The 61,428-nt window shown below is 47.6% G+C and overlaps 2 long non-coding RNA genes across 2 annotated transcripts; one reads left to right on the top strand and one right to left on the bottom strand.

Moving 5' to 3' along the window:
- Positions 1–33,921: 33,921 nt before the first annotated feature.
- LOC123189011 (uncharacterized) lies at positions 33,922–36,196 on the bottom strand. Its single transcript, XR_006495501.1, has 2 exons — positions 35,951–36,196; positions 33,922–35,561 (listed from the first exon to the last, which is right to left on the bottom strand). It is a non-coding gene; the product is annotated as an uncharacterized lncRNA (long non-coding RNA).
- A 419-nt stretch (positions 36,197–36,615) lies between these two features.
- Positions 36,616–39,475, top strand: LOC123189012 (uncharacterized). The gene is made up of 2 exons (XR_006495503.1): positions 36,616–37,509; positions 37,600–39,475. It is a non-coding gene; the product is annotated as an uncharacterized lncRNA (long non-coding RNA).
- The last annotated feature ends 21,953 nt before the right edge of the window (positions 39,476–61,428 follow it).

The raw sequence follows: 61,428 nt of genomic DNA on the forward strand, positions 1-61,428 counted from the left end.
TTGTGTCTTGACGTAGGGTCCAAGTCTCGTGTGTCTTTTTCGTTGAGAAAATCACGTTCCCGAAGGTTTCATTCCGTTTGGACTCCGTTTGGTATTCCTTTTCTTTGAAACACTAAAACAGGCAAAAAAACGCAATTCTGGGTTGGGCCTCCGGTTAATAGGTTAGTCCCAAAAATAATATAAAAGTGGATAATAAAGACCAATAATGTCCAAAATAGTAGATAACATAGCAGGGAGCAATAAAAAATTATAGATACGTTGGAGACGTATCAAGCATCCCCAAGCTTAATTCCTGCTCGTCCTCGAGTAGGTAAATGATAAAAACAGAATTTTTGATGTGGAGTGCTACTTGTCATAATTTTAATGTAATTCTTCTTAATTGTGGTATGAATATTCAGATCCGAAAGGTTCAAGATAAAAGTTTAATATTGATATAAAAATAATAATACTTCAAGCATACTAACAAAGCAATCATGTCTTCTCAAAATAACATGGCTAAAGAAAGTTATTCGTACAAAATCATATAGTCTGGCTATGCTCCATCTTCACCACACAAAGTATTTAAATCATGCACAACCCCGATGACAAGCCAAGCAATTGTTTCATACTTTTGGTGTTCTCAAACTTTTTCAATCTTCACGCAATACATGAGCGTGAGCCATGGACATAGCACTATAGGTGGAATAGAATGGTGGTTGTGGAGAAGACAAAAAGGGAGAAGATAGTCTCACATCAACTAGGCGTATCAATGGGCTATGGAGATGCCCATCAATAGATATCAGTGTGAGTGAGTAGGGATTGCCATGCAACGGATGCACTAGAGCTATAAGTATATGAAAGCTCAACAAAAGAAACTAAGTGGGTGTGCATCCAACTTGCTTGCTCATGAAGACCTAGGGCATTTTGAGGAAGCCCATCATTGGAATATACAAGCCAAGTTCTATAAAAAATCCCACTAGTATATGAAAGTGATAACATAGGAGACTCTCTATCATGAATATCATGGTGCTACTTTGAAGCAGAAGTGTGGTAAAAGGATAGTAACATTGCCCCTTTTCTCTTTTTCTCTCATTTTTTTATTTGGGCCTTTTCTCTTTTTTTATGGCCTCTTTTCTTTCTTTCTTTTTTTTCGTCCAGAGTCTCATCCCGACTTGTGGGGGAATCATAGTCTCCATCATCCTTTCCTCACAGGGACAATGCTCTAATAATGATGATCATCACACTTTTATTTACTTACGACTCAACAATTACAACTTGATACTTAGAATAAAATATGACTCTATATGAATGCCTCTGGCGGTGTACCGGGATATGCAATGAATCAAGAGTGACACGCATGAAAGAATTATGAATGGTGGCTTTGCCACAAATACGATGTCAACTACATGATCATGCTAAGCAATATGACAATGATGAAGTGTGTCATAATAAGTGGAACGGTGGAAAGTTGCATGGCAATATATCTTGGAATGGCTATGGGAATGCCATAATAGGTAGGTATGGTGGCTGTTTTGAGGAAGGTATATGGTGGGTGTATGATACCGGCAAAAGGTGCGTGGTATTAGAGAGGCTAGAAAAGGTGGAAGGGTGAGAAAAGTGTGTATAATCCATGGAATCAACATTAGTCATAAAGAACTCATATACTTATTGAAAAAATATACAAGTTATCAAAGAAAAGTATTACGCGCATGCTCCTAGGGGGATAGATTGGTAGGAAAAGACCATCGCTCGTCCCCGACCGCCACTCATAAGGAAGACAATCAATAAATAAATCATGCTCCGACTTCATCACATAACGGTTCATCATACATGCATGCTACGGGAATCACAAACTTTAACACAAGTATTTCTCAAATTCACAACTACTCAACTAGCACAACTTTAATATCACCATCTTCATATCTCAAAACAATTATCAAGCATCAAACTTCTCATAGTATTCAACACACTCATAAGAAAGTTTTTATTATTCTTGAATACCAAGCATATTGGGATTATTTAAGTAAATTACCATGCTATTTAAGACTCTCAAAATAATCTAAGTGAAGCATGAGAGATCAATAGTTTCTATAAAACAAATCCACCACCGTGCTCTAAAAAGATATAAGTGAAGTACTAGAGCAAAACTATATAACTCAAAAGATATAAGCAAAGCACATAGAGTATTCTAAAAAATTCCGAATCATGTATGGACCTCTCAAAAGGTGTGTACAGCAAGGATGATTGTGGTAAACTAAAAATCAAAGACTCAAATCATACAAGACGCTCCAAGCAAAATGCATATCATGTGGTGAATAAAAATATAGCTCCAAGTAAAGTTACAGATAGAAGTAGACGAAAGAGGGGATGCCTTTCGGGGCATCCCCAAGCTTTGGCTTTTAGGTGTCCTTAGATTATCTTGGGGGGTGCCATGGGCATCCCCAAGCTTAGGCTCTTTCCACTCCTTGTTCCATAATCCATCAAATCTTTACCCAAAACTTGAAAACTTCACAACACAAAACTTAAAGTAGAAAATCGCGTGAGCTCCGTTAGCGAAAGAAAACAAAAGACCACTTCAAGGTACTGTAATGAACTCATTCTTTATTTACATTGGTGATATACCCACTGTATTCCAACTTATCTATGGTTTATAAACTATTTTACTAGCCATAGATTCATCAAAATAAGCAAACAACACACGAAAAACAGAATCTGTCAAAAACAGAACAGTCTGTAGTAATCTGTAACTAGCGCAAGATCTGGAACCCCAAAAATTCTAAAATAAATTTCTGGACGTGAGGAATTTATCTATTAATCATCTGCAACAAGAATTAACTAAATATCACTTCCTAAATAAAAATTGCAGCAGTTCTTGTGAGCGCTAAAGTTTCTGTTTTTACAGCAAGTGTGACAAGACTTTCCCCAAGTCTTCCCAACGGTTCTACTTGGCACAAACACTAATTAAACACAAAAAAACACAACCAAAACAGAGGCTAGATAAATTATTTATATTACTAAACAGGATCAAAAATCAAGGAATAAAAATAAAATTGGGTTTCCTTCCAACAAGCGCTATTGTTTAACGCCCCTAGCTAGGCATAATAAGCAAGGATAGATCTAGGTATTGCCATCTTTGGTAGGCAATCCATAAGTGGCTCTCAAAATAGATTCATAAGGTAATTTAATTTTATTTCTAGGAAAGTGTTACATGTCTTTACTTAATGGAAATTGGAATCTAATATTTCCTTCCTTCATATCAATAATTGCACCAATCGTTCTAAGGAAAGGTTTACCAAGAATAATAGGACATGAATGATTGCAATCTATGTCAAGAACAATAAAATCTATGGGCACATAATTCCTATTTGCAACAATAATAACATCATTAATTCTTCCCATAGGTTTCTTAATAGTGGAATCCGCAAGGTGCAAGTTTAGAGAGCAATCATCAAAATCACGGAAACCTAACTAATCACACAAAGTCTTTGGAATCGTGGAAACACTAGCACCCAAATCACATAAAGCATAGCATTCATGATCTTTAATTTTAATTTTAATAGTTGGTTCCCACTCATCATAAAGTTTTCTAGGGATAGAAACTTCCAATTCAATTTTTTCTTCATAAGATTGCATCAAGGCATCAACGATATGTTTAGTAAACGCTTTATTTTGACTACAAGCGTGAGGAGAATTTAGTACGGATTGCAACAAGGAAATACAATCAATCAAAGAGCAATTTTCATAGTTAAATTCCTTGAAATCCATAATGGTGGGTTTAGCAACATCTAGGGTTTTAATTTCTTCAATCCCACTTTTATCAATTTTAGCATCAAGATCAAAAAATTCTGAATTCTTGGAACGCCTTCTAGGTAAAGGTGGATCATATTCAGTCCCATCATTATCAAGATTCATATTGCAAAACAAAGATTTAATAGGGGACACATCAATAACTTTTAGATCTTCATCTTTATTTTCATAGGAACTAGAAGAACATGCTCTTATAAAGGCATCTTTTTAGCATGCATCCTAGCGGTTCTTTCTTTGCACTCATCAATGGAAATTCTCGTGTGTGTGTGAGAGAGAGAGATTCTGAGAGACAGAGTGCGTGTGTGCGACTCTACTCTTCGGACATGTACTCAACCTTTTGCATCAGGATATAAGTATAATGGTATTTAGTTTAGCTAGTGGTTTACATGGCCATGTTAACATGGTTGTGTCAAAAAAATGTCACTTCCTGCTCGTGATTTGTGTTATATAATTACAAGCAAGATTCTCGTGCATTGCAGGGAACATCAATATGCAATTTTTTTTACAAAACACCTGTTGTGATTGACCCATGCAGGAGTAATCCCATGTGTAAAAACTAATGATATCTCGAGAATTTTATCAGGAAACTGGTATCTCGAGAATGTCATCAAAAAAATGAAAGATGAGAGATAAGGCGAGGAGGAGTGGAGCGTGGTGGTGACTGGTGGTCGGAATGGGCGGAGGCATGGGGATGGACGGCGCCGGCAGGCGGCAGTGGCCACCATGCATGCTAGATTGTTCCAGAGACTTGTTCCTTTTTTAATTCTGAGCAATGAGGTTGCGGGAGATAATTATGTGGAGAGAGGTGCGGGTATCTTTTGTAAAATTATCATAGTTTGCTTTCTATCCTCAGATATAGATCATACGGTCTGTATTACAAGATGGCAGGCACACCATCACCGCCAACTCGTTTTTTTATAAGGGTACAGATGATAAGTTTGCTGACTACTAAAGTAAAGTGGAATTTGTCCATGTTATGCAAGTAAATAAAGGTGATTGTTTATCACACGGGTAAGGTTGGATGAAGGGTGGTAGGAACAAATGCTCCGCCTAGAGCATGTGTGTGTGAGATGGAGTCTTAGTGTGTGTGTGTGTGAGAGAGAGAGAGAGAGAGATGGAGTCTTAGTTTGTGTGTGTGTGTGAGAGAGAGATGGAGTGTTAGTTTGTGTGTGTGTGTGAGAGAGAGAGATGGAGTCTTAGTGTGTGTGGGGGGTGCGTGCTTGCGTGCATGCGTGTGTGTGTGTTTGTGTGTGTGTGTGTGTGAGAGAGAAATGGAGTCTTAGTGTGTGTGGGGGGTGCGTGTGTGTGTGTGTGTGCGTGTGCGCGCGCGCATGTGTGTGTGTGTCGCGGGGTTCTCTGTGGCGGATGTAATTTAAGTGTGCATGGCTTCATCATAGAGAGGTGATGTGTATGGCAGAGGCCACCAACAATTGGGTGCGAGAGAGAAAATGCACGTAGAGAGGGAAGAGAAGGTGTGTGCGCGTGAGAGGAGTCGACAGCGAGAGAACGTGTTTGTTCGAGAGACACCGAGGAAGACTACTATATATCGATGGTGCATGTAGGCGGGAATTAAACAAAGGGATGATCTTATTGGTTTCGAGGATATAGGGGAAGAGTGAGAGGCGGGGCGGTAGCTAGAAGGAGATTGTTAAGTGTGAGTGTGTGTTTTACCCATCCAGGCGGAAGTTATGTGCACAAAAGAGGAGAACGATTCGATGTGGCATTAGGATTGAGGGTAATTAACTACATATGGAGACATAGAGACCTTGAACGTGCATGTGTGAGAGGTATACATGTATACGTGGGATGTGTGTGTGCGCGCGCGCATGATCGAGATAAAAGAAAGAAGACGTAAGTCATAAGATCAACGACATGGGAGAGACGGATCGGTATGACAATATGCATGCATGTGAGAATGCAGGGAAGAAGGCCCGACAATTGAGCATGTGTTTTTGTCTTTAAGAGATAGTGGCGTGGGCTGGAGCATGCATCTATGGCGAGTAGAGGGAGTGAGTCACAACGATTCTGCAAAAGAGACCAACCTATAAATGCATATGTATGGAGAGACATATATAGTGTGGGTGATAGGAAGCAAGACTCCGTGCGAGAAAGAAATGTTGACGGAGAAACTATAGATAGATACAGAGATGGAGATGCTAGCTAGAGGGACATCCGCTAGTTTGGGTGTTGGAGATGACCGTCGGGTGGTTCAAAGGGTGAAGTTATATATGTGTGTGAGAGGGCACTTGACTGCATGTAGAGAGAAACATATGTAGTGTGCGTGATAGGAATCAAGAGTGAGGGTGAGAAAGAAGGTTGATGGAGAAACAGATAAATAGAAAGATAAAGATGCTAGCTAGTGTGCGTTAGAGATAGGAGTCGAGTGGATCAGAAGGCTGGGTTATGTGTGTGGGTGTGAGAGAGATAGAGAGAGGGTGCATGTGAGTCACATACAAACAGATATCAGAGAGAAATGAGATCCAGAGAGACGGAGTTTTGTGTCTGCGAGAGAGAAAGATATTTCACAACGAGAGTGATAGCTAGAGAGACATGCGAGGGAACGCAAGATATCTCTAGGGAGAGGGGGTGTGTGTGAGCGACATACAAGAGAACAATGGAGAAATATGAGACCCTAGGAGACAGAGTTTGTGTTTGTGTGTGAGAAACAGATATTGAAGAGGAAGAGTCGTGGGTTCTCATATCTAAGGAGCGAAAGACATATCTGTATGAGGGGTGTGCGAGTGGCACACATGGGAATAGTAGAGAGAAATGAGACCCCGGGAGACAAAGTTTTGTGTTTGTGTGAGAGAAAGAGATTCCACATGGAGAATCATAGTTAGAGACACATAGCAGGGAGCGAGATATACTTAGGGAGAAATAGAGTGATGAAGGTCGAGGGAGAGAGTACCGTCAGTGTGTTACGAAGATAAAAGATCATTGTCAACATACAGGTAGCACGAGAGATACCTGAGAGACGATGAACACATATAGATCCAGAGAGATGGTCCTATATAAGCATGAGTGATAGATATATGAGACGAATATCTGGATTAAAGGGGATTCAAATATTTAAACTGGAGATCACGACATCGATAATATCATAACGCAAATTGGTGTATCAAACATGCATATTCATTTGAATTTGGGCACACGTGTAATGTTATATAGTTTATCAATATTGGTGATCCATAGATTCTTCAATTACAAACAATGCATGGTTTATATGCAATTAATGTCTAAATGGGATTACACTATATGTTGCGTGTGTGAAACACATTATATATGTTTGAGAAGTAAAAAAACCCGCATGAAACAAACATTAATTGGAGACAGTTAGCGAGGAATGCATACATTGGATTTCAACATGAAGTGGTTTCAAATATTTGAAAATCCAAATTGATGGACACAACCTTATGAATCTGAGATCATGCCATTTGTAAACCATATTTATGTATAAATGGTGTTGTGCTTTTGAAAGTATATATAAAAAATGATGTATATAGAATGTAATTCCAATTGAAAATGGATCCCGCCCGAAAAAAATAGAATACAAACGGGATTCGAATTGAGTTGGCACGGTAAACGTGCACTCTACAAAATTTGAACGAAGCGGGGAAAGTCGCAGTAACTGCCCGAAACCAAAATCTGCGAGATGGAAATCACTACTGCCTATCCCTACCACGCAAAGCCTATCTGCTAGATTTCTATAGGTTTCGATAGGGGTAGGTTTGTAATTTCACCCAAACGTGACGTAACCACCTCTCACCCGGATTCATACACGGTGGGCGCCAAAACACAGTGTGTCCTCGGCCGAAATCGACTCCCTCCCCGATTCATATTCATACACGGTGGGCGCCGAAAACAAACTCTCGTCAGCAAATATTCGGTGTATGCGAGATTACCGTCATATCCCCAACCGACTAATGTTGCTATGATGTAGTAGAAATTTGAAACGGGGGCTAAGTTTATTAATTTCCTCGCATTTGAGACAAGCGCGCCCTGAATACATGGTTCCCCCCTTCCTCTCTACCTCCCTTTTCCCTATTCATACTCCGTGGGCGCCAAAACACCCTCTCCACCCCACCCTCCTCCGCCCGCCGCCGTCCGCCACCCCATCCACCGCCGTCCTCCTCCACCATGCCGGAGCTGATACCCCGACGCCGCCGTCCATTACAAGAGATTGACCTCTCTCATCCACGGCTTCGGACCGGGATCCTTGCATCCCGTCCTCTCGCTTCATCCCCGCCGATGTCCACCTTGCCGGTGCCGCTCCTACGACCGTCTCGTCCACCACGCCCCGCCACCACCGTCTACCCTCCTAGATCTGCTTCCACGCCGCCGATAGCCATCGCTACCGCAGCACCCTCAAATTCTTAGCAGATGCGTACACGGCGCCGCACCAGAGGCGGTACTCTCGCATATCTGCTCAACTTATTTATCGCAGCAAGAAAATAGATCGCCATTGCTTTACTCTGATTTCTTGTCTTGGTTGCGAAGTTGCCTTTGTCCGGTTTGCACTTTCAGATCCGTCATGGCACGCTCAACACTATACTCCCAATGCTTATGGTTTTCCCCTTTTATATTCCACACTAGTTAAATCACAGTAGACTAAATTTCAAAATTGGGTCAGTCGATTTTTCAGAGCTCGCCGGAGTTCGCCGGTGCGATTGAAGGGGCTCGGGTGGTTGTGGGGCCTTGCCGAACGAAGAAAACTCGACGCGGGTGGGGGTTGGGGCGGGGGGGGGGGGGGGGCTGGCGGAGGAACATAGGCGATGGGGTCGGTGGTCCGGCCGGCGGCCCGTGCGGTGTTCTGTATGGGAAGAATTGGAGATAAGGAAGAAGAAGGGTTAGGAGACGTAGGATCTTCATCCAACCGCCTGAAATGGTCGAGAGACAGCTGGGAGTTGCATTCTTAATGCGCTCTGGTTCATCATGTGTGGGCACTGCGCAACCAACATTTTATTATCCAAAATCTGCTTGCTCTTCTTTACCATGTTCCTCTTTCGTTCTTATTTAATATGTACTCTCTCCGTTCCTAAATACAAGTCTTTGTATAGATTCCACCATGGACTACATATGGAGCAAAATGAGTGAATCTACACTCTAAAATGTATCTGGATACATTTGTATGTGATCCATAGTGGAAATCTCTACCAAGACTTATATTTTGGAACGGAGGGAGTATGATAGTAGTACAATATGTTCCTTGTACTGAAGATGAGCAGGGACATTTGCAGTGTAGAGGTCTATACGGTCGGTTATGATGGACACTTTGAGCCTCTTTGATTCGTAGGATCTTGTAAAGATAGGAATAGGATTTGTAGTGGCCTGCCCACTTGAATCCTATAAGAATAGCAAGGAAATGCGGGGAGCTGTGTCACCTTTGACAGTTACACTGATATTAACAGTACCGCACCTTCACTTGAAGAGAGCTGGTATCCGAAGCCTTTCTAGCCGTATCGGCAATACTAGCACATATATTCCAGCAAGTTCCACTTTGTTGATTTTACTCTGATGCTTAAGGTTTTCCCGTTATATCTACACTATGATCTGTGTAGCTGCTTTGTGTCGCACTAGCAGCAGTCCACTCTTGAAGCTAAACACTGCAATGACTTACAAAATTGGCACCAAGGCATTGAGTGCCATTCTGGATGCAATGAAACTCATACGCTCCCCACCTGTTGATTCTTGTTTAGAATATGATCCTAATGACTATTCTAACTTCAAGGAGTCAAAGGCAGGTGGCCTGTCCTGTTCACCCATCAAGGTGCCTGTTCTAATTTGGCAATGTTTTATTGATTGCGGGTATCTTACATTTCTTCTACTTTGTTGCACCGCCATCTGCTTAGTTTACTCATCATATATGTCGAGATGCCATGCCCATCCATTATCAATACATATTCCATCTGTCATCATACCATGTTTTTCCATTCAAATGTTGTTCTTGTGCATCAGACATCAAAAAAGGAAGAGGGTGATTGCCGAACCTGAAGGAGCACCAGCAAAGTCCTTGAAAAATGTGGTGGTGCCGGAGAAATCAGACAGCACCCCACTTATATTGGATGTACAACCAGTGACACAAAACATAGGACCGACTCTAGTAGACTGTACCCATACTTCACTGGCCACACCACTAGCCCCACCACACAGGACCTGCACTTCAGCAAAAGGTATACCGATTTCATTTTCCATAGCACCAGTTGTACCACAGAAAAATCCCACTCCAGCAAAAAGTACAGCAAGTCCACCGGCCGAAGACCTATCCCAACTGCAGAGACGGCCAATTCCTGCAGATTGGAACCCCATTCCATTTATTCCCAGTTTAAAAGACAATGCTTTCAATGTTTTTAGGGACTACGTGCATATATTCCCATCATGGGAAGATTATTGTGAAGACAAACACCATTTTCACATCTTCCTGTCCAACTTACATGTAAGTGCTATTATTTATGGTTATTATTTTCCTGTTTTCTGCTGATTGAACACATCAATGATTTACATTACATTGTTGTAACTAGGCGAGGGTCAATCTGGATAGTCATGACGAGCAAATCTTGCTTGTGCTTTTCAAGGAAGCATTGCAGCAGTATCGGTGTTACCTGAGGAAATCACACTTTGATGGCAAGTCTATAAACGAATTTTTGGTGAAGTCTCATGTACTAAATTTAGAAGACATTGAATGGAAAAACCTTGTTATGCACTGGTCTCGTTCCCAAGATGAGCTGCTGTCTATGAAATCACATGACAATTTGAACTTCTACTTTTCCGCATGTGCCTTACGGATCTTTTTTGCAGGAAATCTGCTCGAAGAAGAATTCCGGTTTGACAAGAATGACATGATATCGCAAATATGCTGCCCGTTGCTTTGCTCTTGTTAGTACCTGTTGTCCTGTATCACTGTACTTGCATACATACCTGTGACAGCAATATGCATGATAGCTTGCTTATCAATTGTTCGCTCCAGATTATCTGATCTGTATGAATGGTTACATCAGTGTAGAATATATCCAATGCCAATGTTTTTTTAGCTCTGCATTGTTCTTGTAAGTGCATGATGTCCTTTATCAGTGTACTTATAATGACAGGTAGTTGTTCATGTACCATCACTCTGCAGCTTATTTTCCTTTGCCCTCCATTTTCTACACATTAGATCTATATTTACTCTTACCATAAGGTTGGTATTGAAGAAGTTTAGCTGTGCATTGCTCTTGGCTGTACCTTTTGCCTGTATCGCTGCACTTACATTTATAGCTACTTGGTTATGTAGCATCACTCTTCATATTATCTTAAATATTCTCCATTTTTTCGTATATTATCACATCTATATTTACTCTTAACAAAATGTAGAATAAAGGCAATGCTTTTGAAGAAGATTCTGTGGCAAACTTCTTGAATTGCCCCCCCCCCCATCAGCATGGACAAGGCCTTTATAGAGCCTATCTTCACCAGTAATGTAAGTTTGTCCATCTCAAGCCTTCAAACTTTGCTGTATATATTTGGTTAGGCATGACTGCAACAGCTGTTTATTTTTGGTGTTTGCATCAAATTTCTTGTTTAAAGTTTATTATGTAGTTCATAAACAAAAGTTTGTCCTTTCTCAATTTAAGTTTTCAGTTTTACAACCAAGTTCCTTCTTCATACCATGTAAATTAAACTATACAGAGCAAGTGATCTTCTTTTGCACTGCATGTATGCTTCTGTTCTTCATCTGTAATCCAGTGGTGTGGTGAACCTACCCACTACAGCACAATGTCATATTCTGCAATGTCTTAACTATGAACAATGTCGTATAATTCTACTAGTATTTAAACCGTCTCTTTATTTTCCAATGTGAAATGGTATAAATTGACAGCACACTAACCATTGATACTTATGAGTTCTTGATCTGTAATCCAGTGGTGTCGTGAAGCTGCCAACTCCTTCACAATGTCATTTCCTGCCATGTCTTGACCTGAACAATACCATATTGTGTTAATGCAATTTTAAACTGTGTCACTTTATTCGTCAGTAAGAAATGTGATGAATTGTCAGCATTGATACTTTTATGTGCAAAACCTGCCATCTGTCTGCTTGTTTATCTTTCAGAGTGAGGAAGATATAAGTGTTGAACAAGCACAGTCTCATCATCTTGCTCAGCTGCTTGCGCTGTAGCTCCCTAGCAGGGCTAACCTTTCTTGAACTCTATTGAAGTGCTGTCGATTTTGTATATTATTATGTCGGCGTGTTTATTTGCATTGGTGGCGATCTTTGATGCCCAGTGTATGTAATCTGTTGTCTGCTTGTGCTTTATTATCATAGTGGCGAACTTTGATGCCCAGTGGATGTAATATGTCGTAATTTCTTTATTGTATAGTCTAGGTTTCTTCTTATTCACGATGCTGCAGTTATTTTACTGTATATATATCCTGTCTTCGCAGTAAACCGGCCAAACCGTAAAATTATGGTACATAATCGAGCCGTCATGCAATCACGATGTAGGTTGGGTCTGAAACATGCCGAACAGCTCATGGGCCGGCAGTAGCCCGAAATGAACCCCGGCCCATGATTGTGCGAATCAAATCACGGACTTTTAACAGGCCAAAACTGTCTCGGTCCTTGTTTGGCCCAATCAGATATCGGCTACGAGCAGGCTGGATGCAAACCGGGTCGTAGTTAGGCCCAACTATATGACGGGCTTTTAACAGGCCAAAATTAATATAGGGCCGAAATGTTAAATGGGCCATTAACAGGCCAAAACTAATATCAGGCCGAATTACTAAGTGGGTCTTTAGCAGGTGGGCCCAAAAGCATAGTGTCCAGTTGACGGGCCGAATCTGATATGGGCCATAATTGAGCCCAAAGCCTCTTAAAGAGCCGGACCTGATCTGGGCCGTAATTTGGCCCAGAACGTGGTAGGCTTTTAATGGGACGGATCTCATATGGGCCACTATTAGGCCCGGAGCGTGGCAGGCCATTAATGGACCGGATCAAATATGGGCCGGCATTTGGCCCAAAACATGGCAGCCAGTTAATGGGCCAGCCTACTAGGGTCCTCAAAATCTTATGGGCCTACAGCTGGGTCGGCCCATTAATGTCGGCAAAATCTCGTGGGCCTTTAGCTGGGCCGGCCCATTATGATCCGCAAGAATCTTGTGGGCCTTTACCTAGGCCGGCCCATTATGACACACAAAAATCTTGTGGGCCTTTACCTGGGCCGGCCCATTATGGCCCACAAAATCTTGTGGGCCTTTAGCTGGGCCAGCCCATTATGGTATGCAAAATCTCGTGGGCCTTTAGCTGGGCCGGCCCATTATGGTCCACAAAATCTTGTGGGCCTTCAGTTGTGCAGGTCCATTTAAACTTGATGGGCCGGTCCACGTGTCAACATATCATAGGCGTGTCTCGCCCATTGGATGAGTGACACCTGTGCCAACGCGGACCTGACACGTGTCTCCTCCAGCCAGTGATGATTTTACACATGGAAAATCCCCATTGGTCGGGGCTGTTAACGGGTTATCGGATCCAAAATCCGACCCGATAGCTTAACAGTGTTCCGTTATGGTGGATGCCACGTGTCGGTCACCCTTGACGAAAGCACTTCTGTGATGCGCGATTTATCGTCATGGAAGTGGACACTTCCATGATGATAATTTTGGTAATGTCATGGAACACTTCTATGACAGCACAGGTATGACTATCTTGATTCTTTCATAAAATCGTCATGGATGTACATGCATGGCAGAAAACGCGACCTACTGTGACAAACACGTATCATCACAGAAGTGTATTTTTTTGTAGTGTATGCGGTTTGACCAATAAAGATCTTCGTAGAATATGTAGGAGCCAATATGAGCATCCAGGTTCCGCAATTGGTTATTGACCAGAGATGTGTCTCGGTCATGTCCACATAGTTCTCGAACCCGTACGGTCCGCACGCTTAACGTTCGATGATGATTTGTATTATGAGTTATGTGATTTGATGACCGAAGTTTGTTCGGAATTCTGGATGAGATCGGGGACATGACGAGGAGTCTCAAAATGGTCGAGAGGTAAAAATCAATATATTGGAAGGCTATATTCGGACATCGAAAAGCTTCCGAGTAATTCGGGCATTTTTCGGAGTACCGCAGAGCTACGGGAATTCACCGGGAGAAGTATTGGCCTTATTGGGCCATACAGGAATAGAGGAGGCAGGCCAAAGGGAAGGAGGTGCATGCCCCCCCATAGGTCCGAATTGGACTAGGGGAAAGGGGGCGGCGCCCCCCTTGCCCTATCCTACTCCTCTCTCTCTTTCCCTCTTTCTTCTCTCCTACTCCGGAAAGGAAAAGGGGATCCTACTAGGACTTGGGAGTCCTAGTAGGACTCCCCACACTTGGTGCACCCCCTCTAGGGCGGGCCTCCTCCTCCCTCCTTTATATACGTGGGCAAGGGACACCCCAAAGGCACAACAGACAATCTCTTAGCCGTGTGCGGTGCCCCCCTCCACAGTTGCACACCTCGGTCATATTTGTCGTAGTGCTTAGGCGAAGCCCTGCGTTGGTAACTTTATCATACTGTCACCACGCCGTTGTGCTGACGAAACTCTCCCTCAGCCTCAACTGGATGAAGAGTATGAGGGACGTCACCGAGTTGAACGTGTGCAGATCGCGGAGGTTCCGTATCTTCGGTGCTAGGATCGGTCGGATCGTGAAGACGTTCGACTACATCAACCGCGTTGTCATAACGCTTCCGCTTACGGTCTACGAGGGTACGTGGACAACACTCTTCCCTCTTGTTGCTATGCATCACCATGATCTTGCGTGTGCGTAGGATTTTTTTTTTGAAATTACTACGTTCCCCAACACTGGGCTCATCATCGCTTCCTCATAGTTTGTATGTTCGTCATGATCTAGCAACATGACTTCCAGAAAGGATTACCGTACGATTCTGGTGTAGACTATACTCTGGTTGACCTACGAGGTTTGGTAGTAACTTGATCTGAAGTTTTATGATCATCATCATTAGCTTCGTCACTAATTGGTGTAGGAATCACTGGAATTGATTCCTATGATGAACTACTTTCCAATTTGGGAGAAGGTACAACTACCTCATCAAGTAATACTTTCCTCCCACTCACTTCTTTCGTGAGAAACTCCTTCTCTAGAAAGAATCCATTCTTAGCAACGAATATCTTGCCTTTGGATCTGTGATAGAAGGTGTACCCAACAGTCTCCTTTGGGTATCCTATGAAGACACATTTCTCCGATTTGGGTTCGAGCTTATCAGGTTGAAGCTTTTTCACATAAGCATCGAGCCCCAAACTTTAAGAAATGACAGCTTAGGTTTCTTGCCAAACCACAGTTCATGTGGTGTTATCTCAACAGATTTAGATGGTGCCCTGTTTAATGTGAATGCAGTTGTCTCTAATGCATAACCCCAAAACAATAGTGGTAAATCGGTAAGAGGCATCATAGATTGCACCATATCCAATATAGTACGGTTACGACGTTCGGACACACCATTACGCTGTGGTGTTCCAGGTGGCGCGAGTTGTGAAACTATTCCACATTGTTTTAAATGAAGGCCAAAACTCGTAACTCAAATATTCACCTCTATGATCAGATCGTAGAAACTTTATTTTCTTGTTACGATGCTTTTCCACTTCACTCTGAAATTCTTTGAACTTTTCAAAATGATTTAGACTTGTGTTTCATTAAGTAGATATACCTATATCTGCTCAAATCAACTGTGAAGGTTAGAAAATAACGATACCCGCCACGAGCCTCAACACTCATCGGACCGCATACATCGGTATGTATTATTTCCAATAAGTCGGTGGCTCGCTCCATTGTTCCGGAGAACGGAGTTTTTGTCATCTTGCCCATGAGGCATGGTTCGCAAGTATAAAATGATTCATAATCAAGTGATTCCAAAAGCCCATCTACATGGAGTTTCTTCATGCGCTTTACACCAATATGATAAAATCGGCAGTGCCACAAATATGTTGCACTATCATTATCAACTTTGCATCTTTTGGCATCAATATTATGAATATGTGTATCACTACGATCGAGATTCAATAAACCATTTACATTGGGTGTATGACCATAGACGGTTTTATTCATGTAAACAGAACAACAATTATTCTCTGACTTAAATGAATAACCGTATTCCAGTAAACATGATCCAATCATATTCATGCTCAATGCAAACACCAAATAACATTTATTTAGTTCCAACGCTAATCCCAAAGATAGAGGGAGTGTGTGATGGTGATCTTATCAACCTTGGAATCACTTCCAACACACATCGTCACCTCGCCCTTAACTAGCCTCTGTTCATTTTGCAACTCCTGTTTCGAGTTACCAATCTTAGCAACTGAACCGGTATCAAATACCCTGGGGTTACTATGAACACTAGTAAAGTACACATCAATAACATGTATATCAAATATACCTTTCACTTTGCCATCCTTCTTATCCGCCAAGTATTTGGGTAGTCCCGCTTCCAGTGACCATTCCCTTTGCAGTAGAAGCACTCAGTTTCAGGCTTAGGTCTAGCTTTGGGTTTCTTCACGGGAGTGGAAACTTCCTTGCCATTATTTCTTGAAGTACCCTTTCTTTTCCTTTGCCCCTTTTCTTGAAACTAGTGGTCTTGTTAACCATCAACACTTGATGCTCTTTCTTGATTTCTACCTTCGTCGATTTTAGCATTGCGAAGAGCTCGGGAATCGTTTTCGTCGTCCCTTGCATATTATAGTTCATCATGAAGTTCCAGTAACTTGGTGATAGTGACTAGAGAACTCTATCAATCAATATCTTATCTAGAAGATTAACTCCCACTTGATTCAAGCGATTGTAGTACTCAAACATTCTGAGCACGTGCTCATTGGTTGAGCTATTCTCCTCCATCTTGTAGGCAAAGTACTTGTCAGAGGTCTCATACCTCTCGACTCAGGTATGAGTCTAAAATACCAATTTCAGCTCTTGGAACATCTTATATGCTCTGTGGCATTCAAAACGTTTTTGAAATCCCGGTTCTAAGCCGTAAAGCATGGTGCACTAAACTATCAAGTAGTCATCATACCGAGCTTGCCAAACGTTCATAACATCTGCATCTGCTCCTGTAATAGGTCCGTCACCTAGCGGTGCATTAAGGACATAGTTCTTCCATGCAGCAATGAGGATAACCCTCAGATCACAGACCCAGTCCGCATCATTGCTACTATCATCTTTCAACTTATTTTTCTCTAGGAACATATCAAAAATAAAACAGGGGAGCTATACACGAGCTATTGATCTACACCATAGACATGCAAATACTATCAGGACTAAGTTCATGATAAATTAAAGTTCAGTTAATCATATTATTTAAGAACTCCCACTTGGATAGACATCCCTCTAGTCATCTAAATGATCACGTGATCCATATCAACTAAACCATGTCCAATCATCACGTGAGATGGAGTAGTTTTCAATGGTGAACATCACTATGTTGATCATATCTACTATATGATTCATGTTCGACCTTTCGGTCTCAGTGTTCTGAGGCCATATCTGCATATGCTAGGCTTGTCAAGTTTAACCCGAGTATTCTGCGTGTGCAAAACTGGCTTGCACCCGTTGTATGTGAACATAGAGCTTATCACACCCGATCATCACGTGGTCTCGACACGATGAACTGTAGCAACGGTGCATACTCAGGGAGAACACTTATACCTTGAAATTTAGTGAGAGATCATCTTATAATGCTACCGCCATACTAAGCAAAATAAGATGCATAAAGGATAAACATCACCTGCAATAAAAATATGTGACATGATATGGCCATCATCATCTTGTGCCTTTGATCTCCATCTCCAAAGCATCATCATGATCTCCATCGTCACCGGCTAGACACCTTGATCTCCATCATAGCATCGTTTTCGTCTCGCCAACTATTGCTTCTACGACTATCGCTACCACTTAGTGATAAAGTAAAGCAATTACATGGCGGTTGCATTTCATACAATAAAGTGACAACCATAAGGCTCTTGCCAGTTGTCGATAACTTTTACAAAACATGATCATCTCATACAACAATTTATATCTCATCACGTCTTGACCATATCACATCACAACGTGCCCTGCAAAAACAAGTTAGACGTCCTCTACTTTGTTGTTGCAAGTCTTACTTGGCTGCTACGGGCTTCTAGCAAGAACCATTCTTACCTACGCATCAAAACCACAACGATTTTTCAAGTGTGTTGTTTTAACCTTCAACAAGGACCGGCCGTAGTCAAACTCGATTCAACTAAAGTTGGAGAAACAAACACCCGCCAGGCACCTGTGTGCGAAGCACGTCGGTAGAACCAGTCTCATGAACACGGTCATGTAATGTTGATCCGGGCCACTTCATCCAACAATACCGCCGAATCAAAGTAAGACATTGGTGGTAAGCAGTATGACTATTATCACCCACAACTCTTTGTGTTCTACTCGTGCATATAACATCTATGCATAGACCTGGCTCGGATGCCACTGTTGGGGAACACAGTATTTCAAAAAAAATCCTACGATCACGCAAGATCTATCTAGGAGATGCATAGCAACGAGAGGGAAGAGTGTGTCCACGTACCCTCGTAGACCAAAAGCGGAAGCGTTTAGTAACACTGTTGATGTAGTGGAACGTCTTCGCGATTCAACCGATCCTAGCACCGAACGTACAGCACCTCCGTGTTCAGCACACGTTCAATGTGATGACGTCCCTCGAGCTATTGATCCAGTTGAGGATGAGGGAGAGTTCTGTCAGCAGGACAGCGTGGTGATGGTGATGATGAAGTTACTGGCATAGGGCTTCGCCTAAGCACTACGACGATATGATCAAGGTGTGTAACTGTGGAGGCACTGGTACGCATTGGAGCTATACAAATAGTTTTTAACCCCTTTCCGCCACGGGATTTGGAACCGTCTCCAAGTGAGTGTGGGCGATATCGGGGTCCTTCCCACATGACCGAGAAACCGTCGGGGATAGGGAGCCTTGATGCATACAGTTGTCCCTATATAACCGTTTCCGATATCTCGAATATCCCAAACGCTTCATCCTTGCTACTCGTTTGTGCTCGCATTGACATCGCAATCGAATTTTTGTGGTTTTACCTAATACCAGGCAGATTCCAGGCACGGGAGCTTTCCAGGCAGATTCCAGGCACGGGAGTTTTACGATGCCTGGCACATCACAAACAGTTCTTGATTATAAACTGTGTACGATAGGTAGACAATCACACACATTTAGTTTTCCCACACCGTATGTGATAGTGTATGACATCACACACGCTTTGCAAATGACAACTATGTGCATGCTTGCACAGGTTTCCTCTCTGTGAACCGTCTCGGATTATGGTGTATATCACAAACGTTTGTGTTTTACCAACCGTGTGTGCCGTAATGACCTGCACAACGTAATTTCGCCCTAACTTAATTGCTGCTATTTAAAATTGTACCTAATTTAAACTTGAAAGTACGCTATAGCTTTATTCATGTCCATCAGGTTCAAACAACCAATGCATTATTCGATTCACAGGTACATATGTTTAAGAATTACATAAGAACCAAATAAAGAATGATGAACCAGGGTTCTATACTTGTACTATTACAGATGGTAAAGAAAGAGGCAACAGACATTCCGGTTGTTGAACAAGGTGTAGCAGAATGGCCCTATTATGCTCTCCTGGATGCAGAAGGCATGCAGGACTCTAGTCCAACCCCTTGTGATGGTCGGCCGCCAATCATGTAGTTTGAGAGGTAATCTTGAGTAAACTGCTTCAGGATCCACTACAAAGGAAAAAAGATTCAGATATTGTCATCTAACATAACTCATTACGGGCAGTAAAAAGAAGGCTACAAGGTTCTTACTTACCATCCTGCAGTTCACTGTTGTCTTGCATAAAGTGTAAACAAATAGTTCGATTGACATCTTTTGACCCATTTTAATAACAATCTTTATCAGTTTCCTCACTTGATGCTGGTTCATGAATATCTCATTGCCCCATACGCAGAAAGGGTCGAAGTGTGGATCTTGGGCAATGATATATGTACCTAAAAGCACCAAGTTAATATTAGAAGCTAAACAACAATTGAAAAATGATATAGTACAACACTCTCTCCATCCCATTATATAAGATTTTATTACATGTATATCTAGATATCATCAGAACATTAAGGTAACACTCTTCCTTGTTGCTATGTAGCCTGGGATTGCATATTTTTTCATTCAGTACAATGCATGTTGCTATGTAGCCTCAGATATATTAAATATGGCCCTATTTAACCTACTGATAAATGGGTTACAGATATATTCAGTGAAATGTCTGATTCGATGATTAATCCCTTATCAGCCCCAAGCTATATGGTAGCAGCTACCGATATCCGGAACAGTGAGTACATATAAGCAATGCGATGAAACTAACCTCGATGGAAAACAATATTGTTCTCAATATTGTCCTACATGAGTACATATAAAGGCATGTTAAGCACAACAGGCTAAACATCAACCAAATATATCCATGGTAGACAACATAATCTACAAATGATAGCTTCAGCGTGCAGGCTTAAGCACGGTAGTTAAGCAAAACATGAAGTGGAAATGTGTGTTAACTGCATCAGGCATAACATTTAAAAACAAGCAAATAGTCATTCAAACTGGTATTGTGCAGGTCTACGGTACAATAGTTATTGTTAAAAAAACGAAAAGGCATGTTAACTGCAATATCCTTAACAACAACCAAATATCGTAATTCATAGTGGTATTGTTGAAACTGTTATTGATGAAATTGAAATGCATGGCAAATAGTTGCACATATAGAGCATCACATTGTGAAGAACTGAAATAAACAAGTCATAAGGACATCTCTAGGCGATCCTTAAAAAGTCAAAGGATTGAACTTAGTCGATCCCCTAAACTTAAGGTCGTGCTTGGAATGGTTGTATTTCAATACGGAGGTGTATAACTTACACCTATAAGTTATTGGCCGCTGTGCAAATTCCAGCCGGAATTCAAACGACTGGCGCAGGTGTGTATTTTTTACAGGTGTATTCAAAAGACAAACGGCGATCCAAACAGGGCCTAAGGTTGTAAACTTCAATTTGATCAAGTTCAAACCAGGTTCAACCAAAAGTAGCATGCATTCAAACATAAACATAGATAGTTTTGCATAAACGAACATAAAACATAAATTTAAACTAAGCTAAACTACTTTTGGTCGAAGTAGAGGTCGGGCCAATCCTTCCTCGTCATGTACGGTGTGCCGCGAGCCAGGTCCGGGTCTGTAACGTCGTCGGGGTCGTTGGGGAAGGCACTCCTCCACTCGTCGATGTCGATCTCCTCATCCTCAGGGCCCACCTTAACACCCTCCGCGCCGCCGTCGCCGCCGCCTTTGACCTCGTCATCGAAGGAGAGCGCGATAACCTCGCCGCCATCCGCATCGCCGTCCTCGCCGCCTTCGACCTCGTCATCGGAGGAGAGCGTGATAACCTCGCCACCCTCCGCACCGGAAAAGATCGCCCGCTCCACCTCCACGAGCTCCGGATGCTGCCGGCAGAGCTTCTGCATGTAGGCCTTGGCGGCGGCCTCGGCCTCGGCCTCGAGGTGCTCCCATGCCTCGCGGTCCTCCCGCGCCATAGCCGAGCTCACCACCCCTGGCTTCGGCGGAACGAGGTCGACCGGACGTGTGCCGAAGGGGAAATTGAGCCTAGCCGCCGTGTTGTGGTAGCGGACCTGCCAGCGGTCGTACTCCATGGCCGCGAGCTCGGTCGTGTGGAAGCTACCAAGCCACTGGCGAGTGTGGGTCTCCCGATCTGTAATCTCGGCGACCCACGTCCCCCACCGCCACTGTCGGACCCCGAGGTAGGACCTCGTCGGCTGCCGGGTCCGAGGGAGGACGGGGAAGTCTTTGAACCGGTGTAGGGGTGTGGCGGCGGGGGAATTGGGGGACCGGCCACAGCAGATCGAGCCCGCGGAGTATGATGGGGACACCTCGGCGGCCACCTCGCTGGCGTCGGGCGAAAAGGCCACGATAAACCTCTTTTTGGCCATTGGCTCCTCGAGCTCCCTAGCACACAGGCAGAGGTTGGGGATTGAGGCGCCGGCAATGGCGGCGACCTACCAATGGTTTCGAGGGTTGTGTGTGTCTATGTGAGCGGAGGTTTTGGGGTGTGTGTGGAGGGGGCGGGGGGCAAGGCGGTGTTTGAGGAAATATTGCGGCAATTGAAAATTTACTAGGCGGGAGTAACAAGGCGGGGCTACTGAAAATTTGGATCAAGGGCGAGCAGATATTTTTGAGATTGCGAGGGATGCAGAGGCGGGAGTAAAATGCCGGGGCTACTGAAAATTTGAATCAAGGGACTAAAGCAGTGCGGGAGTAACAAACATCGCACACGGTCCGCACATACTAATTGTGTGCTATCAAACATTAAAATCTTCCAGACGCTAGATATTTTCGAGATTACAAGGTAGTAATATTTTCGAGATTGTGAGGGATGCAGAGGCGGGAGTATTTGGGGAGCGAGCAAGTGTGCTTGATACGCCGGCTGTGGACTGAAGCCGACGCACCTTCTCGCGTAAGCCATAGGCGTACTATACACCGACGGTGCTCCAAGATATTTGTACTACATCTCACACGGTGGTGATAATAAATTGTGCGGGATCTACTTGATTTGAATTACATAATGGGATCACAACGGCAATGGACGCTATTTGAATTGCTAGACCTTTTATCTGCAGTGAACATGCAACTATATGTGTGTCGTAAAAGAATTGGAATTATTCAGGGTTCGTTTGGACATTTTATACATTAAACTGGTTTTCTAGCCATTTCAGGTGCACAATTCAAAATTAAACTACATGCACATGCTCTGGTGCATATAAATTGGTTAAAAAAATCAAATTTGTGTCCTTGAGTGCATGCTTAGGTCCCATGCAAGAAATGGGAACAAATTTCAAACACCAAGGTACTATTGATTGCCGGCAAAACACTGAGATACCTGGTTTTTAAATTCTAGTAAATCCAAAACTCGTTTGAAATTCATGAAACTTGGCATGGTATCATGGAGCGGCATCAACATGCCATGGTAAAAAATTTGTCCCATTTCGGGACAGGTTTGGGTATAAGCTTCTCACAAACCAGAGCTTCTCACAACAAGCATGATGGTTTCGGTACGGAACTTGCCACCTTTGGAAATGAAACGATATATGTTGCCTCTTATTGCTTTCAAAAAATTTCTAGTGCCAACATAGAACAACATGAGTGTTTTGTTAAGTTTTGGAATTTTTCGGGGTTCGTTTGGACATGTTTATACATTAACTGGGTTTTCTAGGCATTTTATGTGCATAATTCAAATTTGAAATGCATGCACATGCTCCAGTGCATACAAATTGGTTGAAAAATCAAATATGTGTCCTTGGGTGCATGCTTAGGTCCCATGCAAGAAATGGGAATGAATTTCAAACACCAGGGCACTGTTGATTGCCGGCAAAACGTTGGGATACCTGGTTTTTATATTCTAGTAAATCCAAAACTCGTCTGAAATTCATGAAACTTGGCATGCTATCATGGAGCGGCATCAACATGTCATCGTAAAAAATTTGTCCCATTTGGGGCAGGTTTGGGCATAAGATTCTCACAAAGCAGAGCTTCTCACAACAAGCATGATGGTTTCGGTAAGGAACGTGCCACCTTTGGGGACGGAACAATATCCGTTGCCTCTTATTGCTTTCAAAAAATTTCTAGTGTCAACATAGAACAACATGAGTGTTGTGTTTAATCTTGGAATTTTTTGGGGTTCGTTTGGCCTTTTTTATACATTAACTGGGTTTTCTAGGCATTTTATGTGCATAATTCAAATTTGAACTACAAGCACATGCTCCAGTGCACCAAAGTTGGTTGAAAAATCACATGTGTGTCCTTGGGTGAATTTCTAGGTCCTATGCAAGAGATGGGAATGAAATTCAAACATCAGGGTACTATTGATTGCCGGCAAAACGTTGAGATGCCTGGTTTTTAAATTCTAGTAAATCCAAAATTCGTCTGAAATTCATGAAACTTGGCATGCTATCATGGAGTGGCATCAACATGTCGTGGTAAAAAAATTGTCACATTTGGGGCGGGTTTGGGTATAAGCTTCTCACAACAAGCGTGATGGTTTTGGTAGGGAACGTGCCATCTTTGGGGACGAAATGATATCCGTTGCCTCTTATTGCTTTCAAAAAATTTCCAGTTCCAACATAGAACAACAAGAGTGTTGTGTTTAATCTTGGAATTTTTCGGGGTTCGTTTTGCCTTTTTTATACATTAACTGGGTTTTCTAGGCATTTTATGTGCACAATTCAAATTTGAACTACAAGCACATGCTCCAGTGCATATAAATTGGTTTAAAAATCAATTATGTGTCCTTGGGTGCATGCTTAGGTCCCATGCAAAAAATGTGAATGAATTTCAAACACCAGGGCACTATTGATTCCGACAAAAGGTTGAGATACTTTTTTTAATTCTAGTAAATCTAAAACTCGTTTGAAATTCATGAAACTTGGCATGCTATCATGGAATGGCACCCGACATGCTGTGGTATTTTTTGTGTCCATTTTGAGAGAAGGCGCACTCGAATAATGACAGCCAACAAAGGCATTTTGAAAAAATAGTTGCCACTTTAATATCTCAAACGTTTGTATAATTCAAACCGTGTGCGTTCTGTTAACCATTCATGTGACACCATATGTCTTAGTTTTAATGTGTATAGGAGGTGCCGTGTGGACAGCTGCTTGACTGAACGGGAGGCATGCGAGCACAGTCCAGTGCGCAGGCTCACCGGGAAGCGTACAAGTTGTTCAATGCAGGATCTGTGCATCTCTTCAACGCAAACGGTTCAGATTACGGTATGCAAATTAAAGCTAGACTTCGGCGCTAAGCCAAGAGACACTGCGATTTGTCAAAATATGCAGCTAAAAATCAATAGCACTATCTATTTTTTGCAACTAAAATTCAGTAATTAAGCATAGATTTCATTCATAGAGATTACGCAGTCGTTCTCACCGGGAAGCGAGACAGCCTTGGACCGCCGCCCGCCTCGCTCCCACTGGTCTATATTAATGGCGCCGCCGAGCAGACGCACCCCCCATCCTCGCCACACACACAATCCTTTCTCTCCACCCGCATCCTCGATGCCGCTCTGAGTCCTCAAAGCCGTCAGAGTGTATGAGGGTGCCGCCGAAATGCCCCATCGGAGGGAGTGGGGACGCCGGGGCTGCTGAAGCACCGGAGCACGGCGTGAATATGGAGACAGAGGTTTCCGTCGCCACCGACGAGGTGGAGAACGAGGCTGCCAACAAGCGGAGGCGGGTCGAGAAAGAACCGCAAGCGACTCCAGTAGGCCTATACTTCATCAACAACCTCCCCGATGATATGTTGATAGTCATCATATCCCTCCTCCCAATCAAATATCCGGCGAGGACAGCCCCCTTTCCCGGTGGTGGCTCCCCCTATGGCTCCTCACCCCTGTGGACCTCCTCGACGCCCACAAGCTCTGTCATGGCTATCGCCAAAGCTTGGATGAGTTCTCCCAGATCCTCGGCACTCACCATGGCCCAATCAAAGGCCTTATCACGGGCAAGTTCCATTCCAATGGAAAGGACCGAGCCAAGCTTGACGAGTGGTTCCTATCCCCCGCCATAGATCAGCTCGAGAAGCTCAGTTCTAATGATGGGCATATGCGCTTGTTGCCAACGTCCGTGCTCCGCTTCGTGCCCACGCTTCGCCTCACCAAGTTCATGAACTGCCATCCCCCCTTAATGACGCGCCCGCTCTTTTTCTACCACGACTGAAGCACCTCGAGCTCTTCGATGTCCGCATCCCAAAGGATGACATGGAGCGCCTTTTCAGCGGCTGTACTGCACTCGAGTTCCTTCGTCTTCAGGCGATGAATTGGTCAAGTACCTTGCACATCACCTCCAGGACTCTTCGGACTATTTATGTGTGTTACTGGTGCTGCAACGAGAGATCACAAAAGGTGGACCACAATATGGTCATCCAGGACACACCTTCACTTGAGAGATTACTTGTAGCTGATCAATAAGGTCCAACAAGAATCAATGCCATTTCTGCACCTAAATTGAAAGTGGTGGACTACTCGTCTCTCAAATACTACAACTTTCAGGTACAACAGTCGCCTTATACCTCTCCTTCTTGATATCAACGTTATTTCTAGTTTTGAAGATGTATGTTCGTCTGTCATCCAGCGAAGCTTCACCCAGACTCTGGGCACAGTGAAGGTCTTGGCAGTCTTGGCACTAGAATCTGTCGGCCCCAACCTGGACCAAGTTGTCAGTTGCCTGAGATGCTTTCCGTGCCTGAAGAAGTTGTATATCGAGGTGATGTTCCTTTCCTGTTAAATGTTAACAATAAGGGAGTTCAATTTTTTGCACCTTTTCCCCAGTTTAGAATGACAATGTGCTACAGTTTCTGAAGGAATTTTGGAGGATTTTAGGACATACACCCCCACCCCATATTGGTTGCTTCATTCATATGGTTACAATCGTCCATAAGCATTTCTCCTTTGGATTCATTTGTACTAGTTTTCTTAGGGAATTTTTCATCCAATCCAACCTCTTATGAAGAAGGCTACATGTTTCTAGATTGTAATCAAATGCCCATGTTAATCATGCCAGATCAAAGATGGCACGTTGGTGCATTTTACAAATCCTGCAAACCAAATGGGTGTGTAGCAGTGTTCAAAACTGCATGTAGGCACTAACACATTCTCTTCTTTTGCAGATAATAATAGGCCCAGAGGTGGATAATGTTTATAATGACAATCACATCAAATGCATGGATCTGCAAATCTTAAATATTACTTTGAACTCCTACCGAGGGACCTTATCAGAGATTACACTCGCCAGGTTCTTTCTTGCCAGAGAAAAGGTGCTGGGGATACTGAGGTTGAACACACATTTAATTAGGAAAGATGAATGGTATGATTATCAGAGCCGGTAGGTACTGCGGAATGGAAGAGCCTCCAAAAATGCCAAACTTCGTATTGGAAGAGCATATGGCAAAGCAATTGGAAGTCATTGTGTCAAACCCATACATGACTTGTCAGCGGCTGATCCCTTTTCAGAAATGATGAAGTTCGCAATGTTTGAATTTGGGCGTTGTAATCTTTGAATTTGAATCTTGCAATATTTATGGTATTTGTTATATTGAACCATTCATGTTATCTTGTCTCAACGCAAACAGTTCATCCGAGTGAACCGCATGTCGTATATCGCACACACCTTGATCTGGCTGACCGTTTTTTGTGTTGTCTAATCACAAATAGTTCATCCGAGTGAACTGTATGATTTACATCGCACACACCTTGATCTGGCTGACCGTTTCTTTTGTGTTGCCTAATCAAAAACAGTTCATCCGAGTGAACTGTATGCTGTACATCGCACACACCTTCATCTGGTTGCCCATTTCTTTTGTTCCTCCACATAAAAAATGGTTAATTGAACTGAAATGTATGCCCTACATCGCACACGCAACTAAAATTTGAACCGTGTTTGATGCATCCTCCATCGCGAACGTTTTGCACCTTTTTTGACGAGTTTTTCACACCACCGTTTGTGATTATTGCATCGCACACAGTTTCGTCGAAGAGTCTCTGATCATAGTGTCGCGTTAGCAGCATCCTGTAGTAGTGAGGGGGGCATCGCATACGGCTAAGACAAATCTTGGAGTGCCTTTGGGGTGCCCCCTTGCCCACGTATATAAAGGAGGAAGGGAGAGAGGCCGGCCCTCCTAGGGGCGCCCCAAGTGTAGGAAGTCCTACTAGGACTCCCAAGTCCTAGTAGGATTTTCTTTCCTTTTCGGAGTAGGAAATTGGGAAAGGAGGGAGAGGGAGAAGGAAAGGGGGGCCGCGCCCCCAACCCTTGTCCAATTCGGTTTGGGCAGGGGGGAGGCGCGCGCCACCTCGTGGCCCTTCTTCCCTCTCTCTACTAAAGCCCAATAAGGCCCATTAACTTCCTCGGCGAATTCCCGTAACTCTCTAGTACTCTGAAAAATACCTGAATCACTCGGGACCATTCCGATGTCCAAATATAGCCTTCCAATATATCGATCTTTACCTCTCGACCATTTCGAGACTCCTCGTCATGTCCATGATCTCATCCAGGACTCCGAACAAACTTCGGTCATCAAATCACATAACTCATAATATAAATCGTCATCAAACGTTAAGCATGCGGACCCTACGGGTTCGAGAACTATGTAGACATGACCGAGACACATCTCCGGTCAATAACCAATAGCGGAACCTGGATGCTCATATTGGCTCCTAAATATTCTACGAATATCTTTATTGGTCAAACCGCATAACAACATACGTCATTCCCTCTACGAATCTCGTTACCGGCAAGTCTCTTTACTCGTTTCGTAATGCATCATCCCGCAACTAACTCATTAGTCACATTGCTTGCAAGGCTTATAGTGATGTGCATTACTGGGAGGGCCCAGAGATACCTCTCCGACACACAGAGTGACAAATCCTAATCTTGATCTATGCCAACTCAACAAACACCTTCGGAGACACCTGTAGAGCACCTTTATAATCACCCAGTTATGTTGTGACGTTTGATAGCACACAAGTGTTCCTCCGGTATTCCGGAGTTGCATAATCTCATAGTCATAGGAATATGTATAAGTCATGAAGAAAGCAATAGCAATAAAACTAAACGATCATTATGCTAAGCTAATGGATGGGTCTTGTCCATCACATCATTCTCTAATGATGTGACCCCGTTCATCAATTGACAACACATGTCTATGGTCAGGAAACTTAACCATCTTTGATTAACGAGCTAGTCAAATAGAGGCATACTAGGGACACTTTGTTTGTCTATGTATTCACACATGCACTAAGTTTCCGGTTAATACAATTCTAGCATGAATAATAAATATTTATCATGATATAAGGAAATATAAATAACAACTTTACTATTGCCTCTAGGGCATATTTCCTTCAATACCTTGGTTCTTAACTGAGAGAAATACTTATCTCTACTTTGATGCATCACCCTTTCCTCTTCAAGGGAAAAACTAACGCAAGATCAAGAAGTAGCACTAAGTAATGGAAAGGGGGGATGCCCGGAAAAAGATCTTCCCTCATACACGTTCGCGACTTCTCACGCCATTAGACGTCTAGGCCGTCCATTGTCCAGATCGAACCGTTTTCGGCCGTCCAAACTGATCTGTGTGCCCGTTTTCCTACTGTCCTAAGGGGCACTTTTCCGGCGGCAAAAGCAGAGTATGCTTGTTGATTGGGCTTTTTGGCCGAGGGAACCGGCCCATTAGGCTGAGTGTTTGTGTTGTTTCCGTGGATAGCTACCATTTTCGATCTCATCAGGAAAAAGGAGCCCTAAAAATCAAGAAAAAGGAAAAGGAAAGCGACGGTTCAGTTGCGATATTCCCTAATTTCCCCCGTCCACGTCGACACCGCAAACAGAAACCCCGCTCCGATCCCCTCCTCCCCTCTGCTCCCCGCCGCATTGGAAACCCAAATACGTTGGATCAGATCATTCTTGGAGCTCCTCCCGTCCATGTCGGCTCTGTGTGGTCACTCAACTCGTTTCGCCAAACCAAGTTCTACACCCGCGGGTTCTGATTGCGGCTAACCCTGTGATTGTGCGGCTCCCTCCTTGTTGAAATGGTTAGGGTCAGTTCATGATCCAGCACCTTGAACAATGTAGTGGTGCAACCAGAGATCCCGCAGCAACTAGGGGTGCCTCTTCTATAAGCGCAGCCGACTGCCTGAGCCGACATCACCGCAGGACGAAAACGACTGCTGCACAGGGACCTCTGGTGGAATCATTAGGGTTTCGATACGGAATTTGAAGATGTTGCCCGGACCGTCATATCGGAGCCATGGGCTCGATCACGAACGTTCGTTGTCTCACGCTGAAACCGGGCCAGTCCAACCGACAGGGCCCAGCAAGAGGCTACAAAAAAGGAAAAAGGGAGAGTTGTGCGCGATGTGGCCAGACTAAGGCTTAATATGGGCCAAAATTCGGCCCACAGCCGACCGATATTTCTTTCCTTTTTTCACGAGAAAAGGAAATTTTATGAAGAGGCCCTTGTAATTATGGAAAATTATGCAAAAGCTCATCCATGAGGCCACATGCATTTTTCATAAAGCCCTGGAGGTCCAAAATGTGCCCAGAATGCCCTGTTTCGACCAGGATTTCGCGAAGAAGCTCAAGGAATCGTCAAAAAATCTGGAAAAAATTCCAAAAAATATCCTCAAAAGTTGTATGCACCTACAGGAGCACTTGGGGACTTGAAAGGTTTGTCCTCGAATCCAAAAAGATTCTTAAAGGTCATAGTTATGTCTTGGGGACTCCGGAAGACGTCGACAACCATCAGAGGGACCGGTGAAGGACGATGAGGACACAATCTACCTACTGAGTACATCAACAAGAAGTAGAAGTCAGGTCCACCTCCCAAACATCCTTCGACAAATGTAAGATTGTTGATCTGAAGACACAAAGAAGACTTTTATGACTCTTGCTCAAGGGGACTCCTATTACAGTAAAGGATTTTAATCCTACTTAAGGTGCCAACCCCTGTCCTACATGGAATACCACATCACCAGTCAAGACCTGTCAAAGGAAGAAGACCACATAAAAGAATAAATTGAAGGAGAAGACAAAGTAGCAAAGTACAAGCCCAATCAAGGAGGCCTCTCCTAGTGTAGGGATTTTCAACCTAAAGGACCACAACCCACCTCCTGGCCCTATTGGGAGCACATGGGTCAAAGGACAATAAGTTACCTAGTTCTATCCTCCCACCTCCTTACTGGTAGCCTTGGTCATTTGTCAAGGACCCCTAGGCTATATGACCCCCCCCCCCACCCGACATGTAACCAACTCACTCTCACTTGTGTTGACTCAAGTGGAGGATCACTCTTACCTTCCAAGCCCCTTCAGGAGGGCAAACGAAGGCCGAGAGCTCGGAGTCCAAGGGACCTTGTAAGGCTCGGACTAGTCGGGAGTAGTGGGACACCAAAAGCGGTTGCACTCTAAGTGTCCCATGCACCATGCACCACTCTCGACGATCCTCCCATAGGACGTAGGTCGCGCTCCCACGAGGCGACTGGACCTATTTAAAAACATCGTCATGCCACTTTGTTAAGTGTACGACGAGTCGTACACACCCTCGCTAATTTCTGACCACGCTACCATGGATACCCCATGGTCAAAAGTTGATTCTCGCACCTCAACACAAAAACCATTCGATCTATTAACAAATCTAAACTTAGCTATCTCGTGTGCCACCACATTGGCCTGCTTGTTTATCTTTGCCGGCTTAAAATTTGGAAGTGGCTTTGTGACGACTAAAGCCTTCTTCTTCAAATCAACGAGGGACAACCTATTAAGGGTATCATGTGCTAGGAAAGAAACCACAAAAGAGCAATCAATTTCCAAAATAAACAGACCTATGAAGAGTGATATCGATATACAAACCAGCGAGACACATTTGAAGCTCTGCTTTATCAATATAATCTCAAGAGGAGGTAAGGAGGTCGCCAACTGAATTTTTGGCAACAACCCCAAACTCGGAGCGCAAATACTCTCCACAAAATTACCATCCAGATGGTGCATAAGTCTATTCACCTGGACCATCAGGCTATTAGATATCGCATGCCAAACAAAATTCTGATCTTCTGATGGACATTGGCCTTCTATATGACATTCCAAAGCTCCTTATCCCCATTCACGCCTCCACTTGATTGCCCACAATCCTCCTTACGCTCCTTAAGCTTCAAACGCCAGATTATGCACCCGCAATAAAAATCGTTTGTCCACCGAGCCTTGAATACACATGTTTAGAATTTCTTCGGCATCATGAGGATAGAATGAGTGAGTGATCAAATTTACATCCCTTCTTCGACCTGCTCATGACACCCATTTGACATGGTTCTATTATTTTTAGCTAAAATCTTTAGACTAGAAATCATAAGGATCCAAATATTTATACTAGATCCATCAAACGCTCTTCAAATAACCCTTTTTTTAGAAGTTCCAGTCCATGCATAATACCTTGCTGAGTCACCGACCTATGAAAAGACCATACAAGAAGATGCCCTGTCAGGATAATCACCAAATCCTCATGGGAAGTAGTCCCATACCTCCCTCGTCAAATGGATTTTTCTTTGTTTTATAGTTTGTCCCAAGCTAGCCGATGGGTTTTCTTTTGTTCTCTTCATCTCCCCACCAAAAATTCCGAATAATCTAAGATAATTCCTCACATAAAAGAAATTTTAAAATTCTCATTCCATAGGCTAAAGGAGGTTCTATAACTAATGTTATCTAAACTTCCCACTATAAGCACATTTTTCAATCCAGTCACATAGCCTTCCTTGTCAAACATATGTATTCTTTCTTTCTTCTAGCACTAGTAAACCCAGATATTTATAACTAAAACCATCAGCACTAAACCATAGTGGCCACTTCTCCAAGCTACAACTCTCCCAAACATAATAAAGCACACTTATCATGACTCAACTGACCCGTCCCTCCTCATAAATCGTCAAAACATTTTTAATTGTCTAAAGTTCAATCGATGGTCCGCTTAAAGAAGTTTAAAAAAAGCAGGTTGTCATCAACGAACAACAAATGAGATATACCTGAATCCTGTTTGTTGATATGAAATTTTAGAAGGGACCCTTTATCACACGCATCCAAGGACAGACCTATGCCGGAAGAGTACAGAGATAAAGCCCTTGCATGAGCCTGCAAGAAAGGGAAAATGAATCCAAATTTTCTGCTTCCACATAATTTTCTCCTTGATAAGGAGCTCTTCCATCTTTCTAAGAATTCTCTTCCTCTATAAAATAGTCAACCGATCATTTCTTTTAGAAAGAGATAAATCTCTTACGAGCCCCATCAAGCTTTTTAGGAAGATAACTTGTGTGCTCTAATTTCTTTTTAGGAAGATAACTTGTGTGCTCTAATTTCATTAACCTATCCAGATTACCAGCCACGTCTTGGAGATTCTCAATTCAATTTGTTGCCCAGAGCTCCAACAGGATTTAATTTGCTCACCAAGCTCCAACAGGATTTAATTTGCTCATCAAGAACGAAACCAACCTTACGTCTCCCAAGACTCGCATCTCAATTACTCCCTCCGTTTCAGTTTACAAGTCCTACGTGTATACCTAGGCTACCAATTTTATCATCCTAATATAAACTATATAACACAAAAATTATACCGTTTAAAAATAGAACATCTGAAGTTTATATTGATATATTTTTTATAATATATGACTTGTATTACGGTTATAAACTGACGTCCTAGAGGTACGCCCTGTAAACTGAGTGAGGGGGAGTAGTCAAACCCAACAGCTCAATAAGAAGAGGGCACTGGTTTTGCGTTCATAAAAAGATGTTGGCGAACGCAACTCAATAAAAAGAGGGCATTGGTCTTGCGTTCATAAAAAGATGTTGACAGATTAGGTTCTCAATGCATGGCATGTGCCGCCCGCCACAACGGTATTTCCCACGTCTACGGACCACGATGAAATGACGAGACTGAATGGCCCCGGTTCCTGCAAATACCATCATGGCCCCTAAGAAGATACTACTCTCAAACAAAGGATCTTGATGGAGTCGAACCATCATTCCCAGCAATTTGTTTGCTAGAATGCTCTTTCCAGTTCAGAGCTGAAGATCCACCATTTATTCATCTTTTATCTTTTAATCTTCTAAGTTGACAAAATATGCAGATCAAGCCATTTCAGACTCGAGCACAGCCCCAAGATTCTTCTCCAATCCAATTGAATTTGATTTGAAACAAACCCACTTTGAATAAGCCTGCTTATACTGAAAAAATTACATAATTTTGTTTTTAACAACTTTGTTAAGACAAAGGTTAAAAGCATGCATAGCTATTGTTAGACAAATGTTAGAAGACAAATTAAATTATAGATTTGTTTGACAAATCAAAAATATTCAGATCAAGCCAAGACGAGCCATGCAGAGCAAAATTCTCCAATCCAATCTAACTTGAAACGACTTTCAGCCAATTTGAATTTGCCTGCTCACTAAAATAAATCAGAAAGACATTCAGCATATTCTTGTTAGAAGGAAAGCATAAAAATAAGAATTACAAACTGTAAAAAAATATTCAATAAATTGAATCACAGTTCATAATAAGTCAGTCTTCACAGAAGACATTTTAAGCTATGAAAAAACCGCACGCTGGGTTCTCTAATCTTACATATTGCAATTTAAGCAGGCAATCAGCGAGCTGAAATTGCGTAACTAACCAGGCTTCCTCGACGCAGCGCCTGCACCTTACAGAATATATCAACACATTCTTCAATTCAGGTTTCAGTATATCAAACACTAGCAACATTTCTTAAGAGCGAAAATGGCATTGACAATCATAACTGGTCTGCAACTTCATTAGATATGAAGATCTGCCTCCAGTAATCCTCAAAACGAATCCAACTTTCCACGTGAGGTAGTATGATGCAGCAGCAATATTTGGACAAGCTCCAGTAACTAAGTATACAAATAAATTTCGAAGACTAACTAGTTGTACACAAAGGAATCAAGTCTTCCGATGGTATATACATAGAGAAGTACTCATGGTAACCAACAGGAAATGCAAGCAACTCGCCTTCTTAGGACCACAAGACTACGGACACGGCATGGTAAGATAAAATAAATATGCAGAGTTATTAAAAGTTCTCAGGATCACTTAGCCCGTGTTGCGCAAGTAGATGGTGGGAATTTCCCTATTTTCATTCTCGGGGTGCAAGGGTACAAAATTACGGGTATGATCAACCTTGTATCAAACTGAAGGTCCACCATTTATACAGTTGCTCGCACAAGCATTTTTGGATCGACAACTACGAGGTCAGTTCAGATTGACCCTTCAGAAAAGGGTACCAATGTTTCAGGGTCACTTCAAATTTAAATTGATATAACGCTGAAAGAAGCAGTTAGATGTACCTTCGTGCGTAGTTAAATTGATCCTCACAACGTAGTTACCGCTGCGCCCAGGCCTGTCTGACATATTTGCTATGTACGATCGTGGTGTACTTCAGTTGATGCCGCAAAATCAAACACAGGAGAAGGACAGAGACACATGGCAGGGTGGAGAACCCGGGCAAAGTAGAACAAATAGATTGTTCCCGTGCGATCTCCACCCCGCAAACACCACCAAATATACTTTTTATTGTCTCGTGGCCTGCCAAGGCGAGCGCACCCTACATGGCAAAGGCCGTCCTAGCCTACCAATGTACTGGTACATCAAGTAGTACAATACGCATGTGCTCACATGCGCATCATCAGCTTACCAACACAATTACCTTTCTGTGATGCTTGGAGACAGGCCAGCATCATCTTGTGAGCCGAAGGGAACACGTACATCATTTGATCGGCAAACAGAAACCATATATCGGATGGCCAGTTTCCTTCTGGCGCCTTGCGGAGACAAGAAAGCCTCAAGAAAGCATTCTTCAGCTTAACCACCAACCATCGTCTGAGAAGATTTCAGTGGCGTTGGCCGTGGGCATCATAAACCAGTGAAGATGAACCAGCAGGAGTGGCGTTCCACGGAGATAAACATCCACAGGGGCATGCGAACAGGAAGCAGATGGCATAAACTGACGGATCTGACGCATCAACCGATTCAGCCGTCACAAACGGAAGGCCACAAAATCCCTTCGCTTAAGGGATAGACATGTATTTGGAGAGGCGAATCGTCCACCACTTAATCAAAAAGAAGAGATAACCCATGAGATCTGAAAGGCGTTGACGAATATTCAGAACAGAAATCCTGATTAGGTGAACAGCGTACTACAAAAGGTTGTCTAACTTTGGCTCCATAATATAGTTATAAGAAATTTGGAACAGAAATAATTTGGAATTTAAGACAACAATCCAGGAATCCCCATAACAATCTTATAACGAATAAACAAACACATATATAGATCGAATTCGTAGTACTAGGGCAAGAATGAAGACAAACATATACTCTCTTGGATCTAGATCTAGCTTTGTTTAAAAAGCGAAATCATACCCAACTACCTAATCACGACCAAACCATACTGGTAATCTGAAGTAGACCATACATGATTCTATCTAACAATTCAAAGACCTAAAGTAAGAGAAGAAAGGAGATAGTTGGCACCTCACGATCCCCGCGACGGAACGAAGATGAGCCGTCCCTGCGACGGGCGGTGCTGGGAGCAGGAGAGAACGGGGCGAGGGGAACGCGTATATAAGAGAGACGGTGGTTGGTGCTTGGTGGATTCTCGATCACGGAGTCGGTTCGGGTGGTGGACGGCTCCGATCGGGTCACGTATAGCTGTCTATGTGCCGTTGTCGGTTGGGGGACGACGGAGGACCTCACGTCTCGCACGGACTCTTGGTCGCGTTTGCGTGCTCCCTTTGGCCACGTTTCCTCCGTCTGGTTGGCGTCATCCCTTGCGTCACAGGGAGGCCCGATCGTCTACATCCACGAACTATCTCGATATTCCTGTGGCCAGTTATGTGCTGGCTACGGTTGCATAAATAAGGCCTCGTGTAAGGTCATCTCCAACGTGAATCCGCAAATTTTCTTCTGCATTTATCTATGGATAGAGAGATCAGTCCGTGGACACGATGCGGAAGGCTGTCATCCAACATTATTCGCATACATCTGGCCTAGAATTCGAACTAACCAGAAGAAATTCATTCAAATACAGCCTTTCATATAAACCTGACGAATCTTATATACCTAATAGATTTATTCTCACTAAGCTATTTATCTAAACATCAAGCTATCCACGTCATCAACCCTTCTATCTCAAAAAAAAAACTGTTCCCACGTCATCACGGAAATAATCAATTGGTTTTTTATCGCACGCTTGTTAGCCCATTGGATCAGGCATCAGCTATAGCCCGACGCGGGGAAAACAGCCGCAATCATCTCCACCCAGCCTCTAACGTGCGCGCCGCTATTAATGCCCATCGCTCCGCAATCTTCTCACATTCCCATCGCATACCTTTCCTTCTCCCCTCCAGCCGCGCTACACATCTTCTACGCAAGCTGCAACCCATCAAGCCCTTCATCAGAAATCTTATCATGTCTACCGTACGGCGCGGCGGCCGGGATCCCATGTGCTCCTCCGGCATGACTGCCGATCTGGCTCTCCTCCGCGGCACTCCGGGATTCTCTTGGGCTACGTCCCCCTTGCTGGTGTGGTGCATGCATCGTAAGAGGCGGTGCCCTGGTCCTCCCGTCCCGTCTATGTCTCTGTTTCATCCACGGTAGCTCCGGCGCTGCTCCTCCACTGGCCGTCTGCACTACTCAAGCCAGCTGCAACCTCTTCTTGCATCCACCGTCCAGACAGTTGTCGCCTCCCTTCCCCGTTCATGGCCCAAGCTTGCCGCACAACCCCATTGCGGCTGCCTCATCAGTTACATCAGGCCACCCCATGCATGTTGACATCGTGTAGAGATGCTTCTACTACACACTCCAGGTATGCTGTGGATTTCCCCCTTTTGACTATTTCCAAAAAATTAAGTGATCAAGATTGGTTCTTTACTGTCGCAATTTCTCTTTTGATTCCTATAATATCTCTATTCCTCTTCGTCATAGTGTCTTTATCCATCATCTTTCTTTTCTGTTATTTTTTGGGATGGCTCCGTGTACATGTGTCCCTTGATTTTGCAGCAGGCCGCACCTACTTCTACTACCGCATGAAGGTATACGCACTGATGTTTCATCCTGTTTTTGATCTTTCAAGCCCATGCTGCATTCTAATTTCTTCCCCTTCCCTTACTGTTGTGCATCAGGATGTTCCATATCCCTGCCTCTTTATCTGCATTCAACCTTCCGACCACTGCATTTTTATTCGTCTACAGAGATCAATATTGCACTGTATGACCAGATCATGTGCTCAAGATTTTTATGGTTAATGTTGTCACTTTGTGATTATCTCTATACTACAATCTGTATTATTTTCGCAATAATTACAATGGTTTGTTCGTTTTATTCCTGCAAGTGTACGTGCATTCTAGGCATTCCCTTATATTTTACCCAAATCAATATGACCTCACTGACGACCGATGAGCTTCTGTGCTCTTCAATCAGTATGCCACATGCGAATGACTGATGAAGATTTTCTCTACTCTTAAATCCGAGTGATCTTAATATTGCAAAACTTCCTTCGCTTCCAGGTTTTATGCTTCAACTTATAATGCATGTACTTAGTATAAAGGTTAGTACTGCAAAACTTTCTTCACTTTCAGTCTCGGTGCCGCCTACGAGCACCTCAACCTGCACAAAGATTGGGAGAAAAGGATGGCAATCAATTTCCTATGAGTCAACATGATCAGGTAGATATGCAGCCGACAGAAGCATTTGCTTGGTCAGGGGAGGAGAAGGAGAACTGTTGTGTCACACATGAACTACACCATGAACTACTCCTCTGCTTCGTTAGTCGGATGCATTATTTTTTGCATGCATTGCTAAAGAAGCCCTCTAAAGAAATTACTTTACAAAAATGTTCAAATCTTCTCTAATGGTCTGCCGACAATAATCTTCTGTGTCATTCAACAAACTTCTATTTGTAATCTCTGATGTGTGTTGAATGTATCTCTAGATAGTCACAATATTTTGATGATTGCAGGTTACTTTTTTTTATTCGGCGATTGAGTCTCAATCATTCCGATGCTTTAGTGTTGTGACTTGTGAGTTACTTCAACATATATGCACACCCGAGAGTGTTTACAAGTATAGGCATGTGAGCTGTCCAAGGAAGAAGATATTATCTGATGGAATCATCTAGCAGTTCCTGATGGTTGTGCTCTCAAGTGCTATTTTCCTAATATATAGACGTAAGAACATCTTCTGCTTTAATTGTTATAGCATATTGTCATTCTTTTATTGCTTCAGTGTTACGCCCATAGTCTAATTATGTCCAGCTTTTGTGGAATTAGAAACAGTAACTTTACTAATCTCTCTTCACTGTCATAGTTGACATATCGTACATGCCATTGTTTTTGGAACAAGTTATCCTGACTTCCCAAGCCATAATTTTTACAATATTAATTACAATATAATAGACGGAATGCTTAATATGCTTATGGAAAGCTATATTCAGCTATTGAACCAAAGTTCTTCACTATGCTAAGTTTAAGAACTTACTCACTTACCTGGCATTGTCTTATGAAGTCAAATGTGCTTACTACTTTATGTCATTTGAAACTTACTTTTCTCGCTAATTGTTGTATAATAATTTACTTCACTGAATGTAGTAGAGGGTCAATAAAATTGCAGAATTATGATATAGCCTGAACTGGTATGTTTCTGTTCTCGCCATCATGCACATCTTCTTGCACACTATTCTGTTTCTACTCTTCAAGTGCCAGCATTGTCCTTCCTGTTAATGTAGATGACTGCTCGTTGTTGTCGCAAGATGAAGATAAGAAGTGAGATATGATGCAAGTGACTAAGAAGAAGCATTACCACCTCCAAAGGAAATCTCCAATGCCTATTTGAATTCAGGGTTTTTTATTTGCACTTTGTTTGTCAGATGTTTTGGTTGAGCGAATGATTGAGTAGTCACCGGAAGCAAGAACGCCACCAAATATTGATATAAACACATGGTTTTGTATTTTCCTATAGCCAGTTGTGCATTGTTCAGTTTTATGAAATGGTTTTATTTTACCTGAGAGATGACTGGTTAACAGTATACCTAAATTATCTATATGTATTTCATTTGTCTAATATATCCAGTTTGTTCTTGCTACAATCCCCGCAGCAATGCGCGGAGTGTCATCTAGTTTCATTATATTTACATCAATTAAGTAGTGCTTTTCCAACTCTGGAGGTATAATTAATACACCTAATCTATGATCGCCGACGCCCGTTCCCCGTGTCTGGCCATGAGCCCTGAGAACTAAAGCTTCCTCTTCTCCAGATTCGCCTCGGCGCTCTTCAGCTCCACCTCCGTAACATCCGCCTCTGGAGCCTCAAGAAGTGAAGTCGTCCACCTCCATGTCGCGCTTACTAGGGTTAGGGTTTTGTAGGATCGAAAGTATGTCTAGAGGGGGGAATGGACTACTTGGTCAAATAAAAAACTTTTTGTTTCCCAATTTTAGTTGTGGATAGATTTTAGCAATTACGACAAGCCAAGCAATCAATCTACACATGCAATTCTAAGAGTATAGCAGCGGATGTAAAACATTGCATATGAAGGTAAAGAGAAGAGTTTGGATAAGGCAAACACAATGGAGACACGAAGATTTTTTGCGTGATTCCGACAGGTGGTGCTATCGTACATCCATGTTGATGGAGACTTCAACCCACAAATGGTAACGGTTGCGCGAGTCCATGGAGGGCTCCACCCACATGAAGGGTCCATGAAGAAGCAACCTTGTCTATCCCACCATAGCCATCGCCCACGAAGGACTTGCCTCACTCGGGTAGATCTTCACAAAGTAGGCGATCTCCTTGCCCTTAAGAACTTCTTGGTTCAACTCCACATCATGTCGAAGGCTCCCAAGCGACACCTAACCAATCTAGGAGACACCACTCTCCAAAAGGTAATAGACGGTGTGTTGATGATGAACTCCTTGCTCTTGTGCTTCAAATGATAGTCTCCCCAACACTCAACTCTCTCTCATAGATTTGTCTATGGTGGAAGACGGATTTGAGTGGAAAGCAACTTAAGAAAGACTAGAAATCATGGTTCAAATGGTAGGAATGAAATCTCTTGATCTCAACACATGAGTAGGTGGTTCTCTCTTAGAAATGAATGGCGGAAGTGTAGGCACGTTCTGATGGCTCTCCTCAATAAGAAAGGTGGAGGGGTATATATAGCCTCCACACAAAAATCTATCTGTTACACACTTTTGACCCATCTCGATGGCACCGATTAGAAAACTTGGTGGCACCAATCAATACAAAAATAGGAACGTTAGGAATCTCGGTGGGACCAGAGGGAACAACTCGGTGGTACCGATGTGCTAGGGCTTAGGGCAAACTTCATCCCGGTGGCACCGATTGTGTCGTGGAATTGTCACAGCAGATGTCCTAGCGAAAGGACTTAGTCGTAGGGCCATCGCAACTAGGAAGCTTAAAGGGGTTAATCTGGACAAAGGACACAAGAGGTTTTATACTAGTTCGGCCCCTTACGATGAAGGTAAAAGCCTACGTCTAGTTGTGTTGGTATTGTTGGGGTTTCGATCACCAAGAGGCTTAACTCACCGGCTTGGTTATCGATCTCTTGTTTCTTGCCCTAAGCCGCCACCGGGTCATCCCCTTATATACACGAGCTGACGCCTGGTGGCCTGCAGAGTCCCGGCTGGCTCATAATCGTGCCCGGCTCGGTGACTTCCTTTACATGCCTTTCTTTACAAGTCTTTCCTTACATACAGCGGTTTGTAATATTGGGCCTTAAGCTGCCTCTAGGCCCTTGGGCCTTCTATAAGATTTAATAAACTATCATCTTAATGTTTACTGGGCTTCTTGTGTAACCCGCCATTGGGGCTGACCCGGCCCCTCCTAGGCGGGTCATAACTGATAGCTATATCTCCAACAGATTGCATCATCTCGGTGTGGCTGAAGTGAATGCAATGAGTAAAAGAGAATCAGTCAAGCCAACTTGATGGGACTGATTGTAACATCTCGGTGGGACCAAAGTGAATGCAATGAGCAAAAGAGAATCAGTCAAGCCAACTCGGTGGGGCTGATTGTAACATCTCAGTGGGACCGAAGTGAATGCAACAAGTGACAGCACTGGCAAGGCCATCTTGGTGGGACCGGGATCCATATCGGTGTGACCGAACTGTTAGGGTTTTGGCAGTTGCTATGTTAAAATAAACTCGGTGGCCTCGGATGGGAAATATCGGTGGGGTCGAGTTGGGAATTAGGTTTTGGACATATTTGGATAGAGAAAGTGGCTAAGGGTTTTGGAGCAATATCACTAAGCACTTTGAGCAAGTAGACCATTAAGCAACACCTCATCCTCTTTTATTAGTATTGGCTTTCCTATGGACTCAATGTGATCTTGGATCACTTAAACAAAAATGTAGAGTCTTCAGCTTTTGCCAATCCTTGTCCTCATCATTTTGAGGGGTCCACGTCTCTAGTTCATGCCATGCAAAACATTGAACATCCTAAAATATTTATCTTGAAAGGACATTAGTTCAATGAAATATATGTTGTGATGAATTACCAAAACCACCCGAGGATTAGTTGCACTTTCAAACTCCCCCGTTTTGGTAATTGATGACAACATATAGATCAAAGCTTCGACAAATGATTAAATGAATGAAATACATCATCGCTTCGAGAAGTATGTGATAAGAAAGAGCTCTCCCTAAATGTATGCATTATTAAAAATTTGCGTTTGAATGCAAATGCACAATCGATTATGATCATGGGTCACTCTTCCATGTCACATACATCTTGGTGGAGCACACAAAATGATATGAGTGAAATAGTATGCACGCATCACCAAAGACATAAGTGAATGATCATACAGAAATAATGATAGAGATAAGAAATAAGCACCACATGAAGCATAGTGTGATCAATCACACAAGACAAACGTAGTATCTCACAAGCATAACAACTAAAGTAGCACAAATCAAACGGAAACAGTAGCAAGAACTCGAGAAAAACCAACGAGCAAAAGCGAGACTCTCTCTCTCTCAGCCTAATGATCTATACAATTTCTCCCCCTTTGGCAACAAGTACCAAAAAGTTTGAAAAGGTATAGAGCTATGCGTCTCTCTAGGTGTAGTGCCCAAGATGCGATTCTATCCCAATCACGTGATGAACTCATGATTGGGGCACAACCGCATTTCGAGCGCATAGCAAGGTGGATATCATTACAACATACCATGTACTGAATAGATGAGAATACAAGATAAAGGCTTACACTCGCCACAAGTTACATCATTCATACAACAATACAACAATACATGGCAACCATCATACAGAAGAGCAGGGTCCGACTACGGATGAAATCAAATGAAAAAGAAGAACGACATCCACCCTGCTAATCCCAGGTTCCCCGACCCATAACCTAACCCTTGATCGAAGAAGAAGAAGAACTCCTCCAAAAGCAAGCAAGCATCGCTCTCACATCGAAGCTTCGCATAACCTGCACCTGCAGCTATTGTTGTAGTAATCTGTGAGACACGAGAACTCAGCAATCCCATTACCATGGGTATCAAGACTAGCAAAGCTTAATGGGTAAGGAAGGGGTAAGGTGGTGAGGTTGATGCAGCGACTAAGCAATGCATGGTGGCTAACTTACGAGTACAAGAGTAAGATGAGAAACTACGCAAACGGTCACAAACCAGTAACGATCAATAAGTGATCATGAACTACCTACGTTCAAACATAACCCAACCGTGTTCTCTTCTTGAATGCACCCAAAAATAGACTGCCATGGTTACGCACGCGGTTGGTGTATTTTAATTGAGTTTACTCCAAGTCCTCTACAACCGGATATTAACAAATTCCCATCTGCCACATAACCGCGGGCACATCTCTCGAAAGTTTAAACCCTGCAGGGGTGTCCCAACTTAGCCCATGACAAGCTCACGATCCGCGGAGACAATCCTCCATCGCGGGACACCCGATCAGACTCGGAATCCTGGTGCACAAGACATTTCGACAATGGTAAAACAAAACCAGCAAGACCCCCCGATGCACCGACCTAGGATGATAGGAGTCGCACGTATCTCGTTCTCAGGGTACACTGGATGGGCCAGACGCTGGGTTGGCTGAGACCCTGGTTGCCCAGAGGCTGCCGGACATCGCCCAGTTTGGACCAACACTCATGCGGAGCATTGGCCTAGGGGTTGATTAAGTCCACGGGGGACCGGCAAGTCCCTACGCAAGTTTTAGTTGTTATTAGGAAAATGGTAAAACTAATGTTGGGCCTTGCTGGAAGAGTTTTATTCAAACCGAACTGTCAAGAGGGCCCCATACCCCTCGTCGTGTTAGGGATGCAAAATCAAGGAACATAACACTGATATGACAAAAACTAGGGCGGCAAGAGTGGAACAAAATACCAGGCAAAAGGCCGAGCCTTCCACCTTTTACCAAGTATATAGATGCATTAATTAAATAAGAGATATTGTGATATCCCATGAAATCCATGTCCCAACATGGAACAACCTGCAACTGCACCTGCAACTAGCAATGCTAAAGAGGGGCTGAGCAAAGCAATAACATAGCCAAACAATGGTTTGCTAGGGAGGGTAAAAAGGTTAGAGGCTATCATGGCAATTTGAAAGGCTTGATAAACAAGTGGTAGGTAGCGCGACATAGCGATAACATCGAGACAACTAGCATAGCAATGATAGTAGTGAGATCCAAGGTGACGGTCATCTTCCTGACATCTCGCTAGGAAGAAGACCGAATCCATGAAGTAGACGAACCAACGTAGTCAAACGAATCCTCACAATCGCAACGTCACAGGAACTATAGAGAAGAAGCACAACCGGAAAGAAGCAAACAACATGGTAAACAACCATCACATAAACATGGTATGATGCACAACCAAGTATGATGCATGTCCGGTTTAATGAGTCATGGCATGGCAAAGTGCAACAAACAATACTACAAATTAAGTGGAGCTCAATATGCAACGAGTTGCATATTGACGAAACTTCACAACAATTACTTAGTTCTCTCCCTGTTTAAACTACTCAATAATATTAAATGTTGTTAAACATGGCAAGTGGTGAACCATAAGTAAACTACCTAGTTAGGCAAGCTTAAATGAGGCCGGAAACAACACACAAAAATTCCGGAAAAATCCCCATATGCATATTTCGAATTTGCTACTGCTCTGCCCTATACATAATTTTAGAGTGGTTAAACATGCAAATTAATGCAACCATGTTAATCTATGCATTTTTCTAGACCATTTACATAAAGTTTATTTAAAACGGAGCTACAGTTATTTACTTATGAAATAAACCATTTTAGCATGTCATTATGCAAATTAAATGCAAACATCAATTTAAACATTTCAAACATGGATGAAAGTTGCATATTATGAAACTAGATGAAATTCTAAGCATTTTACATATTTAAAACATTTTAATAAACCGATGCACGGTTGTGGAGTTATTATATGCATGATCTAGAGGGACTTTACTGCAAAACTGTAAAACCTGGGATAATTAGCAAATCATCCAGAACTAAAAAAATATTCACGGGCTGAAACTTGAACTGGCCCAACAGTGCACACATCCCTAGATCCGGTGGTGCTCACCATGGGCCATCAGGCCTGCAGATCGGGGGAGCGGGGCCTTAGCGCGCGACTGCGGTTTGATGCGGCAGATGTGGCCAACGACGTGCGACCGGTCAACGCGGAGGAGATCGAAGCAGAGGGCGGGGTCGTGCTCATTCCCGAGCAGAACGAGTGGGACACCGGCGCGACATGAAGCAGGAGTTCGCAGCGAGGTGCGGGCGAGGAAGACACGAAGGCGCAGGGTACGCCAGCAAGATGCCGGGGTGGATCCGGGTAAAGGAGTTAGGCGGTGTGATGTGAGGTGGGGCTTGGCGCCATCAGGCACGGCCATGGTGGGGCTTGAGCTCCTGGTGATCCGGTGGCGTTGGACGGCGGGATGGAGCTCTGGTGGTGCGGCTGGCCTGCTTGCCACGGTTGTCCATGGACGGGTAGTGGCGGCTGCTGGGGTGAAGACGGCGGCGGCTGCGGGGTCTATGCTCAGTGCAGAGCGACGACGCGAGGACGACCGAGAACGCCAGCGAGCTTGTGCGGGCGTCCAGGACGGGACCTCCTGTGAGGTGTTGGGATCACCGGTGGGTGACGCGGTGGGGCCTGCTCTGGCGAGATGCGAGCAGAGGAGGCGGAGGTCGAGTGGCGCGGGAGTAGCACGGCACAGCGGCATGGGTCGACGTCCTCCTGGATGGCTAGATCGAGGGGGCTTGGAGTCCCCGAGCTGCGCGGGGATGAGGAGGTGGCACGCAAGGTGGAGCTCAGGGCGCTTGTGGCTGCTGGAGAGGGGCGGCGGGCAGAGGAAGCAACATCCATGGGGATCGGGAGGAGGCGTGGGGGTTGCTTAGGCATGGAAACAGAGGAGGTGGGTGACGACAGATCTGGGTGATGGGATGGAGAGCAGTGGTGGTGGCTGGGAGGATCCCTAGGAAATAGGGTTAGGTCCAAAATGGACTAGGGGTAGACTATATATATAAGAAAGAGAGGAGTTTGGATCATCTGATTGAAATCCTACGGTCGAGAATAAATACGTTAGGGAGTCCAAATGCGAAAACGAAGATGTTTTAGAGATGTTTGGGGATGATCCGGACCCATCAGTGATGACCGAGTGGGACGGGTTCGGGGAAGTTTTCGGATATGCGTGACGGGTGGCTTTGCATAGGGTTAGGTGGTTTGACAAGAGAGAACCGAAACCCCGGTTGGCCTCGGAACGGTCAACGAACGCAGGGGGAAGTGGCAATTACGAGTGGATGCAAGTTTTAAAAGCAATGACGACACTGTAACACCCACGATGCGGCTATATCTCCCACGTGTCAGAGCATGACTTAGAGGCATAACCGCGTTGTAGGCATGTCGCAAGAGGGGTAATCTTTACACATCCCATGTACTGAATAAGAAAGAGGTACAAAGTTGGCTTACAATTGCCACTTCACACAATACATAAATATAGCATTACATCATCCAGAATACAATCAAGGTCCGACTACGGAACCAAAATAAAGACAACCCCAAATGCATAGGTCCCCGATCGCCCCAACTGGGCTCCACTACTGATCGTCTGGAAAGGAAACATACTAACATCTTGAGTCCTCGTCGAACTCCCACTTGAGTTCGGCCGCATCTCCTGGATTGGCATCATCGGCACCTGCATCTGGTTTTGGAAGTAATCTGTGAGTCACGGGACTCAACAATCTCACACCCTCGCGATCAAGACTATTTAAGCTTATGGGTAGGAAAGGTAGTGAGGTGGAGTTGTAGCAAGCACTAGCATATCTGGTGGCTAACTTACGCAAATGAGAGCGAGAAGAGAAGCAAAGCACGGTCGAGAAGCTATAAAGATCAAGAAGTGATCCTAAAACTACTTACGTTCAAGCATAACACGAGACCGTGTTCTCTTCCTGGACTCCGCCGAAAAGAGACCATCACGGCTACACACGCTGTTGATTCATTTTAATTAAGTTAAGTGTCAGATTTTCTACAACCGGACATTAACAAATTCCCATATGCCCATAACTGCGGGAACGGCTTTCGAAAGTTCAAAGCCCCGCAGGGGTGTCCCAACTTAGCCCATCACAAGCTCTCACGGTCAACGAAGGATATTCCTTCTCCCAGGATGACCCGATCAGACTCAGAATCCTGGTTACAAGACATCTCGACAATGGTAAAACAAGACCAGCAAAGCCGTCCGATGTGCCGACAAATCCCGATAGGAGTCGCACGTATCTCGTTCTCAGGGCACACCGGATGAGACATCCTACGAGTAAAACCAAACCTCAAGTTGCCCCGAGGTGGCCCCACAGTCTACTCGTTTCGGACCAACACTCAGAGGAGCACTGGCCCGGGGGTGTGTGTGTTTAAAATAAAGATGACCCTTGAGTCCGCGGAACCCAAGGGAAAAAGGCTTAGGTGGCAAATGGTAAAACCAAGGTTGGGCCTTGCTGGAGGAGTTTTATTCAAGGCGAACTGTCAAGGGGTTCCCATTATAACCCAACCGCGTAAGGAACGCAAAATCAAGGCACATAACACCGGTATGACGGAAACTAGGGCGACAAGAGTGGAACAAAACACCAGGCATAAGGCCGAGCCTTCCACCCTTTACCAAGTATATAGGTGCATTAAAGTAAACAAGATATAATAATGATATCCCAACAATAAACATGTTCCAACAAGGAACAAACTCCATCTTCACCTGCAACTAGCAATGCTATAAGAGAGGCTGAGCAAAGCGGTAACATAGCCAAACAACGGTTTGCTAGGACAAGGTGGGTTAGAGGTTTGACATGGCAATATCAGAGGCAATGATAAAGCATGTGGTAGGTATCGTGGCATAGCAATAGAGCGAGCAACTAGCAAGCAAAGATAGAAGTGATTTCGAGGGTATGGTCATCTTGCCTGCAAAGTTCTTGTCGGAGTAAATAGCCATGGGTAGCCTAGCCAGCTTCCCCTGGCCCTTCTGAAAAAATTACGAGCCCGTCCGGCTCTCGAGAATCCAAGACACGGGGCCGCCTTCCCCTTGCTGGCTATCTCCCAGGCCGGCTTTTGTAAGGCGGCCCGACTTTAGCCCTCGTGAAGAAAGCCATGGGGGGGGGGGGCGACTTCGAGAAGCCGGCCGCGAGGAGGCCGACTTCAAGAAGCCGGCTCCCATAAAGCGGTCGAGACCGTACCCTCAAAATTTGCATCCACCTAACGGCGGTGCGACGGGGCGTGGCTACAGTGAAGCCAGCCACCCTCGAATCCCGGAGCACGCCTGGTACAGTGCGCCGTACGGGTGGCCATGCCCGTCCGGCGCGGCACTGTTGCCACGTTGCCCCTGATGTCATCCACAACGAGCTACCGGTACGGCCCACGGGCGGTGGGCCCCTTTGGGCAGAGAGACACCCGAAGGCGGCCATGCCTCCCCCAGTCGGCCCAAGATGGAGCCGGCTCCCCGCAGCCGGCTCGCCGCCTCCCTCGAAGGAGACGCCCCATTAAGGAGATAAGACGCGGTGAGGCTACAGCGATCGCCCGCCGGGCGGCGACACTGTAGCCACGCCTACCATGATGAAGCCTACGTCACCAAGATGGGGTGACAGTAACTAGCCGCCGACCAGGCCCTGGCCAGTGGGGCCTGCCTGTCGACCAAGGGGCCGGCAGTCGGCGGGACCCACCAGTCGGCGGGCCCCAGAAGCCGGCGAGCGCAGTCACAGATGGCTGGGCCCCGTGCCCAGTCGGATTACCATTGTACCCCCGGGGGTAGGCCTATATAAACCCCCCGGGGCACCCATGCAAAGGGTTCGACCCCCAGCTAGTCTTAGACACCATACGAGGAGAAGAAGCAAGTTAGCCGTGCCCTTCTTCCTCCTCCCACCGAACAGCTCAAGGAGCATTGTGTAGCAACTTGTCCATCTAGTGATCATGCGGAGACCCCGCAGAGCAGCAGTAGGGGTGTTATCTCCACGGAGAGCCCCGAAGCTGGGTAAGATTCGCCGGCGTGCATGTCTTCGCCCCATCCCGTTTCCAGGCACCGGCGATGTCTTACTGGCTCCCACAATGATAAGCCACCCGTTGGCATATGTCGCACCTACCACCCGACATTTGGCGCCCACCGTGGGGCCAGGCGCACCGTCGTCCGGATACCTGTTCTGGACGGGAACCCTCTTCCTCCCCAGCGAGCGTAGCCAGCCCGACACGCCCGATGGAGCTTGCCACGACGCGCTGCAAGGCGTCACCAGCATCTGCACGGCGAGCAGCCTCGCCGATCTCCTCGACGAAACCCTCATCTCCGACGAGCTCGCTTCCGATGCGGGCACCGACCACCTCGCCCACCTCCTCGGCCAGCTTCATGTCTCCAGTGAGCCCGCTGTGGATCTGGAGTCGATTGGCTCCACCGACCCGATGCCTGTCGACTCCGACACTGCCTCCTACGACACCTTCCCCACCAACGTCACGAGCTACAACGACCCGCTTCCTCGAGCCGATGGCCGCGACGCTGTCACCACCGAAGTGATGGTTGTCGGCCACGGCGGCCTGGCCGACAAGAGCGCCCACGACGCCCCGCACGTGGCGGCCCACGACTTGTCCACCCCCCTCCCGGCTGATGCCGACGACGAAGCACTGGAAGCGCGCCGCCTCGCCCTCCTCGCAGAGGGCCGAAGGCTGGCTTCTGTGAGACGCCTCACCGAGGCCTACCAGCGCGAAGCTGACTGCGCCGCCTTCGGCACGCCGGCCCCGGGCGGGCCAAGCTGGGCCGGCATTGTCAAGCAACGCGGCGCCGTCATCGCCGACACGTTAGGAGTCGACCGCCCAGTCTACGCCACTCCACTCGAGAACCTGCGCGCCGCCCAGGCGGCCGTAGACGAGCTAGACGGACTGGGGGCCGAAGAACTCCCCCACATGACCCGACGCATCCAGCAGCTGATCGATGCAGCTGTGCAGCGGCACGAAGCCGACGCCTGCGCAGGAAGCCCTCCCCCACGCCGAGATCACGACGCGACGTCCCGGACGCCGACTATGAGCAACACCCGCGCGCGGCGCGAGAAAGAGCCGGCTGCCAGCCGCAGCCGGACCCGAATCTCCATCGAGCGAGACGCGGACGACCATCCCCGAGCCACGGAATGGCGGGGCAACCCGCCTCCGCCTCGACCCCGTGGAGAGAGATATCCCACCCCGCTGCCAGTGGCGCACCCGACTCTCAACGGCCGACTAGGTCACCGCGAAGGAGTCGGCGAGAACGACGCCCGCCATCGGATCGACCGCCTGGTGCGATCCCTGGCGCTGGAAGAAGAAGACGATGTCGGCCCGCCTTGTTTCGGCCCCCGCATCTGCTACGAGCCTTTCTCCAAAGGGTTCTCGCTCCCAAGAGACACGCCCAAGTACAACGGCTCCGTGAAACCGGAAGATTGGTTGATCGACTACTCCACAGCGGTTAGCATAGCCAACGGCAACCGGCGCGTTGCCGTGAAGTACGTGCCCCTCATGATGCAAGGCACGGCGCGAACCTGGCTCAACAGCCTCAAACCACGCAACATCAACAGTTGGCTAGACTTCACAGAAGCCTTCATCCGCAACTTCACCAGCACCTACAAGCGGGCTCCCAAGCTCAGACAGCTCTCCTTGTGCGTACAAGGCCCCGCCGAGTCCACTCGCGACTACCTCACGCATTGGGCCGAGCTCCACAACTCTTGCGAAGGGGTGCACGAGGTGCAGGCCATAGAATACTTCACAGCCGGGTGTCGAGAAGGCACCCTCCTCAAGCACAAGCTTCTCTGCGATGAGCCGACTACCCTCGACGAGCTTCTGGACATAGCGGACAAGTACGCCACCGCCGACTCCTTAATGAAGACCGAGCTCCGGGTAGACGCGTCCGGAAAAGTACTCAATCCGGCGCCCAAGACGCCGGCTGGTGATTCCGGCCGACGCCCCCACTCGAACGACCACAAGCGCAAGGGCCCCGCGCCGCCTCCCGCCAGTCGGCAGGTGGCCACAGTCGAAGACGCGCCGCCTGAAGGGCGACCCGCGCCCAAGAAGCCCAAGGGCGGCCGTCCGGCTTGGCAGCCGGCCTTCTCCTACGAACAAACTCTCGACGCCCCGTGCAAGTTCCACAGCGGTGCGAAGCCGTCTAACCACACAACCCGAAAGTGCCATTGGCTCACCCGAATCTCCAAAGGCGAGGGGCTCGCGCCGCCTCCGCCTGTCGGCCCGCCGCCTCCGCCTCCGCCGCCTCCGGCCGCTCGGCCCGCAGTCGGAGCCGTGCACGACGAATTCCCCGACGAGCAAGCAACCTACATCGTCTTTACAAGCCAGCCCAAAGACCGGCGCAGCAAACACCGACAGCACCAGGAAGTCAGCGTGGTTGCTGCCAACCCCGCCGGACACATGCATTGGTCAGAAAAACCCATCAGCTGGAGCAGGGCCGACCATCCAGAGGTGATGCCGTCTCCCGGCTCTTATGCGCTGGTCCTAGAAGCCACCCTCGCGACGGACAGACGCGCTGCCCGCTTCTCCCGCGTGCTGATAGACGGCGGGAGCAGCGTCAACATCCTGTACCGTGACACCATGGAGAAGCTAAATGTCAAGACGAAGCAGCTCATGCCCACTCGGACAATGTTCCATGGCATCGTACCCGGCCTGTCCTGCGCCCCCATTGGCAAGATCAAGATTGATGTACTCTTTGGGGACAAGGAGCATTTCCGCCGGGAAGCAATATGGTTTGAAGTGGTGGACCTGGAAAGCCCTTACCATGCATTGCTTGGCCGACCTGCCTTGGCCAAATTCATGGCAGTTCCCCACTATGCATACCTCAAGATGAAGATACCAAGCACCAAAGGCGTCATCACCGTAGCCGGCGATTACAAGAAGTCCTCTGAGTGTGCGGCAGCCAGCAGCCGGCTGGCCGAGTCCCTTGTGATTGCCGAAGAAAAGAAGATGTTGGACCGAGTCGTGGCCATAGCCGGCAAGCAGTCGGCCGTGTCCCCCGACCCCAAGGAGCATGATGCTCAAGGATCTTTCCAGCCGGCCAAAGAGACGAAGAAGATACCTCTTGACCCTAAGCACCCAGAGAGGTTTGCCGTCATCGGGGCAAACCTGAACAGCAAATAGGAAGGCGAGCTCGCCGATTTCCTCCGTGAGAATCGGGACATCTTTGCATGGTCCCCCAAGTACATGCCGGGTGTTCTGAGGAAATTCGCCGAGCACAAACTACACGTCCGAGAAGACGCAAAGCCAGTCAAACAACCCCTTCGCCGACTGTCGGAGGAGAAACGCAGGATTGTAGGGGAGGAGATAGCCCGGCTTCTGGCAGCCGGCTTCATTATGGAAGTTTTCTTTCCAGAGTGGCTCGCCAACCCGGTCCTCGTGCTAAAGAAGAACAACAAGTGGCGCATGTGTATAGACTACACAAGCCTCAACAAGGCTTGCCCCAAAGATCCCTTTGCCCTGCCGAGGATTGACCAAGTGATAGACTCCACGGCCAGATGCGAGCTGTTGAGTTTCTTGGATGCTTGCTCAGGATATCACCAGATAAAGCTAGATCCAGACGACTGCCCGAAGACCGCCTTCATCACGCCATTTGGAGCCTTCTGCTACCTGACTATGACATTCGGCTTAAGAAATGCTGGTGCCACTTTTCAGCGTTGCATGCAGAAGTGCCTCCTCAAGCAACTTGGCAGAAACGCTCACGTCTACGTGGACGACATTGTGGTGAAGACGGAGAAGCGCGGCACTTTGCTGGGAGACCTCAAAGAAACGTTTGAGAACCTACGCCAGTTCCAAATCAAGCTCAACCCTGAGAAATGCGTGTTCGGAGTGCCAGCCGGCCAGCTCCTAGGCTTCCTGGTCTCCGAACGTGGCATCGAATGCAACCCGGTGAAGATCAAGGCCATCGAGAGAATGGCGATCCCCACCAAGCTTCGAGACATCCAAAAGTTCACCGGATGCTTGGCCTCCTTGAACCGCTTCATCAGCCGGCTCGGAGAGAAAGCTCTCCCCCTCTACCGCCTCATGAAGAAGAGCACTCACTTCGAGTGGAACGACCAGGCCGACCAAGCTTTTCACGAGCTGAAGAAGATGCTGGCCACGCCGCCCGTCCTGGCGGCGCCGACTGAGAAAGAGCCCATGCTCCTTTACATTGCCGCAACCAGCCGGGTGGTCAGCACCGTCATCGTAGTCCAACGCCCAGAAGAAGGCCGAGCCCAGCCGGTCCAGAGGCCGGTGTATTATTTGAGCGAGGTGATGTCCGCTTCAAAGCAGAACTACCCGCACTACCAGAAGATGTGTTACGGCGTGTACTTCACCGCCAAGAAGCTGAAGCCCTACTTTCAAGAGCTTCCCGTCACGGTCGTATGCACCGCCCCGCTGGCCGAGATCATAGGCAGCCGGGACGCATCCGGCCGGGTGGCGAAATGGGCCATCGAGCTGGCCCCTTACACAATCTTCTACCAGCCCCGCACCACCATCAAGTCCCAAGCACTGGCCGACTTCCTCGTCGACTGGGCGGAGACCCAATACCTGCCGCCGGCTCCCGACTCCACCCATTGGCGCATGCACTTCGACGGGTCCAAGATGCGCACCGGCTTGGGAGCCGGCGTCGTCCTTACCTCTCGCAAAGGCGACAAGCTCAGATACACGCTGCAGATTCACTTTGCCGCCTCCAACAACGTGCCCGAGTACGAGGCGCTCATACACGGGCTTCGGCTTGCCAAAGAACTCGGCATTCGCCGGATCCTATGTTATGGCGACTCGGACTTGGTGGTCCAACAATCATCCGGCGACTGGGACGCCAAGGACGCAAATATGGCGAGCTACCGCTTCCTGGTTCAACAACTCAGTGGATACTTTGAAGGATGCGAGTTCCTGCACGTACCGCGAGCCGACAACGAGCCAGCCGATGCCCTGGCTTGAATAGGCTCCACTCGACAAGCAATACCAACCGGCGTCGCTCTACAACGCCTCCTCAAGCCGTCCATCAAGCCGTCTCCAGAGTCCGATTCCATCTTCGTGCCGCCTGACCCCGACGCGGCCGGGTCCGGCTCGAAGAACCAAGCATGCGACTCCGGGGCTTCAGTAGTCGGCCCGGGGACTTCGGCAACCGGCGCGGGGACTGCCACACCCGGCTCGGGGACTGCCGTAGCCGGCCCGGGGACTGCACCAGCACAACAGTCGGCGGCCGACTCCAGCATTTCACCACCCAGCCCGCCCACCCTGGTGGCAGTAGCCACATTGGCAGTAGGAGAAGTCGAGGCTCCGTCATGGGCCCAGTCCATCCTCAACTTCCTAGTAAACCAAGATCTGCCGGCTGACGAAACAGAGGCAAGACAAGTCCAACGTCGAGTTGGAGCATACGCAATCGTCAACAGAGAGCTCGTCAAGCGCGGTGTCACCGGAGTCCTCCAACGGTGCGTCGAGCAAGAGAAGGGCATTGCAATCCTCAGAGACATTCACCAGGGAGAATGCGGCCACCATGCGGCTTCAAGATCACTCGTCGCCAAAGCTTTCCGCCATGGTTTCTTCTGGCCGACCGCTTTGGATGACGCCAAAGAATTAGTCAAATATTGCAAAGGGTGCCAACTCTTCAGCTCCAAGCAACACATGCCGGCTTCGGCACTCAAGACCATTCCCCTCACCTGGCCCTTCGCCGTTTGGGGACTGGACATGGTGGGCCCATTCAAGACGGCGCGCGGCGGCATGATGCATTTGCTCGTCGCCGTGGACAAATTCACCAAGTGGATTGAGGCAAAGCCGATCAAGAAGCTGGATGGGCCGACTGCTGTGACATTCATCGCAGACATAACAACTCGGTACGGCGTGCCACACAGCATCATCACCGAAAATGGCACAAATTTTGCCAAAGGAGCCTTGGCACGTTTCTGCGCAGCCCAAGGTATCCGGCTAGACTTAGCATCCATCGCCCACCCGCAGTCAAATGGCCAGGTCGAGCGAGCCAATGGCCTCATCCTCTCCGGCATCAAGCCTCGACCGGTCGTACCTCTGGAGCGTTCAGCCGGCTATTGGCTCGATGAGCTGCCGGCTGTCCTCTGGAGTCTGCGCACTACACCAAACAAGTCAACCGGCTTCACCCCTTTCTTCCTTGTGTATGGTGCCGAGGCGGTCATCCCAACTGACATCGAGTTCGACTCGCCTCGAGTAACCATGTACACGGAAGCGGAGGCCAAGGAAGCACGAGAAGACGGCGTCGACCTGCTGGAAGAAGGCCAGCTGTTAGCCCTCAGCCGGTCTGCCATCTACCAGCAGGGTTTGCGCCGCTACCACAGTCGGAAGGTCAGGCCAAGATCTTTCCAAGAGGGCGATCTTGTGCTCCGGCTGATCCAGCGAACAACCAGTCAGCACAAGCTCTCGGCCCCTTGGGAGGGCCCCTTCTTCATCAGCAGAGCTCTAGGCAACGACTCCTACTACCTGATCGACGCGCAGAAGCCAAAGGCACGCAAGAGAGACGACTCCGGCAAGGAGTCGGAACGACCATGGAACGCCAACCTCCTTCGAAGATTTTACAATTGAAATGCAGTATGTATCACGCTAACTTTTGTATTAAGTACGAGACAATAGGCCCCCCCGAGGAGGGCTCGGGGACTGCCATCTCTTATCTATGAATGAAAAGTATCATGCTTATGACCTTGTCATTTCATTTACTTGTTCCGTCCGACACCGGGTTCGACTAGTCGGCTCGGGGACTAGCCGACTGGAGTTATATTAGAAGTCCTACCCGCGGTCAGACAAGTAGTGTGCCGACACCCAGGCTTAGCTCTTGCCAAAGTCGCAGTTCGAAGAACCGGCTGTCCGGCTGGCAAGAGTCCAAAGCAGGAAAGGATGCCCACACGAAAAATGGCCAGGGACCAATGGACTAATATAACGAAAGCCGGTTTGCCGCCTACCACCGACCGACTACCAGAGTAGCCAGCCGGCCGGTTTCCATTCACTTCACTTCAATCCAAGAAAGCTTGAGTACTGGCCTCCCCAAAGAGGGAAGGCGACAAAGGAAAAAGCCTAAGAATAAAAAGCATACGCGAATGGAAACCAAACATGCACATAATAATATTTACATAAAAGACCTCCAAGAGGCCATCATTCAACATAGTTTGGATACACCCCCAGTGGGTGGAACTGCGAAAGCTTAATAAAGATTGTTCAAAAGACAACAAGCAGGAAAAATAAGGACGGCAGGTCAAGCTGGCAGAGCGACCGACGAGCCGGGCTGGTTGGCGGAGACGGTTGTGCCGGCTGAAGGAGCGGCCGACTAGCAAACCTCGGCTTGATCACCGCCTCCTGCAGAGGGCGCGCTTCCACGCGCCTCGTTGCTGGAGGCACGGTCGGCCTGAGGTCGGTCGGTTGTTCCACCAGCCGGCTCGACGTCTTCACCGTCCTCCTCTTCGTCATCCTCGCCCTCGTCGCTGGAGGCGATCTCCTCCGCCGAGTCCTCTCCCACCGCCGGGTTCAGCCCAAATCACTCCTCCGGCTGGGCAACACCGTCATCGTCGATTTCGGGTGTGAAAACGCTGATGTCGGTGCACTCGGCGATCGTCGAAGCACGCTGGGCGATAGCCGGCCTCACCTCCTCCAGCTCCGTGTCGGCCTACATCCGCCAAGTGTGCAGCTGGTCCAGGCTCAGCCATGGGTACCAAGCCCGAACGAACTCCAACGCCCGCCCGGCTCCGAGGTGGGCCGCCGACGCCTTCCAAGCCTCAAAGCGACCGACTGCGACCTCCAGCCAGTCAGCAGTCCGCCTTGGGGTGCGGGGGGTCGTCTCGCCGGGCCAGAGGGCGGCCAACACCTGCGCCCCAGCACGTTGGAGCCGGCGAAGCATCCGATGAGCCGGCTGCAGCCGCGCCTGGACAACCAAGAGCTGCTCCTCAAGCGTTCGGTTCGTGTCCGGCGCGATGTTGGCCCCCGCCTGACGGCGTGCCTCGCGATGGGCCTCGATGGTTTGGGCGGCGAAGGTGGAGTAGCCGGGAAAGTAGTCTGCACAAGAAAATAGGCAGCAACACAAGTTAGGTCAAGAACCAGGCGGCAAGGGGCAGGAGAGGAGCGAGGAAGGCGGCTTACCGTCGATCAAGTCCTCGATGCGGCCGAAGCCCTCATCCAGCGCCCGCCGAGTCTCAGCCCAGCTCGCCGCCTCGGTCTCAAACTCTGCCTTCAGCGCGGCCTCGCTATCCTACGCTTTCTGCAGGGCCGCCTTGTGGCTTCCTTCTTGGTCGGCCAGCTTCTTGGCCAGGCGGTCACACTCCTGGACCAAGGCTGCATACTCAGCATCCTTGGTATGAAGGGCGGCCCGCGCTTCGCCGAGCTCCTTCCTCAAGTCGGCGTTGGCCCCTGAAGACAAAGAAGAAGAAAAACCAATAAGGAAAAGGTCGTCAAGGAAGATCCGACCCGACTGCTCAGCAGTCGGCCCGAATCTTGGGGACTACACCCAGTGGGTGCGCTGACGCGCCCCCACAGGAAGACAGACAAAGATCAAACACTTACTTCGGCTGTCGGCCAGGTCATCGGTCCTCCGACTCAACTCCCGAGCCTGGGAGTTGAAGGCGGCAACATGGGAGTTGTGATATTCCTGGAAGTTCAGACAGGAAGCAAAATTAAGACAGTCGTCAAGAAAGATCCAACCCGACTGCGCAGCAGTCGGCCCGAATCTCGGGGACTACACCCAGTGGGTGCGCTGACGCGCCCCCATGGAAGAAATCAAGAGATCAAAGCGGCCAAGAATGAAGGACTTACCCGAATGGCAGCTCGCGTCGACAGGAACTCCTGGGTGAGCTGCTGCAGCAGGGCGGCTTGAGCTTGAAGCCGGCTCCGGACCCCTTGAGCCGCCACATTCAGCTCACCAGTCCCCCCACTAGGAGTCCACTCGGATGTGGCGGTGCTGGCCGCCTCCAGATCCTCCGCCGACTGGCCTGCGCCCGCGACTCGGCGCGACTCCGGCGGAGCGGCGCCTCCTCCTGCGCGCCGACGCGTCACCGGCTCCACCTCGAGGCCGGCTCCGCCCTCCGGCTCACCCCCGGCCGGCTCCTCTGGCGCCGCCGACGATTGGCCGCCTTGGCCCGCCCCGGTTGGCGCTGCCGGCGGAGCTCTCCCCGCGAAGAACACGGGGTCCTCCCTCCTCTCCGTCAGCGGCGGGTCTTGGACGATCTCCTCCGCCAAGGGCAATGGGGTGTCAGGGGCCACGGCTTGGAGGGGAATGGCGAGCAGCGGAGGCTGGTCGCGCGAGCCCTCTGCCTCCGTCCCCGCGGTCGCCGCCTCCGCCTGGGCCTTGGCCGCCGCGTCGGCCTGCTCCCTCGCCGCCTGGGCGGCCGTTTTTTCCGCCGCCTCATGCTCCTCGCGCGCCTCGCAGGCGTTCCGCTCCGTGGCCTCCCTGAGGTCGGCGCGGGGGTCCACGCGGCGGGAGCTCGAAGACCCTCCAACCGGCCCTACTACGGAGCCGCCCGGACCCCGCTCAAGGGAAAGCGGCGCCCTGTCCAGCAAGCGAGAAAGGGTTAAGAAGAATTTTCGAACAAGAGAGAACGATGCAAAGCATGCGACAAAGCAATCAACGACTTACGCTGAGACCGCCTGAGGCTGCTTCACCGCCTTGCGGAAGCGGGCCGCTTTCGCAGCCGCCTCATCTTGCTTGGTCGCCGCGGTGGAGGCTTTGGACTTCTTCGGCCGACTGCCAAAGAGGCCTGAAGCGGCCCGACGCTTCTGTGCGCCGCCGCCTGCAGCCGGCGCGATGGACGAGCCCGCGCCCTGATGGTCGGCCGTCGGCTGGCGACGTGGGGCGACTTCGGCTTCAGCATCATCCGGCCAGTCCTCGAAGCTGGCGGTAAGCCTTGAGCCCCCGGGCTCGGCGTCGTCCCCCATGACGGCGTCTTCCATGGCGGCCGCCCCCAAATCCGGGTCGTCGACGTCGTCCGCCGTGCGGTCGGGGGCGTACTGGCGTTCTATCCCCGCTGCCCCGGTCGTCGGCGGGAGAAGGGGGTTCTGCTAAGAAGAACCGGCCGATCAAAAGCCGGCCATCATAAAGTCGGCTACCAACGAAAAGAAGAAAGAGAGGAAGGTTTACCACGGGCGGAGGGTTGGCGCGAGAATACGGCGCCTTGCTGTATCGCCAGTCTTCGGCGAGCTTGCAATTGGAGATGTAATTTACCATGTACGATACCTCCGCATGAGGCATCTCCCTGGTGCTCAGCCGGCTTGGGTCGAAGCGGCCGCTCATCTGACACATCATGTGGGGCCGGCTTTGGAGGGGAGATATCCGGCGCTCCATGAAGGCGGCCACCAAGTCGGCCCCGCTCAGGCCTTCCGACTGGATCATCACCCGAAGATGGAAGACGGCAGCGTTCCCGGCCTGAGACAGCGACCGGGACCAGAAACTCCATGAGGGCTACCTCCCAGCCGGCGGGCCAGCTACGTAAGCCGGCAGGTTGATGTAGTCTCCTTGCTCGGCGACGTTCTTCGCGTAGAAGTACGACTTCTGCCAGATCTTCACCGACTGGATCAGGGGGATGGGAGGGAACGGGTTGTTCTCGCCCGCCCTCCTCATGGCGATGAAGGCCCCGCAGGGGGCGGGCACGCCTGCGACGACGGTGCCGAGTTTGCTCTGGAAGAACTCCCCCCAGAGCTCCAGCATGGGGAGCAGCCCCAAGAAACCTTCGCAGAGGGAGACGAAGGCCGACAGCAGCATCACCGCATTGGGCGTGAGGTGATGCGGCTGAAGGTTGTAGAACTCGAGGAAGGAGCGCAGAAATCCACTCGCCGGAAGGCCGAAGCCGCGCAGGAAGTGCGAGCGGAAGACGACCCGCTCGCCCTCCTCCGGTGCCGGCGAGACCTCCGTCTCCGGCGCTAGGCAGACCCGCACGAGGTTGGCATCGGGCAGGCGCCGAGTCTGGCGGAGGAACTCAACGTGGTCCTCATGGACGTTGGAGCCGTCCTATGAGCTCGACAACGCCATGTGAGCAAGACGATGTGGCGGCACGACGGCGCTGAGACGGGAGGCTGCGGCGGCAACGAAAGGAAGAGAGGAGGACTGTCGGGGAAACTGATCCACCAACACCTATGGGGACCGGGCCCCTTTCGGTTCGGAGGCGGGCGGAGGCCGCGCAAAGAGCGGATCGAGGCAGTACACGCGAGCAGTTTTACCCAGCTTCGGGCCGCACGGATGCGTAAAACCCTACTGCTGCTTGTTTGTGTGTATTGAATTCTTGCTCAGGAGCGATGGACGCTGCCAGACCGAGCGTGAGAGTGTTCCTGATGTTTCGAATGAGCCGAACCTCCTCTACGTTGCGCTTGGGCCTCCTTTTATACTTTCAAGGGGTCACCGACAGGTGGCAACGTAGACTAGAAGGGTAAAAATGGAAAAGGATGCGGTAGGTGCAGCTACCGCTACTGTGGACACAGTGCACCCTACCTAACTCTGACGGCAGGGGACAAGGTCATTGAATGCCCGTCTGAGTTGCCTAAACAGTGCAAAAAGTGACCGTTAGGAGCGCCACCGTTTGCCACGATGGCCTTCTCTTCATCTCCGTTTGCCACCGCGTACCCCTGGCTGCACAGGCTCCCGCCATGCGCCCCTGAGGAAGCCTCATGGCGACACGCGGGTGGGTGCGCTGGAGCATGGGTTCAGAGTGGCAGCGGGCCCCCGGCGAGTACCTTGTCCGGGTCGTCGTCTTGTCGAGTCCAGAAGCTTGTCGCTCACCGGACCTTGCCGGGACGTGCGGTGCATCGCGGCAAGTTTCTTGAAGTGTCGTGGTTGGCCTTCCCGGCAAGCTCCTCTTGCCGGGGCCTTGTCTCTTCCCGGCAAGATCCTCTTGCCGGGGCCTTGTCTCTTCATCTTGAATGCTTTGTTCTTGAATGGCTCCAAAGGAACCCACGGAGGACTCTGGCGGTCGTCCGGCAAGCCTTGCCGCGCGGCGCTGCAACTGCCCGTGCACAAGTTCGGGATACTAGGGTACCCCTACTCTAGTACACCGACAGGAGCCCCCGGGCCTGGGCCACACACGGTGCCGAGCGCTGTTGGGCCAGGCCCAAAACAGGGCACGGGCACGCGCGGAGCCTGGGTTATGCTGAATCTAACTCCGTATCCACCGCGCCCCCCGTAACGGCATGCGTCAATCGCGGAGTCGTGGGAGAGATCGTGGGTGGTTGTTTATTTGGAAGGCCGACATGTCCGCCCCGTCCCTCTTTATAAGCAGGGGAAACAGGGGCATTTCTCCCACCTCCGCCCTTCGCTGCTGCAATCTCAGAAATCTCCGCCGCCCTCCTCCGCTTGCAGAGTTGAAAGAGGGCAGCGCTCTGCCCCCGTCGCTGCCGCCACCACCAGCGCCGTCGATCTCCCCCACCGCCTCCGCCATGCCTCCGAAGCCCGGGAAGGGGAAGGCCACGAAGGCCGCGGCTGCGAAAGCTGTGAAGTCGACCGAAGCGCAGCGGCTTGAGGCGCTGCGGAAGGAGCGGG

This window comes from Triticum aestivum, chromosome 2A, assembly GCF_018294505.1.
Source record: "Triticum aestivum cultivar Chinese Spring chromosome 2A, IWGSC CS RefSeq v2.1, whole genome shotgun sequence".
In the NCBI taxonomy this organism is placed as follows: domain Eukaryota; kingdom Viridiplantae; phylum Streptophyta; class Magnoliopsida; order Poales; family Poaceae; genus Triticum; species Triticum aestivum.